The sequence below is a fragment of the Triturus cristatus genome, chromosome 7, assembly GCF_964204655.1.
Source record: "Triturus cristatus chromosome 7, aTriCri1.1, whole genome shotgun sequence".
NCBI classification, from domain to species: domain Eukaryota; kingdom Metazoa; phylum Chordata; class Amphibia; order Caudata; family Salamandridae; genus Triturus; species Triturus cristatus.
In genome coordinates, this window is record NC_140590.1 from 1,240,382,677 (window position 1) to 1,240,454,765 (window position 72,089).

Consider the following 72,089-nt stretch of genomic DNA (forward strand, 5'->3'; position numbering starts at 1 on the left):
ATAGGCCTTGAGCCTGTTTACATGGAGCACCCTGTGGGGGCTCCGGGGAGTTCCCAGGTCTACCAAGTAGGTGACCTCTCCCTTTTGCTCAATGATCGTGTGGGGCCCAGACCATTTGTCTTTGAGTGCTGCTGGGGCCACTGGCTCCAGCACCCACACCTTCTGTCCAGGCTGATACACAGTTAGGACAGCCTTTTGGTCGTGCCAAGCTTTCTGTAATTCTTGGCTCGCCTCAAGGTTTTTAGACGCCTTCTCCATGTACTCCGCCATCCGCGAGCGGAGACCGAGCACATAGTCCACAATGTTTGATGCCGGCTTTCTGAGAGGTCTCTCCCATCCTTCCTTTACCAAACAAAGGGGTCCCCTTACAGGATGTCCGAACAGAAGCTCAAAAGGGCTGTAGCCAACCCCCTTCTGCGGGACCTCTCTGTAGGCGAACAAGAGGCAGGGTATCAGGACATCCCATCTCCGCCGAAGCTTTTCAGGTAGTCCGTGAATCTTCCCTTTTAGGGTCCGGTTGAATCTCTCAACCAGCCCATTGCATTGTGGGTGATAGGGTGTGGTGAACTTGTAGTTGACACCACATTCCTTCCACATAGCAGTCAGATATCCCGACATGAAGTTTGCACCTCTGTCTGAGACGACCTCCTTAGGGAAGCCCACTCTGGAGAACACTCCAAGTAGGGCCCGTGCCACCACAGGTGCCGTAGTGGTCCTAAGGGGAATAGCTTCAGGATACCTGGTGGCGTGGTCCACCACCACCAGTATAAACTTGTGCCCTGATGCTGTCTGGGGTTCCATTGGTCCGACAATGTCGATCCCCACTCGTTCAAAGGGTACCCCCACCACTGGTAGTGGTATGAGGGGGGCCTTTGTCGTGCCACCTGACTTACCACTGGCTTGGCAAGTGACACAGGAGCGGCAAAACTCCTTCGTATCCTCGGACATGTGGGGCCAGTGAAAGTGTGGAACAATTCTGTCCCAAGTCTTATTCTGGCCTAAGTGACCTGCAAGGGGAATCTCGTGGGCCAAGGTGAGAAGGAAACCTCTCAGAGACAAGGGGATGACCAGCCTCCTGGTCGCACCAGGTTTGGGGTCTCTTGCCTCAGAGTACAGGAGTCCATCGTCCCAGTACACTTTGTGGGTACCTGTGGCGTTCCCTGCAGCCTCAGCAGCGGCCTGCTGTCTGAGGGGTTCAAGTGAGGGGCAGTCTAACTGCGCCTTCCCCAGGTCTTCCCTGGAGGGTCCCCCTGAGCCCAGAAACTCAACCTGACCAGGTTCAAGCTCTTGCGGCTCAGTTTCCCTCAGTTCTTTAAGGTCAGCCTCCTCGGAGACTTGATCCACGACCTGGGGCAAGGGGGAAGGCGAAGCCTTACCCTTACTGCTCCTTTTCTTGGAAGGTGTCTGGTCCGTTCTTCCAGGATCCAGCACCTGTTCAGTGGGGCATCTCTTGGCCTGTGACCTGGTCACAGCAAGGACATGTGCTGGCAAACCTAACATTTCCATGTGAGTCCTCTGCTCCACTTCTGACCATTGTGACGTTTCCAAATCATTGCCCAACAGACATTCTACGGGGAGGTCTGAACTAACCACAACCTTTTTCGGGCCACTTACCCCTCCCCAGGAGAAATCAACAACTGCCATACTGTGATTGGTAGTGACGTTGCTGGCATTGGTCACTAGGTAACTGGTACCTAGCATGATCTGTCCAGGGTCCACGAAGTTAGGCGTCACCATGGTGACACTGGCACACGTGTCCCTGTAGGCCTGAGCCACTTTTCCATTTATCAAAGGTGTCTGCCTGTATTTGCCCAAAGTATTGGGACTGGCATCAGGGGACATATCCATATCCCCTGTACAGACAAGGACGGCCTGAGTGAGCGTGCCGACTAAGTCGTCACTCCCCTCGGTTCCCAAGGTTAACCCAACTAATGCCTTGGGAGGCGCACTACCACTGCTGACTGTACTAGGGGGTGCAGGTGCCTTAGGGGCTGCAGTGGTAGGAGTTTGCCCTCCTTTCTTGGTGCACTCACTAAACCAGTGAGTCTTACTTTTACAGTATTGGCACCACCTTTTTGACTGGCCTTCTTGAGTCTTCTTCTTCTGTGAAGCCTGACCCCCACCCTCTTTGGTTTGTTGGGGACCTGTCGAAGACTTCTGGTCATTTTGTTCGTTCTTGTTACCCTTTTGGTCTGCTTTCTTCTGACCACCCTGGTTCTGATTCTGGTTCTGCTTGACCCTTGTTCTGACCCATCTGTCTGCCTTCTTTCCCAATTCTTGGGGAGAGGTCAGATCCGAGTCGACAAGGTGCTGATGCAACAATTGGTTCTGACAGTTGTTTAAAATCTGTTCTCGCATGATAAGATTGTACAATCCTGTGTAATCAGTAACCTTGCTACCCAGCAACCAGCCTTCCAAAGCCTTAGTGGCACAATCGACAAAGTCAGCCCAATCCTGAGACTGAATTTTCTGGGTGTCTCGGAACAGCACCCGGTACTGTTCCGTGGTTAAGCCGAACCCATCAATCAGTGTGTTCTTCAGGACTTGGTAGTTGTTAGCATCCTCAGCTCTTGTAGTGAGGAGCTTGTCCCTTCCTTTACCTTCAAAGGAAAGCCACAGTATAGCTGCCCACTGACTTGGGGGGACGCACTGGACAGTGCAGGCCCTCTCCAAGGCAGTTATCCACTTGTGGATGTCGTCCCCTTGTTTAAAGGGGGGCACTATTTTACTCAGGTGTCTAGTGTCTATACCCCTGTCTTTCTCTCTATTGAGAATGCTGCCACCAGTGGGATCTAACCCACTTAATTTCTGCTCTCGGGCTAAGGCAAGTCTTTCTTTGGCGAGGGCAAGTTCTTCCCGCTCGATCCTCAGATTGACCTCCCGCATCTTCGCTTCATGCTCCCTCCTCTGAGGGGAAGTCATTCCTCTCTGAGAAGGTGCCTGAGAGACATGAGTATGAACCGATCTGCCAGAGCCTCTGGAGAGAGACCTAGCTCGTCCGTTCCCAAGGTTAAGCCTGCTTGAGCGTGGGCCCGGGGCTCCCCCAGTTCCATTCTCATGCCTGCTTAAGTTGGTCCTTGTAAGCCTGCCGACTACCACTGGACCTTTGTCTGCCTCGTCTCCCGATAACTCGTCCTCGTCCTCCTCCTCTGTGTGGAGGTCGAGGTCTGGGTCACCGAGGGTTCCCTCTAAGGGAGGCATGTTCCCATCTGCACTGGGGGGACCTGGGTTAGAGGACCTCCTAGCATCGTACGCCTCTAAGAGACCTATCAGTATTGCGATGGTAGGGTTAGAACCCTGGTTTAGCTTCCTGGAGGCACACAGTTGTCTCATCTCCTTGAAGCTAAGAGTTGCATATCGTGACACGACCTGTGGAGGGTCACTGACCACTAAGGGAGTCCCTGCAGACTCTCCGTGGACCGACATGCTTTTCTAGTGAGGTGTAAGTGTTGCACCTACCTACACTATGGGTTTACCTACTGATCCCTTGCTAAGAGTTGTAGTCAGGGTGTGCTAAGCCCTGTTACGCTACAACAGCCGGTTCAGTAGAACTCGGAGTATTCTAAGTTAAGTTATATGTACCTGGGTACTTATGTGATCTTTCACTGCGATATTCTTAGGATACGTGTGTGGTAAAACAACAGCAAGCTCAAATCCCACCCGCTGCTCACCAATGTGAGAAGTTGGCCTGATATGTAGTGCTCACTATTCTAGTGATCACTGTGTATCATTCCAAACGACCCTTATTGATGATTGGTTGTAAGTCAACCTTTTAGACCAGCTATCCTAGTAGCGTGGATACGAGCAGTCTTAGGCTAAACTCTAGAGGGCGTGTTAAGCCAGCTGTTTACCATCACATATACCCCTTGAACACCAAGTGAAAGGACACCACACAAGTTGTTATGAAAATAAAAGGGTATTTATTTATAACAAGACTACCCTGGCTCTTTATGAGTCAGGGAGCTAAGCACACTACAAAACTCTTAGGAAAATACTTCAGTTGCACAATTTACACAAATGCCCGAGGGGCACGAGAAACCATCTACACTAACAGTGAAATGCGAATGGTTAGAGTCTGGAGGTACTGATTCCGGAGTGTTCCGATCAGTGGGACTAAACGAAAAAGGAACTGGACACTTGTAGAGCGAACCTGCGATGGAGCACCGAGATGCTCGATTTACCTAGCCCGGAGGCTGCGGCTGCGTGAAGTTCGTCAAGATGTCGGGAGTCCTCGTGTAGTCTCAGGAGCCTGAAAGAAGAAGTTGCTGGCAGGCGACCAGTGACGATGTTCAGAGCGATCCAAGCCTGGATCGGTGATGAAGGAAAACCTGAAAGCAGAGGGGACTCAGTTCTCAACCGCTAGCCAGCGATCGTGTGGGTACCAGGAGGGTACCGGCTGAAGTCACCTCGACCAGGTGAGTGGGTGACGTCGGACTCGGCTGTTCCTCGGACCAGGAGGCGCGGCGGCGACCAGGATGGGGGGCGAGCTGTCCCACGAAGGTGTCTGCTGTCGATGATGCTGAGCCCAGGAAGGGGCAGCGGATCTTGGCAGTGGCCACCCAAGCGGGGGAGTCAAGATGGCGTCGGGAGTGGACCAGGAGGGTCCGGGGTACTCCTCTGTTGAAGGGGAGCAAGTGCCAGTCTGGAGCAACCAGACTAGTGATGAAAAATAATCTTGGAGCGTCGTGAAGAGGGCCACAAGCCGGTCGGCAAGTGGTCGGACAACGCGGTGAACAGCAAGGAGCGGAAGGGCCCCCCACGCAGATCTCGCGGATGCTGGGGAGACAGACTTCGATGCTGGAGCTGCTCAGGGTTTAGGGCTTCTCAAACCCTAGGTGCACTCACTCGAGGGTCCCTCGGTGGGCGTGCTAGATAAGCGTCGTGCAGGTTCTGAAGATAGCCGGTCCCGCAGGTCTCGTCACACCTACGACTCTCAGCTGAGCTGATGAGGGAGGTAAAAGGTCAGAGATGGCAGGGAACTCGGGTCTCGTCGAGCTGGGCAGTCTTGATCCGTAGGAGAGACTTACAGCAAACCGCAAGCGCTTAGTTGGTGCCTGCTGGTGCAGGGTGGCTACTCCTTAGCCACAAGGGAGAGTCTTCAGAAATAGTCAAGAGTTCCTTTCGTGGAAAGTGGTTCGTGATTCGGAGTTATCCGATTATCTGATTATCCAATTTGGGAAGGGGACTCGCTCCTACCTTTATTCTAAGAAAAAGGGGTTGGCCCGTGACTAGGTTCTACCTATGGGTGGAGCCAGGAGGGGGGTGGTCACACCCCTATCCTTTGTCCGGCTTCGCGCCAGCTCAGGGGCTGGTAGGCCCCCCGAAACTGGTCTGAGCCGGGCTATGCACCGTGAGCACCGGGGTGCCACTTGCAATCACCTTCCTTTCAGCCCTGCCTACCTGGAATACACAAACCCTGTCTGGGACGGTGCTAACACCGCCCTTGACAGGAAACCCTTTGTCCAAGCTCCCCTCGCTGGAAGGTCTCCCAGCAGCAGGAGGTCAGACTTGTGTCTGGTGGCAGCATCCATTTTGTGATGCTGAGGCTTGAGTCAACTTTAACCGGGGTTCAAGGTTACTTCCATGTCGTGTCCCTCTAAAAGGGGGGAATGCTAACCCCGCCACCAGGACTGGCGAGGGGTTCGTATTCCCATTCGTATGACACCTTACTCGACATGTATAGGTGATGCGATGCCAAAGTTAGCAAATAACCGCAAGGATTATAATGCATTAAAAGTAGTTGGCCCGCGTCACCATGGAACGGCTATTAGGACTTGGTTCCGCAAGCCGTCGACGGGCTCAGCTCGCGCCAGAGCACCGTCCCACATGATTCCCTGCACTCTGCCTTCAGGATTGTTAAGGCCTGCTATAGGAGTGACTGATAGGAATCCATGTGTCCATTTTAGGGTTTAGGTGTAGGAATACTACACCTACAGCAACGGGTGATTACACCACGTGGCCCCAGCTGTCGTGCAGCCGTTTGTGTCAGATTTGGGCGGCCATTCCGGGGGTGGCATAATACATGCTTCAGCCCCTGGTAGGCCCTGGGTACACCGATGCCCTGGATACCTGTGGTATGCTGAGACAGGGACTGACAAGGCGGCCCAGTTCCAATTAGTGGATGCACCTAATGTACATGTGTGTTAATTTCGAGAGAGAACAGCTAGGCTGTGGGTCTGATTGGCGGGCCCACAGCCGGAGAAAGTCGTAAACCAATGAAGCAAAAGCAAAAAATCTGGGTGATCATAGGATTGCAGACCCTACTCTCCTACACTAGGGACCTACATGTGTACACCATTAGCCAATTGCGGAGGTACCCAAGTCCTTACCATGACACATTTAGGGAGGAAGCACAGTGGCTGGGGTCCGGATTACCAGGATCCCAGCCAGACTAGTCAAAAACGCATACTGGCAAAAAAGAGGCGGTAACCATTAAAGCAGAACCTACTTTCCTAATCAACACCCCCCCCCCCTCCCCCCCCAAATGAAAGGAGATGAGACTAACCTTGCCCAGTTGAGTCTTTATTTTCTAAGTGGAAATATCTGGAGAGTTTATCTGTGTTGGCATGGTTATTCCCAGGTCTATGTTCCACAGACAAGTCCATCCCCTGTAGGAAAATAGACCACCTCAAAAGTTTGGGATTTTCACCCTTCATTTGTTTTACCCATATGAGGGGCTTATGGTCTGTCCGAACAATGAAGTGAGTACCAAACAGGTATGGCCTCAACTTTTTCAAGGCCCAGAACACAGCAAAGGACTTCCTCTCAACAGCTGACCAACGCTTCTTTCTGGAGGTTAACCTTCTGCCTATAAAAGCTATTGGTTGGTCCTGGCCATCTCTGTTAAGTTGTGATAATACTGCACCTACCTCTATCTCAGAAGCATCTGTCTGGACAATGAAGGTTTTGGAGTAATCAGGACTTTGCAGGATGGGAGCAGTGAACATGGCCTGCTTCAGATCATCAAATGCCTTTTGACAGCTAACCGTCGACTGAACCTTTTTAAGCATTCTCTTGGAGGTGAGATCATTAAGGGGAGTCACTATGGACCCATATCCCATAACAAACCTCCTGTAGTACCCAGTCAGGCCTAAGAAAGCTCTGACCTGAGTGTGGGTAGTGGGCGCAACCCAGTCCATTATGGTCTGAATTTTGCTCTTCAATCGCTGAGCCTGGCCTCGACCTACAAGGTGGCCCAAGTACACAACCTTGCTCTGCCCTATCTGGTACTTTGTAGTCTTGATAGTGAGGCATGCTTTTTGCAGGGCCTTCAGAACATTCCTGAGGTGGGCCAAGTGATCCTCCCAGGTAGAACTCAAGACAGCAATATAATCTATATATGCTGCACTATAGGCTTCCAGAACTGCGAGAACTTTGTTTATCAACCTTTGAAATGTGGCAGGTGCATTCTTCCAGTCAAAAGACATTACAATAAAATTATAATACCCCCTAGGGGCTGAAAATGCTGTTTTTTGTTTGGCATCCTCAGTCTGATTTGCCAACAGTCATGTCAAATGTACTAGGATACTTGTCTGAGGCCAGTGTATCAATTAGCTCATCTGCCCTGAGAATAGGATGGGCGTCAGTCCTAGTGACTGCTTTGAGGCCTCTATAGTCGATACAAAACCTCATTTCTCTCTTACCATCTTGGGTGTGAGGTTTTTTCATAAGGACTGCTGGACTAGCCCAAAGGCTATCCGAAGGTTCAATGATTCTCACAATTCCAGCATATTTTGGACCTCAGTCCTAATGCAGTCTCTGACATGGTCAGGCTGTCTGTAGATTTTACTCTTTACTGTTTTTTTTTACTCTTTACTTCATGGGTACACCAGGTGGTTTGACTTGGAGTCAGAGAGAACAAGTGGGGAAACTGTTTGAGGACTTGTCTACAATCAGCTTGCTGCTGGTCAGTGAGGCTGCCTGTCAAGGCTACTCCATCAACTGACCTATCAACAGGGTCCTAAGAGTGGAGATCAGGGAGAGGATCACTCTCTTCCTCTTGTCCCTCATCAGCTGCCATGAGCAAGCTCATGTCAGCCCTGTCAACAAACGGCTTTAGACGGTTCACATGAAGAACTCTGTGAAAAATTCTGGGAGTGCCTAGGTCCACCAAGCAGGTGGCCTCACCTTTTTGTCTCAAGAATAGTGATAGTGTGGGGCAACTCCAATTGTCTTGGAGAGCTGCTGGGGCCACAGGCTCCAACTCCAACACTTTCTGTCCTGGTTGGTAAACAGTCAGTACAACCTTTTGGTCATGCCAAGCTTTTTGAAGCTCCTGGCTGGCCTCAAGATTTTTGCTGGCCTTCTTCATGTACTCAGCCATACGTGAATGCAGGCCAAGGACATAATCTACCAATCTTCTTTAGAAGGTTTGAGAGGCTGCTCTCACCCCTCCTTAACCAGACACATTGAACCACAAACTGGATGTCCAAACAGAAGTTCAAATGGGCTGTAGCCCACCCCCTTCTGAGGAACTGTTCTATGGCCAAAGAGAAGGCAGGGTAGTTAGACATCCCATTTTAGACTGAGCTTTTCTGGGAGTCCCATGATCATACCCTTGAGGTTCTTGTTGAACCTTTAAACAAGCCCATCGCACTGTGGATGGTAGGGTGTGGTAAACTTGTAGTTTACACCACACTCTTTCCACATTGCAAATATGCAGCTAGACATGAAGTTCGTACCTTTGTCTGACAAGACCGCTTTAGAAACACCACTCTGGAAAAGACTCCCAGAAGAGCCTTAGCAACTACAAGAGCTGTAGTGGTCCTTAGTGGAATAGCTTCTGGATACCTAGTGGCATGGTCCACCACCACTTGGATGTAAGTGTTTCCAGATGCTGTTGGAGGGTTCAAGGGGCCAACAATGTCAATACCTACCCTCTCAAAGGGAACCCCAACCACAGAGTAGAATTATGGGGGCGTTTGTAGTGCCACCTGACTTACCGCTGACTTGGCAAGTGAGACAGGTGCGACAAAAGTCCTTTGGTGTCCTCAGACATGTGGGGCCAGTGAAAATGAGGGACAAGCCTGTCCCAAGTCTTGTTTGCTCAAGATGTCCTGCAATGGGAATGTAATGTGCTAGGGACAGAAGAAAACCCCTGTACTTCTAAGGTATAACTAACCTCCTGGTGGCACCAGGCTTTGGGTGTTGACTCTTAGATAACAGAAGCCCATCGTCCCAATTGATCCTACGGGACCCACTGACATTCCCTGCCTCCTCAGTAGCAGCTTGATATCTTGAGATGTTCAAGAGAGCGGCAGGATTGTTGCTCCAGACTCAAGTCTGTCCTGGAAGTGACCCCTGGCCCGGAGACCTCTGCTGTGTCAGGTCCAAGTTTCTCTAGAACAGTTCCTTCACACAGGTTAGGATCATCTCCCTCTGTAGACTGATCCTCACTAGTCTGGGAGGAAGATAATTCCTTACCCTTCCCACTCCTTCTCTATGGAGCTAGCTGGTTCATTTTTCCAGGATCCAGAGCTCCCTCAGTGCTTGACTGTTCAGCCTGAGCCCTAGTAACAGCAAATGCACTGGCAGAGATTTCCATCATCTCTGCATGTGTCCTGAACTTCACCTCGGACCAGGCTGAGGTTTCTAAATCATTGCCCAACAGACAGTCCACAGTTAGGTCTGGGAAATCCCAAATCTTTTAGGGCCAGTTACCCCTCCTCAGCTGAGATTTATAACTGCCAAGGAACGAACAGTCCTGACATTGCTTACATTGGTCACTTGGTAAAATTGACCAAGCATAGTTTGGTCATATGAGACATGCTTCTCTGTCACCATGGTGACCCTGGCCCCTGTGTCACTGTATGCCATAGATTCCTACCATTAATCAGTGGTTGTTGGATGTCCATGCCCAAGTTATTGGGACTTACAAGAAAAGTGGCAAGTTCATGCCACTGTCACAGACAAGGACAGTCTGAGTGGGAGTACTGACTAAGTCAAAACCCACTTCAGAACCCAAGGTTAACCTTACTAGTCCCTTAGGGGGCACTACTACTTCTTGTACTGGTGCAATGGTCGCTAGTTGCCTTAGGGGCTATAGTAGTAGTTCATTTGGTGTCAGCTTTAGAGCAACTGGATTCCCTTGCTCTGAGGCCTTTCTCCTTACACAGGTAATACCAAGGTTTCTTGCCAGAAGAAGAGGTCTTTTGGGACCCACCCCCAGAGGAAGATTTTTGGGGAACTTGTGAAGACTCCTTTTTGTCTTTACCCTTGTCCCTGCCCTTCTCTGGGCCTTAGAATAATCTTGCTTCTTCTGGCCACCTCCATCACCATTATTGTTCTGCTTCACCCTGGTGCGGACCCATTTGTCTGCCTTCTCTCCCAATTATTGGGGAGAGGTCAGATCAGAGTCCACTAGGTAATGGTGCAGCTGCTCATTTGTACAGTTATTAAGGATGTGCTCCCTCATCAATAAATTGTAAAATTTCTCATAATCATGCACATTACCTCCATGAAGCCAGTCTTCCAGAGCCTTAATTGCACTGTCTAGAAAGTCAACCCAGTCTTGGGTGGGTGCCTTCTGTGTGTCCCTGAATGTTACCCTGTACTGTTCTTTTTTTTAAACAAATTTTATTAATTTTTATTTGGAACATTCCGACAATTCAGCAATTATACATTTTAGTGATACATACCAGTAATCCCAGTTGGGATAATCATTCATTACGATCCTGAGAAATGATATTGCGTTATAATTACAGTAATAACTGTAGGCATTGGTATATACATTGCGGTATCAACACTAGCATTTACGGGTATCTTCATAATTCACATGTCGGCAATTATCCCAATCCCTTCCATCCCTTTCAAATGCAACTGCATCTCAACCCCCCTCCCTGACTAACTCCTGTCCCCTCGTAGGGTAGCAAATTGCTCACATCTGTTGTGTTCTGTACACAGGACCTATATGTTAGGCAGGAGTCTTTGCAAAATCCTGTATTGTTATTACCTGTGTGGCTCTATATCTGTATGTCTCTTTTAATGGTGTGATGTTGGTATACACAGTACAGTTGTTCACATTGAAAGGGGTTCTGAGGATATGATAATTCTAGCATTGCATCCCATTCCAGTGAAATGGGGTTTTTACGTAAGCCCCTTCGTTCTTTCCTCCTTATCGCCATACTTTTGTCCTCCCCCACTGGACCACCTCTCCGTGCAAGTAAAGCACAGTCTGAGGTACAGAGGATTTCCACCGCATCGTAATTGATCGTTTTGCTAGTATCAGGGCTAAATCAGCAAATCGGTGTGGGACTGTCTTCTTCTTGCGTTAGCGGCGCAGTCCTAGTATACAGTATTCTGTTGTGTCACCCCCCACAATGCCGGTCACAGTCCCAAGGAGTGTTGCAACCACTGCTCACAAGGCGGCAAGGAACGGGCAGGCCCATAACATATGAGCCAGATCAGCTACCTGTGCCAGACAACGGGGAGACTCCCCTCCTACCTCCAGATACATCTTGCTCAATCAGTGCGGCGTTATATAGGTCTTGTGTAGCACCATATAATGAATGAATTTACATTTTGCGTTTCAGGACACTTTTTTGGGATACTCCAAAAGGAGGTCCATTACTTATCTGAGAATTCTCTCCCAATGTAAGCGTTCTATTTTTCTCTTAACGCTGCCAGGGAAGTCGTCGCATGGGATCAGATACCCCTGTATAGCCATCGGATCAGATGCCGGCCATTACCCATTAGGTATAGTGTGTGTACTAATGTGTGCGTAGGAGGCTGCTTGTTATCTGGTACCCAGTGATGCTTGACGTACCTGTTGATTCTTGCATGTATAATATAAAGGGAACATGGAACACCTTGTTCTCTGGCAAAGTTTTCGTGGTCTAGCAGCATACTATCATCGAAGAGAGTCCCCACAGTGTGTACTCCTTCTCGCGTCCACTTGGAGATACTTTTGGCTGTAATTACCCCTGCACGCATGGGGATTCCCAAAAGTGGGACATTGGGGGCATAGGGGAGTAATCGGTTAGCGTAATGTATTGACTTCTTCCAGTAAATAAGGGCTACTTTTAATAGGGTGGGCAGGGGTCGCTCCGGGTCCCGGGAAATGAGGGAAACTCTGAGTCGACACTTCGGGCTCCGCACGCGGAGCCGCGGAAGGGGCACCGCCCGCATCCCTTGTAGCTTCAGCTGACCGACCGGGAGAAGTCGAAGTGTGACGATGCTTCTTCAACTTCTTCTTGTGCTTCGACTTACCTGACCCCGAGTGCGAAGACTTGGGTGATGAGTGGTGATAGCTACACTACCGGTCCCTCGACCTTCCTCGCGACCGGGACCTCGAATGGCGCGGAGCCGACTGCCGGCGCTTAAGAAACTTTCGGGACCGCTCCCGCAAAGACTTCGGAGCCATGGTCCGGCAGTCGGACACGACTTGGGGTCATGGTCGTGCTCCAGGCAAAAGAGGCACACGCAGTGCGGATCCGTCACCGGCATCAGTCGGGTACAGGAACCGCAAGCCTTGAAGCCGGGCATCCCTACGTGCACCAGGAGTCTTTAGGACTCAAAAAGACGTCGACAAAAGTCACTCAAAAAGTTCAGTCAAAAAGTGACTGGAGGGACTGCTCTCTCCGGATCTGCGCTGGCTGGTGCAGAAAAAGAAAGAACTGACATCATCCCGGCGACCACGACGCCAACGAGAGATGCGGAGTCGACCGACGCCACCTTTCGACGCGCAGAGGTACTGCTGACGAAAAAACTTTACGCATCCAGTCTGACGCCTGGGGGTAATTCGAATGTGAGGAATCTATAACTAACTGTTTCTTTCAGATAATTTGGGATTAATATTGGTAAACCATCGCAGGGAACTCCACTGGCTCAAGGTTGAAAACAGAATCCGCTTTAAAGCTCTGACCTATATGTTTAGAATAAAGGCTGGCACAGCGCCAAACTATCTTTCATCTTTAGCCCAGCCTTACATTCCCAAGCGCAGTCTTCGCTCACAATCACTTTCCAATTTTTGTATCCCTAGATTTAAACTGGCAAGAATGGGTGGCAGATCATTTGCCTTCCTTGGTCCATCCCTCTGGAACGCGCTCCCTCCTTTCATCCGAAAGGAGGAAAATTATGACAGTTGCGAAGAAACGTTAAGAGCTGGCTATTCGACCAATAACTCGAGTAGCTAGCTTTCGCTCCTGACACTTTTTTCTTGCTGTATCTCTGCGCCGGGAAACCCTTTTCGGGTAGCTGTTGCGCCTTACAAGTTTTAATAAATAAATAAATCAAATAAATAAATAAATAAGTTGGTAAAGTAGTAAAGCAGTCTCTGGAGCGTGACCATTTTTGAAACGCCAACTCTTCCTGCTACTGAGGGTGTTAGTGGGGTCCAGAAGGTTATTTGGGTTTTGAGTGCCCTGATTGCCCGAACCAGGTTACCGTCAGGTAGCTCCTGTGTACCTCTATATATTTGTATACCTAGGTATTTGAAAGTGGTGGATACTATCGGGAGTACCAGGACACCACAATGAGTTCGCTTTGTTTGTTCCGAGGCATGGAAATAGAAGGCATAAGACTTGGAATCATTAATGGTAAGGCCCAAGATATTCTGGAATTGAGTGCATATACCAGGAATGGGCCCCAGCCCACTCTGAAGGTTATCTAAATAGAGAATAATATCATCAGCGTATAGTGAGAGGAGGTGTGTGGCTTTGTCTATCTGAATACCCTGTACTTTTACCTCCTTCTGAAGTTTAATGGCTAATGGTTCTCGATGTGGGTATTGTGTATAACAGTTTAACCCAACGTACACACTCTTGTGGGATGCCAAATTTCGGGAGTATAGCCAGCATGTAAGTCCAGCTAAGTGTCATAAGCATGCCTCAGGTCTAGTGAAATGCAGCAGTCTCTGTGATGGTCCACGGTTGTGGAAGTCATTACATGATATAACCGTCTGATGTTAAGGGAGGTGTTACGGCCAGGTACAAAACCTTAATAATCTACATGTATCAGTTGTGGCAAATATTGAAGTAGTCGACGGGATAATATTTTACTTAAGATTTTGTACTCGGTGTTTAATAAAGAGAGAGGTCGATATCACGACATATCCCTAGAATCTCTGTCTGGCTTTGGGAGGGAGGTGACCAGTGCTTGCATCGTGGTGGGGGGAGAGAACCTGTGTCTAGTGCTGCCTTATATAATCGTTCTAGGTGGGGAGTAGTGCTGACGCATAGGTGTTGTAAAACTCCACTGGGAGGCCATCCAGTCCCGGGGTTTTGTTACGTGGAGCACTCTAATCACTGCTTTGATTTTGTGCTTTGAGATAGTGTCTACTAGTTCTTTTTGGTGTGCTTTTAGTAATTGGGGGAATTCAAGATGGTCAAGGAATTCGTCAGTCGAGACTTTTCCTAGTTCTCCAGGCGTCGTGTATAGTGTATAGTAAAACTCCCTAAATGCTCTATCTATGTCCGATTGCGTGTTTGCTTTTATGCCCTTAATCGTGGTTACTTCCTGTATAGGGGTGGAGGAGGGCTCATCCTTCAGGATCCTGGATGAGAGAGTGCCTAGATTATTCCCAGCTTTGTGCTGTTTGTGCGTATAGGTTTAGTAGTCTATGATTAATAGCCGTAACTTAGAGATCTGCGTACGTTATACGTGCTTCTTGCACGTCCGCCTCCTTAGTGGTATCGGTAACTGCTGATTATTCCAACCTGCCCAATTTATCTTCTATTGCTTGTAACTCTCTATTAAGTGTCTGTCGGGCCCCTCACCACTGTCTTGAATGCCTCCCCAGGGGTGTGGAATTAATAAAATATCTACTTGTCCATGGGGATAGTTGCTTCATAAATCTACTTGTCCCGTGACAAAATCCACTTGTCTCTTTTGTGCCATGTAATGCAGCAACAAATTATGACAGATATCTCATTATATAAGAGCTCTGCAATAGCCTCTCAGTTTATGCTAGGGCTCCTGCCATAGTAGAGTTTGAATACTAGCAATTCCCTTATGTAGCCACGTTTCCGCAGATCTACATGCTGGGGCTGAAGGTACTAATATGCAATAGTTTTAGGGTTAGAATGTCCCTTTGAGTCTGTGCAAACCTACTAACTTGCATGTTTTAAGGGTTTTCACCAACTGTTCTCTGATCTATTACCATACCGTGAAAGGAAATTTACTCCTGACAATGACAGAAATAAAACTTTTTCCTACGGTTGGGAAAAAAGTGATTGGAGGGAAAGGGAACTTGCAGATACTCAGATTTTCGCATGAGGAAATCTACACCTGCAAATCTGCTCATGATAAAATGTAATTCACAAATATTTTCTAGGAGTACTATATCTTGGCCTGCTTCTGTAAAGTCTTGTGAATTCATGAAAGCTGTATATCTGCACTTAATGCAAGGACATGGATGCACTTTTGAGACTTTATTTAATAATTGGGTCCCTAATTAGGTTTGGCGTTGACGTGACCATTTGTGTTTATTAAAATTCTGTCTCTCCCTGTCTAGTTTCTCTGTGAGTGACAGCATTCTGTTCTTTCACGAGAAGCTTATCGACACACAGTTGTTTTGTTCAGTGCCAGGAACTACTGTGGCAATGTATGCTTTTTGAGACCAAAAACTATTTTTGCTTTTGCCAATGTTTCTTATATCGGTGAGGGCCTGCCAGCTCCCACATCAATAAGGTTTTACAAAAACCATGCCAAAATAAGTCACGCTTTGGCAAAACCAAAAGGCTGACCAACAATTTCAGACCTACTTGCTTTACTAATGCTTGTTTATTTTTGTGTTTCTCATAATCCCATTATAACTGGTTACACTGATTTTCCATTATGAATATTTTGTTGAAATCCTAGCACACAGCAACACATTTTACTAAATGAAACTGCAGAGAAATGGTATCAAAAATTTTACAGTAGTTTAGTGTGGACATTTTATTTTGAAAGCAAAGAATCAGCAATCTTGATTTCAAGCTCTGCAAATATTTGCATCTAATCAGAGAGCATTCCGGGAGCATTATACATAGCCTCATATTGCTAAACATTGAAAACGTGTGTACACGTGTTTCTACTGGAACCACTGTCAGGAGTGCAGTCTGAGCTTACAACATTTACTTAGAGCGCTCACCCTAATAATAAAGGCTTTGCATTAATGAACCATAAATACAAGTTTGAACAGCATTAACACAAATATTACCTTAACTGCAGGCAATGCCTTTCCCTGATCCATATTGTGGTACTGCAAACTGGCAGCCAAAGAGTTTGTGCTGTAGGGGGTTGGGCCTACTTGTCCCAAGGACAAATTACACATGAAAACCTGTTGCCCTTGACTCCAAACAATATGTCCTGGGCGTAGGGCTATAAGAATTCCACATCCGTGCCTCCCACTCTGTTTGGCGTGAGAATGGGGTGCCAACATTTTCATCAAAATAATTAGAGATAGTCGTGGCCAGAGTATCCCGAAACACAGAATCCTCAAGTAATTGTAGCTGCAATCTCCATGTTGGAATTGGGGTAGGGATTTTCCTCCAGAAGAGCCTGATCTCTAAGGAGTTGTGATCTCACAATGTTTTCCCCAGATATGTAGTGTGAACTATTTGTGCAATTAGGGGAGGGGAACAGAATATCCTGTCTATACGTGTGTGCAGTTTGTGAGGGGGAGAGTAAAACGAATATTCAAGGCAACCCAGGTTCTTGCTGCGCCAAGCATCAATTAGTGCCCACTCCGTTGCAAAGCCATGGAGTGTGGCAACCTGTTTCTTGACACCTGCTCCCTGCACTGGTGAATGAGAGCGATTTAGGTCTATATCCAGGACTGCGTTATAGTCTCCACCTAGGAGTCAGGGATAGTCTGCCCAATCAGCCAACACTGTGTTAAGGGTACCCAAGAATTTATCCTGGTCCGTGTTGGGGGCATAGATACTACCAATTACAATATGTGTGCAGTCCAGCTTGCATTGAATCAGTACGTATCTACCGTTCATGTCAATTTTTTGATCTAAGGCCACAAAAGGGGTACTGTTTCTAACCCATATGGCTGTCCTCCTCGCAAATGCAGAGTATGATGTGTGAAAAAATTTGTCTCCTCCATTTTTTGCGCAGCTTTGCAGCTTCTGCTGTGATGAGATGGGTCTCTTGCATTAATACGATGTGTGACTTTCTTCTATTTATTTGAGCGTATATCCTATGCCGCTTGTGCACTGATCCCATGCCCCTATCTGTTTAATTGAGTGTATATCCTATGCCGCTTGTGCACTGATCCCATGACCCTAATGTTGCAGGTTGTTATTATGTTTTTTCCCGTCACAGCCATACCTGTGTATGACGTGTCTTATATCCTGCCCTTATGTGATTTCCAGGATCCCTGGAGGACATATCTATGAGTGAGTCAAATTAATAACTTCCCTTTTTATAACCCGATACAAGGTCTACCCAAAAAACTATGGTGGACCAAATCAATAAACAAGCTTTGTAACAGTTCAACTTAAACCTTGGTGCAGTGGCCAAAGGAGAGTTAGGTAACGTGCTTTGCATTACTTCTAAGTTTAGGGTTACCATAAGTGTTGTACATTTGTCCGTGACCGGGCCTTTCGTCAAATTATGAAAGCAGAGCAAGGCCTAAGGCTCATATAGATCAATGTTTCATCTACTTCAGGGTACCGTAAAGTCTGCATTATTCTCGAACCATAGTTCTTAGCCCAAGTAGTCATTTACCAGTTGAAGGGTGATGGAGGGAAAGAGAGCAAGGCTGTTTTCCGAGTCCGATTGCAGGTTGGTATCTTCAAATGAATCCGATGAGGAGAGTGGATCTCGATCTTCGAGAGCTGCCACTGTCATGAGCGATGATAGTTGACTTTCCTTAACATGTTCTGGAGATGAGCTTGGTCTCTGCTCTGTGCGATTCGTTTTTCTTCAGCGCATTTTCTCTTTTTGAAGATTATGCGACTTTTGCTTAGTGCTTTGTGTCGATCTTTGCGATGTGTCAGGAGAAAGTGTGCCTTCAAGCCATTCTGCTGCCTCCTCCAGGTCCTCAAAGAAGTGTGACTTCTGATCATGTATGACTTTTAATCGATTCGGAAATAATAGTGCATACTTAAGGTTGTGAGCTCTGAGTTTCTACTTGATTTCCTGAAAGGAAGCCCTTTGGATGGCAGAAGTGAAATCTGGATATAATGAAATCCGTTGGATCTCGAACAGGACGGGGGCCTTTTTCCCTGGCGGCCCGAGTAGAGTGTTGCGATCTTTGTAATTAAGTATTGGCCTGGGAGTTGCTCCGGGGTTTGGTGGCCTTGCAGCAATTCTGTGTGCCCTTTCAACACTGAAGAAGTCGGTTAGGCCCTCTGGGGTGAGCTTGTCATGTATTCACTATTCCACGAATTGCGTCGGATTTGTTCCCTTGCATCGTTTCGGCAGGCCCACAATTCTGACATTATTCCTGCGTGACCGTTCTTCAGCGTCTACTACTCTATCCTGTAGGCCAGCTACCTGGTGTCGGAGCTGCTCAATTTCTTCTGAGTGGGCTTTGTGATGTTACAACATCTCGGCGAGAAGTAGTTTGTTATTTTTCGAAGTAGCGGCTGTTTTTTCATGGTCTGCCTTTAGGAGCGTAAATCCCGTCTTTATGGTGCCAATCTGTTGTGCGATTGCCTTCCGTGATTCCCAGACCTCCTGCAGAACAATGTCCAGCTTATCTGGGGATCCCCCATGGCCGTTGGCGGAATGCAGTCAGTGGCCGGTACTGAGATTGTATTGTCTTACACGTTGTGGTCAGCGCCACCCGGCGTGAAGGTATCTGTTTGCATTCCTCTTGTGCGTCCCATCGTGAACCACCCACGGGTGTGTCTGAAGAATTGCTGTCCAACCTCCTGCTGGCTACAGCCCGGACCTCCTGGGTTTTGATGGGTGCTATGGGGTGATTTACCGTGATGTGGCAATTTGTTTTTTCACCAGGGAGCCCAAGCACGAGGTTCACTCCATACCCCCACCAGATCAAGTAAATCTTGTCGTTTTCCCAGCCACCACTCTGCACCCCCAAGCCCATGCACCGGTTACTGTAAACAGCCTGCGTGGATTGTTGCTTAGGGGATCTACAGTATCAAGGAGAGGCACAGAGCGTATTAAAGCCCTTTCGTGGTTGTGTTCATTCCTGGCAGAATTCAAGGGATATATTGATTTACGTGTCTGTTAGATGATTGTGTCTGTCCCATAACCCATTCTGAGTTGCAGGGATAATAGAACAAGTTGTAGGCCCAAAGACAGGGGAGACCAGGGATCCGGGGTGAGGGCAGGAGCCTCATTGCGAGGTCCGCTGGGTGTTTAGTGTAGTTTGTGAGGCGTCTCCCCGGATGCCACAGCCAGCGCTGGGCAGCGCAGATCCGAGCACGGGTGCAAATCAACGCGTTCGGCCTAGTAGGCCTGCCGCATCCACTGGTAGTCCAGGCCTGCTGTGTTGAAGTTTCAGGGGCCTGCCCGGGGGCCTACTGTCCAGGAATCATTCTGCGCTGGGTCCTCAGTGGGGAAAGGCCCTGAGGTCGAATAGCTTGCCGTGGCCTGCCCCGGAGTCCCCCTCACTCCGCACGCTATCCTCCGCACGCTATCCGCGCACCACACTCACTGCCGGGTAAGGCCCGTTGAAAAGCATGCTCCAGGCTTCACTCGGAGTTGCAAGGCCCAGTGCCGCGTCTCAGCCTGGATTTTGGCGCCGCCGCCCCCTAGTCCGTAGCAGGCACCACCCGGAGCCCGAGCCAGCAGCCAAGTCCAGCTCCTGTGCCCCCACGGGCAGTCACTGAGGCGCCGAAAGAGTGCGTAGTTCCAGGGCAGCATTCCTCACACCCTCACGACTCAGCTTTAGATGATCGTGGTGGCCACACACAGCCCGCGGTGTGCCCAGCCCCAGCGGCGCATTCTCAGCAGCTGAGGCTCGTCTCAGGCAGCACGGCTTCTTGTATCCACCTCTGGGGTTCCGTTCGTTACTCCTGGTTCTCCGTGCCCCTAGGATGGTAGATGGGTGGCTTGGGATGGCCTCGCACTGCCGTATATTTACCAGGATACTAGGCCCAGCCGGGAGCTCGACTAAAACACGTCCGCCATGTTCGTCGGTTAGCCACGCCCCGTCAGCATTTCCTCCTTAACAGTGAGGAGTTTGTCCCTACATTTGCGAGCAAAGCAGAGCCACAGCATAGCTACCCACTGCCCTTGAGGCACCATCTGTACTTTACAGGTCCTCTCCAAGGCAGTGATCCATTTATGGATATCCTCCCCCTCCTGATAAGGAGGGACTATCCTGCTCAGGTTCCTAGGATCAAAAGATTTCTCCCTGACCCTAGGGACACTAGTGATGCCACTATGGGACTCTAGGCCCAAATGCTTCCTAGCCCTATATACCTCCTAGGTTTCCTTATCAAGGGACAGCTGATCTTGCTTGATTCTGAGCTTGGCTTTCTCAAACTTAAGCAGGTGGTTTTCACTTTCTAAGGAGTCCTCCTTCATACTAGAGATGAAGGTCCCTATGAAGTTGTTAGAGGCATTGGGATTAGCAGAGGAGGATCTAGACCTCTCCTGCATTTTCTGCACCCTCCTAGAAGGAATAAAGGGGGATCTACCTCTAGGGACACCCTCTGTACTATTCCTTGGGGTACAGTGCCAGGATGCTCCTTTCGGAGTGGCAGTCAGCGCTTTACAAATACCAAATTACATTACATTACATGACATCAGAGTTCACCAAGTTGGAGTCTTCAGACTCCTCCTGGTCAGGCTCAGAATTTGTGTACCTGGGGTGAACCACCCTTGTGCCATTTTCTGGAGCTGGCCCCGCCCATTGTTCTGCCCCTCTGACCTACCAGCTTTCTGGTGGTCATCCTGCAGTAGCAGCTTTAAGTTAAGAGTTGCTGAGTGTTAGGGTTAGTTGAAGTACTGGGTTTTTCAGAACCAACCCAGCGGTGCCAGGGGACACACCCGAAGACTTCGAGATCTTCCTGTTCCGGACTTACAGAAACACAGAGTCTTCTAGGTGAAGTCAAAGATCGTATTTATTGGCTACAGACCAATCACAGGTATCCGAGAAGTACAACACGATGTATGTTCTCAGGAGACTGCTCCCGAATCAAAAACCAGTCTTTACTTATATACACAAAATTACGCTCTGGGCAACACCGCCCCTATTTTACTAGTGGTCATTCACATAAATCGTTTCAAAGAAACAGTAAAGCCATGATGATATTCCCACATTTCAGCTCGTTCAGATCACAAGTATTTACCCAGCGAGGCTCAGAACACTCATCGGATATCAGCAGCCCCCACATAATTCGGCACCTCCTCCTCGTAAAGTAGGTCATAAAGTAGGAAACAGAGTCAGGTGTGAAGGAGATTAGTCCGGGTTCGTGAGGGAAGAACGACTTTATGATGTGTCAAGCCCGGATGCTAATCCCATTTGGCCGCAGTAAAAGGGACCGGCCGGACATGAATGACCTCGGGCATTAGAGTCAGTTTGCACAGGTCACAAAGAAGTCACCAGAAGGTGTACGTGTCCTTTAGGCCTAAGCATGGCCTTAATGCACGGCCTATGTGAGGGCAACAAAAAGAATGGCCGCCGCTCTAAAATGGAACCCGAGGGTACGATAAAAATATTGTATACACGGTGAATTTGTCGGTGAAACATGACGAAAACACTCATGCATACCGCATTACTCATTTGCGGTTCGCTGTTGCCAAAATCGGCATGGTGGGACCCTGCCGCCGACATGGTTCCGAAATTTACAGTACCACAGACCCTCCTTTTGCCCTTACATAGGCAATAACTATACTAATCTGAGTCCAGGTCTATGTTCATAAAGTCATGGAGATGTTGCTGTAGCATCATCCTATTGCTTAGCTCGTCCCTTGATACAGGTCTCTTTACACATGATGTAACACAGAGGCTGCACATTACAGGAGCACACTGTATGCATAAACAGAGCAGGAAAAGAATGGCTAAGATTATCCCAGTGACTACTAGAATCTTCCATCCCCAAGCTGATATCAGTCCCCAGAACCACCCCATCATCGACCAATCTCCTTTATCCACGTGAATGGATTCAGAAATCTTATGCAGTTTGGAGATGGCTTGATAGACTGTCGGAGCGTTATCTGGTATGAAAATACAACAGCTTGATTGGATGACCTTACATACCCCACCACGGTCTGCAAGTATTACATCTAGAACCATACGGTTCTGCAACGTCATAAGGCGATCCGCTTGGAGCTCAGCTGTCAAGTTACCAAGGGCACCAGCCGTTACATTAACAGTGGTTTCCACTACACGAGTCAGTTGTCTCAGGTTCCTACTATTGACCATTGGTCCCCGAAACGGCAGGAAACCCAAAAAGAAGTCTCCTGCTTCCTGACCGGCAGTATCCTCCTTACTAACAACGCCTCTCACAACTCTGGTCTTGTGATAATCAGAGGCGGCAGTAAATGTCGGCGGTAGCAAATTTGCAACATAACACGTCCCCGAGAAATCAGGGGGCAACCATGTATATGCTCGATCATTACAAACAAAGTATGTACCCTTGGCAGCCAAAAACGCAGGGGAAATCTGTGATGGGAAAGTGTATGTTTCAGTACAGTCACTCTTCCCTAGTTGAGCTCTTGGATTCTGACCATTGCCTTGTAAACAGAACCGACCTATGTGGGGTACGACCCAAATTGGGGATGAACTTCTACGCTGTTTCTCGCCCAGACTAATGCCATACCCCGTTACGTTCCAACCTACATAAGCTCGCAACTCATCCTTGGGAATAGATGAATATGCATCGATATCTCTGCTCATATCAGCAACTCCTTTCATCAAGGCCTTATTGTTCGTGCTAGGTCTAGTGGAACGCGGTGGTCGCGGGGAGTAGGTTTCAAGCGCAAAAAGAAACATAGTCTGGAATGCCCATGATGACCCATTATAGCTAAACGGTAGCACTAGATATGGGATACCCTTATTAATGGTATGCGGCATCAAACCACACACCCAGCAATTTGTCGTATTCATAACTAGTTGGTGTTGATGCAGAAGTTGAATAAACGAATTGTTTACGAACTCAGAACGTCTAGCTTGTTCGTGTTCAGGCAGAGGGTGGAAAGAGTGTGAGGAAACAGTAGGAGGAGGTATGGGCTGTATAGTGGGTGCAAACGGCACTTGAAAGGACAATAATACATAACCTACAGAAAACATCATCATGCTAAATAGGACAAACAGACATAATATTACAAAACGTTTGCTATTCATTACTTTACATATTCTGCTCTTAAAATGTATTTCCTCAGCAGGTCTCTTCATCTTGAAAAGCTCCATCCTCTAATCGTGCTGTTCGCGGCGGATGGGTGTCTTCTACTCAGGAGTACACTTGTCAGTCCAGGGAACGACCTAGACCAACCAGAACGGTTGACCTAACGTCTCCGGCTTGTACCCCAAAGTCTTGGCACCGCGACCCTACAGCTGAACCCGGATGGTGGTTCGAAAAAGCAAAAATAAGAAAGTCTTTCAAATGGAAGAGAGAGCTGTACTTCTAAAAATTCTTGAAAAATAGCAAGGGAAAGAAAAAGAATTTTATTTGTCCATAGTTCTCGGCCTCAGATTGTAGCGACTTCTTGTAGGTACTGTTTCGTCTTGAAACAAGAGTTCAGGTTCTGTGGTGTCCAATCGATTTGATGGCGGCACAGCTTCCTGCAGAATGTCGTCGTTCTCGTGTTCTGAAATTGCTCCTTTTACACGTGCATCGCTAAATGGCACGAAACGGGGCACAGTGTCAGTCTCAGAATCAGCGATACCCTCCTGGACCCACCGGTCATACGGCAGAGGCAAAGGAACTCTTTTACAATGTACGCCGTGAATCCAGTTCTTTTTCCCTTTCACTCGAACCGCTGATCTTGTCGAGATAAGGACGAGATGAGGGCCGGTCCAGCGGGGCTCATAATTTTTCGTTCTTTTGAAATTTCTGATCAGCACCCACAATCCAGGATTAATAGGATGTCCTGGAGCTTCAGAGGCCTGAGGCAGAGTATCGTGGACCTGTTGGTGTAAGACACGCAATTTAGCCGTCAATTCATACAGGTAATCAAGCAGTGCTGGGTGTTCGATCTCACTGAATTTTTTCGGCCTTGGCACTCCCCATACATTGGCCGGATGGCCAAACACGATTTCATACGGACTAAGTCCCACTCGTGAATGCACAGTCATTCTTGTTGATAGGAGTGCTAAGGGTAGCGCGTCAGGCCATTTGAGACCAGAACTCACTTGGATTTTGGCCAATTTGAGCTTCAATGTGCCATTATAGCACTCCACTAATCCAGCTGATTGGGGGTGATTTGCAGCGTGGAATTTCTGCTTAATGCCTAATCCCTCGCATACATTCTTCATCACTTGTCCCACAAATTCACTCCCATTATCACTCCAAACCATTCTCGGCATTCCAAACCTAGGGAAGAATTCTTTGACAAGGGCTTTAGCGGTGGATAACGCAGTATTGTCTTTTAGGGGATAAGCTTCTATCCACCTTGAAAAAGAGCAAACAACAACAAGTACATATTTCAAATTGTTGCACCTTTCCATGTGAATGAAATCTAGCTGCAACACCTCGAACGGATACGTTGGAGGCGCAAAATGACCAGCTGGAGTTGGGGTTCCCCTACCGGGATTGTATTTCAAACATACCATGCAATTTTTGACCACATTCTCTGCACACTTGGGAATTCCAGCATTCTGCCATACTGGAGCTAACAACTTACAAATCCCTTTCACACTGATATGCGCCATTCCATGTGCCATCGTGACCACTGGAAGCACATATGCATCAGGTAACAACCATCGCCGGTGCTCTGACAAATCAACCCAACAACCATTTTCATCCAATCTACCCTTACTTTCTCTCCACATACTTAATTCTTTCTCTGTCGCTTCAACTTGAAGGGACTTCACACTTTCTATCGTGTCTTCACACATTCCAACATCACCAACCCATCTTGCAAGACCTGCAACATACATTCGATTTGTCACATCTTTTGCTGTTTCTTTCGCGATTTCGTCAGCAAATGCATTACCACGACCAACATCATCAATAACCTTCTTGTGTGCACTGCATTTCACAATCGCGACTTGTAGTGGTAGGGTCAGTGACTCAAGGAGATCATTCACCAACTGACCATTCTGAATCTTAGTTCCATGCGAAGTCAGGAACCCACGTTCTTTCCACAAGCGCCCAAAACTATGGGCCACGCCAAAAGCGTACTGACTGTCAGTATATATATTCACTTTCATTCCTTTCGACAACACACATGCTCTTGTGAGTGCAATTAATTCTGCTGCTTGGGCCGAATTATGTGGTATACGTGCAGTTTCAACAATCGTGTGCAAAGTCGTGACAGCATATGCAGCAGTCGTATCACCATTCGGAAGCTTGAAGCACGAACCATCCACCCATAAGGTACCATCACACTCAACCAGGGGGGGTATCTTTAAGATCCACTCTCCCTTTTGTTTCTTCTTCTGTTCTGAACAGACAATCATGTTGTTCAATCTCATCTGTGTCTGTTGAAATCGGTAATAATGTAGCTGGATTCAACGTGTTGCACCTCTTTATGTGCACATGACTCGCTAGCAGTGTCAACTCGTACCCTGACAATCGAGCACTAGTTAAGTGTTGTGTCTTGGTCCTATTTAACAATGTGCCCACTGCATGTGGAACCATTACAATCAACGTTTTATTCATTACTAACCCAGCAGACTGTCGAATAGACACAGCTGCTGCCGCAGTGGCTCTTAAGCAACTTGGCAATGCCTTAGCTACTGGATCCAACGTCGACGAAAAATATGCGCATGGACTGTGTCAACACTGACAACGCACAACCTTCTTTCTCGTGAACGTAAAATGTAAAAGGTTTACTGTAGTCGGGGGTACCCAACACAGGAGCTGAACATAATGCCTTACGCCATTCCGAAAAACTTTTCTGACACTCTTCAGACCATGGGACGGGATTCGGTGTATCTTTGCATGTTAAAGCTATCAAAGGTTTTGCCAACAAAGAAAAACTCGGGATCCACTGCCTACAGTATGAAGTAATAACTAAGAAAGCACGCACTTCTCTCTGTGTTCTTGGCACGCTCAATTGTGCAATGGCCTGAATTCTCTCTGGGGTCAGTTTCCTTCCCTCCTTCGATAAGAGATGACCTAAGTAGGTCACTTCTTGTCGACAATATTGCAGTTTTGAGAGAGACACTTTGTGATGAAAAGCAGACAAATGACGCAACAATGACAATGTAGCTTCTTTACAAATCTCCTCAGTATCCGCGGCGATTAGTAAATCGTCAACATACTGAATAAGGGTAGCACCACTAGGTAGGACATGTGCATCAAGCTGCGCTTTTAAAGCCTGACTGTATATTGATGGACTTTCACAGTAGCCCTGTGGAGCGCGTTTAAAGCGGAAGCTGCGACCTCCTAAACTAAAACCAAAAATATCCCTGCTTTCCTCTGCAATCGGAATGCTAAAGAAAGCATTCTTTAAATCAATCACTGAGAACCAATCAGCGGAAGCTGGGATCATAGTTAACAAGGCAGTTATATCAGGGACAACTGGAAACTGTGGCACAACTATCTTATTTACCTCTCTAAGATCGATCACAAACCTGTAAACAGGTGGCTGAGAAGGGTCAGTACGTTTTAAAACAGGCAAAACCAGACTATTGCATACGTTGCCTCTTGTCTCTTCAATTACATCCTTTTCAATCAAATCATAGATGATCGCTAACAACGCTTTCTCACCTTCATTAGATATCTTGTACTGAGGAATGCGTGGCAATTTAACGTTGGCTTTCAAAGTGACCACATATGGCGGTATTTCCAAGAGACCCACATCTTTAGGGCCAGTAGCCCAAATGTTGTCCGGAAGAGACGACAATTCAGCTGGCAGTTTATTCTTCGACAAATACATGGGAGAAATCACTTCCCTACCCAGTGTAAGTTGTACTCCCGAGGGGGAACAATATAATGTCGCATGCAATCTCTTTAACAAATCCAATCCTAACAGGTTTTCACCACATCCTGTCGTTAGGATAAGGGGTGCGTTCAGCTCACAAGGTCCAACAGAAAGGGTCATAGGACTAGAGATCGGGTTCCTAACCGGGGCGCCAGAAAAACCTACCGAAACATTCATTTCGCCGGACAAAGGTGCGCCAGGGAGTTTTGAGTGCATAATTGAACTTTTTGCAGCACCAGTATCCAACAAAAAAGGCTCTCACACACCCGCTGTAGTCACCTTAACATACGGTCCACTCTGATCCACTGGTACTGAAACAACTCCCTCTCTTTGTCTACGGCTATCCTAGTAATCATTACCTTCTGCATTTCCATCCTCTGCATAATAGTCATCATTATAGTACTGAGTTGTTCTACCAGGTACATTGGCCTGCTGATCAAAACTGTTCATCTTATTTTGAGGCGGAAGAGGACGCGCGTTCTGGGGAACATTCCCACGTCCTCTACCTCTAGGAGCTTGCTGACCACCTCTACCTCTCGCGCCATAAGCATTATTTGTGCGCTGCAACAATATAGGACAACTATACTTAAAATGGCCTTCTCGTTTGCAATACGAACACTGATTGGGACCTACAGGAACACGCGGTTGGGAATACCCGAACCTTTGCGAGTTACTCTGAAACTGTTGGGGTTGCTGATAGTTACTCTGACCTTGCTTATAATTATTCTGATCTCCACGTGGCGGGTAAGCTTGCTGTAAAAGAACCTTCGTCTTTAACTCTTTTGTTTTCTTGTCTGCTCTATCCTTCTCACCTTTATCCCTATTTTCGTAATACTGTGCAGTAGCCAGTATCTGCGCTGATGAGGAAACAGCCCAAGAACTCTCTGAATCTTTTAATTTCTTACACAACTCGGGAAGCAAATTATGCACAAATTTATCAACAAACAACCGTTGGCCACCTTCTGTACTCATGTCTTGACCACTGTGGTCGATAAATGTCTCTTCAAATCTGGTGAAGAAATCAGACACTGTTTCATCTTTCTTTTGTTTGCATGCAGATAATTTATCCCAATTCACACGCATCGCGGGCATTAAAGTTTTCATGTAGTTAATAATTCTACCAGGGAGTTCTGCTACTAAGGGCTCAGGTTTTGCACCACCAACTTCTGCAGTGTCTGTAGCAATGATATTAGCCCATGTGTCACCTAGTTCTGCAGCATGATCTGCATTACGAATCACTCCCCATAAAGGCTGCGGAACAACATTCCCGAATAACATATCTATGTCAGCTAGGTTCATGACACACGATTCTGCAGTCTGTGATAACTCCTTATAATATCCTGCGGGGTTTTTACGGGGGTCAGGCAATGTCTGTTTAAGCGCTAAAACTTCTGATCGCTTCCAGGGAACATGTACCCAAACACGCTGAAAATATGGCTGAACAGGTGGGTTAGCATTCGCATCACCAGGTCTCCAAACTGGAGGAACCTCACGCATCGGATATTGGCGCGCTTTTTCCTGTTTCCCTACAGGGAATTCCTGTTCAAACAACAACTGATGACAATCCCCATTCCTGAAAGCCAGCAATGTCGCAACTGCTTTCTCAACATCAGAGCCCACAATCGCGCCTTTTCCGAATTCAAACCTTACTTGACACAACTCTTGCGGGCGTAAGTCTAAACCATGATCTTCCAATTCCTCACAGAGGAATTCACACATTTCCTCAAAGACGTATCTTTGTTGTGGTGCTTTCAATTGATGAAAAACATTCACAACAGACTCTACATCATATCTAGACGGATAAACAATCCATCTACGCGCCATGCGGTCCAGTTCTTCTTTCTCTCTCGGACCAGGTATTTGACTACGTAACTGCTTACGTTGTGGACCAGGGGTCGTACTAGATGGCCCAAAGAGAGGTGATATAAGGCTAGTGACCACACTAGCTATTCGTTGTCGTGCAGAAGAAGAAGGTGAGGCAAGAACAGGGGGAAAGTCAGAGGGAGGAAAAACGGGTGCAGAAGCAGGTACAGGGGTCGAATCAGGAAGAGCGCCAAGGGAGCCCGCTGATGCGCTAGGTAAAGTTGCAGGGAGCGCAGAAGAGATAGGCGGCGAAATCGGCGGCCCTTGAAGGGGCTGCGCCGTAGGCATAGGAGCCGGCTGAGGAAGAGCTGGCGGCTGCGGGAAAGCTTACGGCGCATTAGCTGGAGGCTGTACATTTAAGGGTTGCGGAGGCGCTGTAGCCCTCTGCACATACGGGGGTGGCGAACTCAGCAAATGTGACATTAGGGGATCTTTCTCCTTTTCTTTTGACGTGTCTTGCTGAAGGGGCGGCAAAACTGGGTAACATTTATCAATCACTAACTCACGTTGCCTACGCAACTGCTCATTCATTTGCTCGTCCTCATTATCTTTAAACTGCAAGGCTGCTTGCATTATCTACATACCTTTCTCTCTTTTATTTTTCTTCGCTAATTTAATTTCTTTCTGTTTGGCTTCCTTTCGCCATAGGCGGAAAGAATCAAACATCGCCGGCCGGGCTTTCTTTTTGAATAATTTAACTTCTAAGTTATCTAGAACCTCTGTGTCGAAACTACCATTTTGGGGCCATTTTAAAACACCATCCTTCCTGGTGTATCGGATCCATACTTCATTATATGCAATGGGGCCCACGCCATGTTTTACATAAAGCTCATAAGTTGGAGTTCCAATTGGAGGAACCGGACACGAATCCTCTAATCGGAAGTCCCTATTACAACCCAAACAAAACAAATTTCCAGATATACTAGAACCAGGCATCGTCGCTCACTAGTCTAGTTTCAAACTTCAAAGGATTATCGAATACGATAGTCTCGTGAATACACAAGTCCTTCGGCTTTGGCACTTGCAAGTTCCAAATCAAAGCGATCCCAAAAGGGATACCCAAACTAAGAACCAAACCAAGAAACTGGGAGGCGCTCCACTTATACTTAACTGAGGTATCGATGACGTCACCAGAAGACTCGTCTACTGCTTCGCTCTACCAAATTATCAAGGGTCCAAAACAGGGCGATAGTCAGGGCAGCAGTCCTTTGTAGCCGTCGGGACGCGGAGAACCTCGCAGTAAAGACTTTCGGACCACGTCGACATGCAGGGGTCGATGAAGTGGCGGCCTTCCTCCAGAATTTTCACACGAAGCTCCTCACGAACCTCTGGCTTGGACCGGTACTGCTGAAATCGCCCCACGTTGGGCGCCAACTGAAGTTACTCGGTTTTTCAGAACCAACCCAGCGGTGCCAGGGGACACACCCGAAGACTTCGAGTTCTTCCTGTTCCGGACTTACAGAAACACAGAGTCTTCTAGGTGAAGTCAAAGATCGTATTTATTGGCTGCAGACCAATCACAGGTATCCGAGAAGTACAACACGATGTATATTCTCAGGAGACTGCTCCCGAATCAAAACCCAGTCTTTACTTATATACACAAAATTACGCTCTGGGCAACACCGCCCCTATTTTACTAGTGGTCATTCACATAAATCGCTTCAAAGAAACAGTAAAGCCATGATGATATTCTCACATTTCAGCTCGTTCAGATCACAAGTATTTACCCAGCGAGGCTCAGAACACTCATCGGATATCAGCAGCCCCCACATATTTTGGCACCTCCTCCTCGTAAAGTAGGTCATAAAGTAGGAAACAGAGTCAGGTGTGAAGGAGATTAGATGATCGTGGTGGCCACACACAGCCCGCGGTGTGCCCAGCCCCAGCGGCGCATTCTCAGCAGCTGAGGCTCGTCTCAGGCAGCACGGCTTCTTGTATCCACCTCTGGGGTTCCGTTCGTTACTCCTGGTTCTCCGTGCCCCTAGGATGGTAGATGGGTGGCTTGGGATGGCCTCGCACTGCCGTATATTTACCAGTATACTAGGCCCAGCCGGGAGCTCGACTAAAACACGTCCGCCATGTTCGTCGGTTAGCCACGCCCCGTCAGCATTTCCTCCTTAACAGTGAGGAGTTTGTCCCTACATTTGCGAGCAAAGCAGAGCCACAGCATAGCTACCCACTGCCCTTGAGGCACCATCTGTACTTTACAGGTCCTCTCCAAGGCAGTGATCCATTTATGGATATCATCCCCCTCCTGATAAGGAGGGACTATCCTGCTCAGGTTCTTAGGATCAAAAGATTTCTCCCTGACCCTAGGGACACTAGTGATGCCACTATGGGACTCTAGGCCCAAATGCTTCCTAGCCCTATATACCTCCTAAGTTTCCTTATCAAGGGACAGCTGATCTTGCTTGATTCTGAGCTTGGCTTTCTCAAACTTAAGCAGGTGGTTTTCACTTTCTAAGGAGTCCTCCTTCATACTAGAGATGAAGGTCCCTATGAAGTTGTTAGAGGCATTGGGATTAGCAGAGGAGGATCTAGACCTCTCCTGCATTTTCTGCACCTTCCTAGAAGGAATAAAGGGGGATCTACCTCTAGGGACACCCTCTGTACTATTCCTTGGGGTACAGTGCCAGGATGCTCCTTTCGGAGTGGCAGTCAGCGCTTTACAAATACCAAATTACATTACATTACATTACATGACATCAGAGTTCACCAAGTTGGAGTCTTCAGACTCCTCCTGGTCAGGCTCAGAATTTGTGTACCTGGGGTGAACCACCCTTGTGCCATTTTCTGGAGCTGGCCCCGCCCATTGTTCTTCCCCTCTGACCTACCAGCTTTCTGGTGGTCATCCTGCAGTAGCAGCTTTAAGTTAAGAGTTGCTGAGTGTTAGGGTTAGTTGAAGTACTGGGTTTTTCAGAACCAACCCAGCGGTGCCAGGGGACACACCCGAAGACTTCGAGTTCTTCCTGTTCCGGACTTACAGAAACACAGAGTCTTCTAGGTGAAGTCAAAGATCGTATTTATTGGCTGCAGACCAATCACAGGTATCCGAGAAGTACAACACGATGTATGTTCTCAGGAGACTGCTCCCGAATCAAAACCCAGTCTTTACTTATATACACAAAATTACGCTCTGGGCAACACCGCCCCTATTTTACTAGTGGTCATTCACATAAATCGTTTCAAAGAAACAGTAAAGCCATGATGATATTCCCACATTTCAGCTCGTTTAGATCACAAGTATTTAGCCAGCGAGGCTCAGAACACTCATCGGATATCAGCAGCCCCCACATAATTCGGCACCTCCTCCTCGTAAAGTAGGTCATAAAGTAGGGAACAGAGTCAGGTGTGAAGGAGATTAGTCCGGGTTCGTGTGGGAAGAACGACTTTATGATGTGTCAAGCCCTGATGCTAATCCCATTTGGCCGCAGTAAAAGGGACCGGCCGGACATGAATGACCTCGGGCATTAGAGTCAGTTTGCACAGGTCACAAAGAAGTCACCAGAAGGTGTACGTGTCCTTTAGGCCTAAGCATGGCCTTAATGCACGGCCTATGTGAGGGCAACAAAAAGAATGGCCGCCGCTCTAAAATGGAACCCGAGGGTACGATACAAATATCGTATACACGGTGAATTTGTCGGTGAAACATGACGAAAACACTCATGCATACCGCGTTACTCATTTGCGGTTCGCTGATGCCAAAATCGGCATGGTGGGACCCTGCCGCCGACATGGTTCCGAAATTTACAGTACCACATAGTACCTGTGTTTAACTTCCTAGATGCAGTCAGGGTCCTATGTTCATATAACTTAAGAACACTATATCTAGAAGACTGGGACCCACTGGATTATCAAACTAAAGACATGGTAAAACTATGTGTATTGTGGTGTTGCACCTACCTTCCCTAGTGGAAACTGAACTTAAAAAGCATTGTAGAAAGGGTTGTGCTAAACCCTAAACTATTAATACAAAAAGATCAGTAGAAGTTATACAATACGTTTTTATTTGTGCCTAATGCTAGCGATGCTAGAGTAGGTGGTAAGACAGTGCAGGCTTAAATCACAACCGCTACACAGCAATGAAGGAGGCTGGCTTAGTATATGGTGAGCACGTATTGAAGTGAAACAACTTGCCATAATCCAAACAACTCTTATGGTAATTTTAGTGGTCTTAGACAACCATAGAAAGCTCTCTAAGTGGTAGCTGTGGAGAGCATACTTTAGGCTTAGTCCAGAAGGAGTATTAAGCAGCTTGTTTTACCAGATCTAATCATATAGTGTAGATTAAGTGAAAAAGAACCACACAGTGTATTTATAAAAATGTGTCTATTTATTATACAACACTCACTAACACATTGGTATATCTCCTACCTGGAGATTTCAACACAAGTACACAATAATACTTCAATTTTAACAGGTAAGTAAGCACAATGCACAGTGGCCTCCAGAGGGAGACCACACCATATGCTGAGAAAGTGGAATGCGAACTGTGACTGAAGGTGGAACTTGGACCAGAAGACTCAGAAGAACTGGGGACACAAGGAACCATCCATGGTAAGTACCCAGGAATCCCACGAAGGCTGTGTGCAGAGTGGAAACACAGCCACATGCTCAATAGAAGTCAATGGGAAAGTAGCGATTGCAGTTTTGAAGAAGAAGGACCCTTCCCAGTGGAGCCCGAAGAAACCCCATAGAAGATAGAAGGTTGGAGAGTCACCCCACATGTGGCTTCATCAGGAACCAGGATACCTACACCGGGGAAGCTAGGTGCATAGGTGCAAAGTGACATCGGAAACCGCTGTAGACCTCAATGGAGGACTTCAGGACAGATGAGAGAATACAGTGGAATTCAAGGGTAGATTTTTGAAGAGAAGAACCTGCGAGCAGAAGGGACAGAGTCTATGCTGCTCGAAGGTGACCAGGAGAAATGGGAGAGCAATGACCACCGATGACAGAAGATGCAGGAGTGATGACAGTCACCTTGATCCTGCAGCTGTGAGGACCAGCGAAGCTGAGGAAGACCAGGAGCCGTTCACAAACTGTCACACCCGGGAAGTCGAGAACCAAGGGGTCAGTGTCCGGTGGGAGCACCAACAAGCCTTGGCAGCAGCAACAGACTTGGAAAACAATGAAGGAGCAACCTTAGGGATAGCAAGGTCCAAGGGACTCACTAAGTGCAGGAGCATCAGGGCAGGCCCCGAGCAAGCAGGGGAACCCACTGAAGCAAGAGAAGACCCTCGAGAGGACCCACAGGCCGAAGACACAGGAGTCACAAGGGGACCTCGAGCAGCTCACCAAAGATGCAGGCCCATGTGCAGAGGATGCGGTGAGGATGAAGATCTTGGCAGGAAGAGATGCTGGAGGCTGGAGCTTCTGGTAGCCAGAAGATCTTCGGAGAACAGATTCAATTAACCTTGGCTACGGATATTCAACACAGTGCACAGGTTTTCAGTCCCAGCGGTTCTGCTGAGCGAATCTGGCCTCAAAATTGCAGAGAGGACAGGTCAGGCCTTGAGGGAGTTGCAGAACCACCACCTGTGTTGCTGAGCCTTTCAAAGACTGTGGGACATAAGGAGCAGCAGAACAGTCAGCTTTGTTGCGGTGCCTGCAGATGCAGAGGAGTGACTCCTTCACTCCAAAGGAGATTACTTGGGGTGTACTCAATGCCCAAAGGTCTATTGAAGGTCCTGGAAGACTCTCAGACACAGATGACGAAGAAGACTTGTGGAACTGCAAGACCAGGACCAGCAGGAGTCTTCCTTGGGGCAGTCTTGGTTCCAGCCGAAGTCCAGGGAAGTCCAAGTGTTCAGATCGTCGAAGAGTGACGTGGGTTCAGGCTTGAGTCTTTTCCCACAATGAAGCTAAGGAATGACTCACAGGTAAGCCCTTAAGTACCTTAGGGAAAGGGTTGGAACGACTCAGGGGTCCTGCCCAGATAAGGAGCTGGACAGAGGGGAGTATACTCCCATGTCCATTGTCCAGTGTTGCACCCAAGTGGGAGCTAAGATCTCCCTGAACTGGCTCAAACCAAATGTGCCCTTTAAAGCAGTCTGGTGATGCTGGAAAGTGCCCCCACCCCAGCCCAATACACTAAGTCCTGTCAAGGAGGTGGACATACCTCCATGTGTCAGGAAACCAATTGTTCTACCTTTCTTTGCTCAAGCATGGTTCCAAAGCAGGAGGGTGGCATTGTGTCTGTGGTCGGCAGCAGCGCAAACTAGATGTCAGACCCTAAAAGGCCGTTATCGGGAATACATGGGGGTACCCCTAGAGAGCCGCCCCAGTACATGGGATCATACGTACGCCACTGGAAATGGTGTTGCGGTATGATTCCAACATGTCTGATACCAAACATGACCGGGTTCGGTGCAGCCACTATATAGTTAGACAGCTCATAATGACTGATGTCCACTATATGTACTTACAAAGCCTGGAGAATCGACTCCGGGGTTTGTAGGGGTGTCCTGCCACACCCTCACACTTATAACCAAGCACCCTGCCCTCAGGACTGAAAAGCTTACCATAGGGGTTACCTATAGATTTAAGTGCAGTGACATCACATATAAGGGAACCTATATTTGTCGTGAGAGGTGCAAGCACAAACTCACACAGGCATCAATGACAGGCCTGTAATAACAGTTTAAGTGGACTCTCATGTTTCACAATAAATTCTACAGCCCAAGGGAGACCCCTGGTGTACCTATCCCCTGGGTACCTTAGTACCATATACTAGGGACTTAAAAGGGCACACCAGTAGCCAATTGTGGATGTACAAAAGTACTTACCATGGTCAATTTAGGGAGAAAGCACAGTGACTTGGGTCATGATTAACAGGATCTCAGTCAGACTAGGTTAAAAACGTACTGACACCACGCAAAAAGTGGGGATAACCATGAAAGCAGATCCTACTTTCCTACAATGGTTTAATAGGAATAGTTGTTTAAATAATCTCTAACTATAACGTCCCTGAAACCTATGTTTTTTTCAATGAATTTCTAAGGTTTTTTATATGCTAATTTATATCTATAAGGTCCCTGAAACCTGTGGTTTTTTCAGTGAATTTCTAAGGTTTTTTAAATGCTAATTTCTAACTATAACGTCCTTGAAACCTATGGTTTCCCAGTGAATTTCAAAGGTTTTTTAAAAGCTAAACCCCTCCTATTACCTCCAGTAAGTCGCACACAGCAGGATTGATAACTTCTCATACCAGGCCACGCCCGCTTTCTCCACCATTCTGCAAACGCACCCCCTGGCACGTTGTAAGTTGGGGAATTAATTCCCCTTGAATACTGAGGGTCCGCGGGGGCCAACTAGCCCACCAGGTACCTCCAGTAAGAGCCACGGAGCTGGATTGCAGAGAGGTGGTCCGAGGCCATGCCCCTTTTTACACCACTCTGCAAACACGGCTACTGGCGCACTGCTGCTCAGAGGCTGAAGTCCACTTGTGTCCTGAGGTCCTTAGGACACAAGAGGACCTCATCGCCCCACCACACATTATTTAATATGTATTTTAGCCCCGGGGAGGTGGTGGTTCCCGGGGCTTGGGGGGCCCGTGAAGCCCACAAACGAATTTTAATGAAGCCCCGGGGAGGTGGCGGTGCCCGGGGCTTGGGGGGGGCCGTGAGGCCCCCCTCCCTATAATAATGAAGCCCCGGGGAGCTGGTGGTTCCCGGGGCTGCGGGGGTTCCGCATGCCCCCGTGCATAAATTATAAAGCCCGGGGGAGGTGGCGGTACCCGGGGCTGTGGGGGCCCCTGCGCGATCCCGCTACAGAATTCAGGATTGCCCCTGGGACCTGGCCCACCCAGGGGCTTTAAAAAACGAAGCACGGGAGACAGCGCTTCGTTTTTTTTTCCCCATTTTTGACAGGGTTCGTGCACCCAGTGCGACCTGGCCAAAAAATGTCACACAAAAAAAATGCTTTTTGTGGGACCCCTTGAGCAGGCCTGGGGGGTCAGGGTGTTCCTACCCTGCCCCCTATTTTTGTTTTTTAATGTTTCTGTCACCTTTTTTCCTCGCCCTCAGTCTGAGGCACACGATGGCTGCCAACACTTCCTGGTTTGAAGTGTTGGCAGCCAATCAGAGGCAAGCTCATGCTTGGGAGGGCTCAGCCAATCAGATCTCACAATTCTCAAATGTCGCTATCTGTAAATCTTTAAATATCTCCAAAACTACTGAACGGAATTACACCATTTAAAAACAAGCGTGCTTTCTGGACCAAGAGCTGTCTCTCTGCCAAATTTGGTGTAATTACGTTTAGCAGTTCAGGCTGCAGCCGTGTCTAATGTTTCCTATGGAAATTAACATGGATAAAACACGTTTTGGGACCCCCCTTTCTTCATTGTCCCCCTTGATGAATCACCCTGAAACATTCAAGACAGGAGCTGACCAGAGTGAACAATTAGTTTTGAAAAGTTCGGGAAGATTCGTCAAACAAAGCCAAAGTTATTGGCAAATCAAAAAACGCTTTTCCTACGGAAACTAGGTTCTAACTATAACTACCTACTGGAGACCGCCAGTAGGAGATAGATAGATAGATAGATAGATAGATAGATAGATAGATAGATAGATAGATAGATAGATAGATAGATAGATAGATAGATAGATAGATAGATAGATAGATAGATAGATAGATAGATAGATAGATAGATAGATAGATAGATAGATAGATAGATAGATAGATAGATAGATAGATTTTATATAGAACAAATACTACCAAAGGGCACTAGAATGCTTTACATGAGAACCAAATTACATTACATATGGTCAGATTCACTTTAATTCAAATACTTGAGATTAAGTGATTTGCCCAGAGCCAACGCCAGGACTCAACCTGGTTCACCAGATTCAAAGCTAGCAGCTCTGGCTATTAAGGTACATCGATGTTCTCTATTTATGTGTGAAAGTAATGCACAAGTAGGATGATTGAGTATGATTACGTATACCTTGCACTACGATCATCGCGCCACGCCAAATCTCTTTCCTGGCTCCAGGGCTCCAGGGCTGGGGGACAGAGAGTCGCCAGTAGTCTCCCTCGCCGCCTCCCATTACATCGAGGCCGCCGTGGAGGAGGACTACAGTCCCCAGCAGCCCTCCAGTACCCGCCCACATCCGCCGGAAAGCGCGCAGGAGGCGCTACTTTAGCAGAGGTTCCCCCCGCGTCGCGGGACGCGCGCGGGCTGAGCCCGGGCAGAGGGCGGGCCGTCTGTGGCCGTCCGGGGCAGGACGAGGCTGGGCTGGGCCCCCCCCCTTGCACCTCCAAGCCGTACAGGTATTTACATAAACTATGGGTAAACGCACGATGAAACCCACACCTGCTATTACTGCTACCTCTATCGAGCTGCCCTCATCGATTGATGTATTACTGGCTAATGCTCTTACCATGGTTACAAACGAGATTGCTGACACCGAACGCAGGATGTCCTTTGGACTTCCTACTACTACCTCGTCATGCTCCCAGTCCCTTAACGATTCTCCTACTTTGGGTCTCCCTCTCTCCCCTACAGTAACGGTTATTAAAACATCAGCCCAAACTGACGCTGCAACTTCCATCACTGATACAACCAGTTTTGTGACTGCACCTGTAACCGACCAACTAGTGGAATCCGCACCAGATAAAACAACACGCCCCAACACAACAACAAGGGAGAAACGTAAGAGAGGCCCAGTGAAACGTACCATAAACAAAAGGAAACAACCAAGTCACTGCAGAAACCAACCTACCCCACAAAGTTTATGGAACAAAAATAAAGGAAATGACTGTGAAATAGTGTTATCAGGCACCATTGAGGACTTATCATCGCAACTGTTATCATCGGATGAAGGAGCGGGAAGACCCACCGTCTCTGTTTGTAGACTAGAGTCTCCTGCCCGGGATAAGGGTATATGTGGGGTCCCCATATTATGTGATGAGACTATTGACAATTCGGTCAGTACCCAGACCGAGCATACTGACCGCAATATCCAACCCAAAGTCAATGGCAATCTGATTGAAACTATCGTTGATACCATTTTTAAGCAAGTCGAAATTCAAATAGCTAAGCAATTTAATCTTGTTTTTAAAAGATTGGACAAAATCGAAACCCTTGTAAAAAAAGAGGAAATTAAAAGGAAAGGTACTATGAGTGTGGATGTCGCCCGGGGTGAAAAGATTATGAACAAATTAGAATCATTATGCAATGATCTGAGGGAGGGGGGTTTGGCCACTGCTGATGACTCCGGGCACAGTAACAGTAAAAGCTTAAAAGCGGTTAAAGCCGTCTCATCCAGCAGTACTTTAGCCAATATCCCACCCGCACTGACCAAAGGCCCAAATCATGATTCTTTTGGAGCAGCAGGAAGAGATACCATTAACACCATGAGCTCGGACGCTAATCCTACTATTACTCCATCAGTAACCCGAAAAGATAGGACAGGCAATAAACTGGAGAGTGTAAGCGCAAGTAGAGGTGCGTCAGCAAGAAATAGCACCACTAATAACTTAGGACCATCTCTTCACTTACCCCCAGAAGCCTGCCCATATGTTCTTGTGCTAGCTGGTGTACCAGCCCTTAATGAAAACCAAAGCGAGTCATGGCAACAATTGCACAATAAATGCACTGACTGGCTGACTAAACATAAAGGGGCAAGATGGAACATATCTAATGAGATTATATCAACCCGTCGGGTAAGCTGGGTGGGCCCACAACACAAAAATATCAGCGGGGACTGCATAGTGATCAACTTCCGACACCCGAGCTTTGTAAGATTCTTTTTAGACACACACAACACCTATGCCAGTACCTCGACTGCCATAACTCTCCACCCATTGGGCCACTTTTATAGGCCCCCACACAGAATATTCCAAACGGCCCCTAATACAATTCCTTTATCCAACAGATTCTCTGTTCTATCTGAATTAGGCAGCCTAGATTGACCACCATTAACTTCTACTATTATACTGGATAAGGTTATTAGTACAATGCCTTTGGAAATGGCAAAATCTATAAACACCCCTGAGTCCTGTTCAGATGGATTAATTTCACCCCTTGTAGTACGCCCCGACTCTTCCATTGCCCACCCTTCCCGCAGCACTATTCCACCAATTGATACTTTTAGTATCATTAGTTGGAATATTGCTGGGCTCTCAAGCAAGATGAAAATCAAAGAATGGGTTACATGGATAAGTCACTTTGATGTGGTAATGTTGCAGGAAACATGGTGCACATGCCCTCAATTACTGGAGGGTTTTTTCTCCCATAATCATACTGCTTTGCCTTCCGTTTCGGGGCGACCAAGTGGTGGTCTATCCATCTGGGCAAAAGTTTCTAAGGACGTGAAAATTGAACCTTTACATGTGGTCAGTAAACATCTGATAGCTGTGAAATATGTTGCAAGGTTAAGAATTTGTCTTATAAATTTTTATAATAACGATTTTATCAACCACCCGAATCCTATTTTTTTGGAACTGTTTAATTTTATTGATGAAGTTGCAAATGGAGAAAAGTTTGGCCAATTCGATGGCATTTGTATTGGAGGAGACTTTAATGCCCATATCCACCATACATCCCCGCCTTGTAGACGAGGTGCCGAATTATTGGATTTATTACATAGCAGGGATTTAGATGATGTAATGAGCTTATGTGGATCCTCTGAGGGAATTGAGCCGGCCCCTACTTACATTGGCCGTGGTAGTTCAACTACGATTGATTATATGTTTACCTCTTCCCTCCTTAGTGAAGTGTTATTTAGTTCTGAGGTTGTTAGTAGCCCATATAGCGATCATCTGCCCATAGTTATCCAATTTAAATCTATCAATAAACCTATAGGCCCTTATGAGACAGGAGCCCAAAATATCACTGTCTCTACAGACGGGCTCAGGATTGTCTGGAGAGGGATCGACAACCAAGAGATCCTATCTACTGTGATCAGGAATAATCCTCTGTTGATCTCCAAATGTTTAGCATTCGGTGGCCCCGACATAATTAAGTCTTTTTGTGATTTATGCATAGCGATAAAAAGGGCAATATCCAGACCGTCAAAAGAACACAATGTAATCGATCAAAGATGGTTCGACACTAATTGCTCGAGGGCCAATAGAGAACTCAGAAAGGCCTTGGCAGTTAAACCCCGAGATGTGTCCCTTGTCAGTTCACTACGCTTTAAATATAAACATGCACTAAAAGTTAGAACTGAAGAGCTTTTAATAAGTCATTGGGATAATCTAACGAAATCTGCTGCCCTAAAAGACTCAACTGGGTTTTGGAGAAATGTAAAGAACTTGAGAGCCCTGGGAAGTAACATCACCCCGATCAATTGCAATATCACAGGAGACTCATGGGTCACCCACTTTTCGAAACTATATGCGGAAGTTGGAGACCAGAGCGAGGATAATTTCCCAGATAGCACCATAGTTATAACACTAGAGGAGGTAGAGGAAGCTATTGGAAATAGTGCCGGTAACAAGGCACCAGGCCCGGATGGCCTGTCTATCGATCAGATTAAATCCAACACAAGCTTCTGGGCCCCCTTACTCTGTAATCTTTTTAACAACTTGAGTAAGAAATGTATCCCCCCTACATGGTCCAGCAGTACTATTGTACCCATTTTCAAAAAGGGAAATAGACTGGACCCGGGGTGTTATCGACCAATATCATTGATCGATAATACCCTGAAGGTCCTTGGCAGGGTCCTATTTGATAGAATTAGTACATGGGCAGATGACAACTCTATCATCCACCGTTGCCAGTTAGGCTTTAGGAGCAAACTTGGCACGGTGGAACAATGTCTGAACCTCAACCTTATAATGGCTAAGTACACAAGAGCTAAACAATCCCCTTTGTATTTTGGGTTCATGGACCTAAGCTCAGCATTTGATTTTGTAAACCGTTCCCGCTTATGGTCCATTCTTTTAAACTACGGCTTAGATGAACCACTAGTCCACTTTTTGGCCAACCTCCATCGCAACCTGAAGGCCCGCGTCCGAATAAATAATGAAGGCGAGGTCTCAAATGAAATTTTAATAGGCAAGGGGGTCAGACAGGGCTGCGTTCTGGCCCCCCTGCTTTTTATAATATACATCAATGAATTAACCCACTCTTTATGTAACCTGACAAAAGACGTCCCTATGATTAACAAGAAACCAATCCCGGCGTTACTCTACGCGGATGATGCGGTACTTATGGGCCGCACTCCGAACGCTCTGCGTATTTTAATATCGGGATTCGTTGACTACATGTCTGACTTAGGTTTATGCACTAATTTCAGTAAATCTTTTATAATGACCTGTGGTCCTAAAAACTATAAAATCCCAAAGATTGTGATAGGTCAAAACTCCTTAAAAAGCACTTGCACTTTCCCATATTTGGGCCTGCTATTTTCGAATAGCGGCTCGTGGCAACCCCACGTTGCAATGGGGAGAAATAAACTCTCAAAATCGATTAACTCTGTTATCTCTCTCCGCCAACCGCGCCAGGCGGACGTGGTTTCCAGCTTATTACAAATCTATCGGAGCCAATGTCTCCCAACTGGCACATACGGGGCTGAAGTCTGGGGGTTTTCGAACTGTTCCGAACTACAGAGAGAAGAGAACAGATTTTGCCGGAAAATTTTGGGGGGAGTCATTAGTGCATCCACTACTGTATGCCATAATGAATTAAAACTACATTATGTTGAGGATTTTATAAGAGCCAGACCCGCACTGTTTTGGTTAAGGGTCTGGAAAAACCCGGCAGCTTCCTTGTCCCGCGAGATTATTATGGACTGTCTGAATTGCGAGAAAGTCGACTTAATACCCTGGATTAATGCGGTAGAAAAGAGCCTCATGAGTGTTAATTATGGTCATCTTTTTACATCCCCTGACCAGATCGATGGCTCCCACAAAAACTTAGTGAGAAGGGCACTCTATCAGCATTACCATAAAGAGAGGGAAAGAGTAGATTCTGTGAAATCATCTACTATCAATTATCTACAAATCCAGGAATCATCCCTTGAATTCTCGATGTTACCACAGCCCTATTTACGTAAAAAACTGGGCAGATGGAGGAGGACCTTACTCTTCAGATTCAGGGACCGGAGTATTATTAATCTCATCTGCTTTCCACTGGGTTACATTAAAAATCTGGAAAAATTAAATTGCCCCTGTGACCATGGTGGAACCCAGAGTATGTTACACTTTATTTTCGGCTGTGGTTTTTACATGAAGTTTACAAGGCACTATTTAATCCCCTATTGTAGAAAACATAATTTGACCGACCTCAATCATGCTTATAGACATTTTCTAATGTTGGGATCTGATGAATTAATCTTTAGAGTTATCAATTTTCTTAATGCTATTGTATGCTCACGCAGGTCCTTGAGAATCGATTAATTTTATACCAAGATATGCACTTTGCACTTTAAAACATGATTTGCACTAACCTAATGTGTCATAACGCACTTGTCTTGTTTTCATAATACCTATATTTTTCCTTTGCTATACATTGCTATAAATTGTATCTAAGGTGGTTTTATGCATTGTACAGTATAAAGGTTATTTGTGTTTTCATTGCTGTTTTTATAAATTATATTTGTAAATGATAAGTTGTGGCCCAAAATTGTAGCATCATATGTGTATTTTTAAAATTTATTTTGTGCTTTTATGGATGGTTTTTGAAATCTGAATAAAGTCTATTTGAATTGAATTGAATTGTATAGTGAGCACAGATGGCTTTGAGAAGTAAAAAAAACACCAGCAAAAAATACTGGAAAATTCACCCAAAGTCTTGCCTGGGAGTACTTGCTTGAGTGTGCTTTAAAACTGGACTATGGGACGTAGTTCAGCACTTTCACAACAGTGAAGCTGGAACAATTTTCAACAGGAGGTTGCTGACATCAATGTTACATAACTAAAGTCATAGGGACTGTGAAAAATCCTAGCTTCACACAAAACGTAGCAAATGTCATCTGTAGGAGAGTGGTATGAGTACCATGTAGCTGGTGGGGCATTTTGGAGCACACTGTCACAAAGAGAAAACCAAAGCATTTTGTAGCCGCGCACTGCCATTTATAGACAGCACATCTTCCATCTAAATGGCCATTAATTTTGCACACACATACAGTTTTACTGCTAAACCTATTTAGTAAACAAATGATAATGTGTGGGAATCACGTTTCAGTGAATACTTATTTGTGCATCACCAAGTAAAAGTGTCTTGATTTGTTTGATCCTAATAAAATATTTGTTTCTATCACACCACAGTATTACAAAGAAATTGTATTTATTTTTGCTTTCCTACCTGCTGCTTTATTCTGAAATATGTGCACAGTTCATTTACAGATATCTACATGTTGTTGGGTTACAAAAAATGACATCCTACAGTCTTTCCTTTCACACTCTATGTACCCTAGCAACATTGTCACAAATTTCACTTTAAAAACTCCTCTAACTATCCAGTCAAGGAAAGAAAAGTAAATACCAATCCCCAACTCAAAAGAATAAGCATTAAACTGTCAGAAGAAATAGACTAACATTTTACCTCTGTCTTTGAAGCAGAGCAAATGTGACAAGATAAATACAAAATTTAAAGGCATCTTTATTCATTGTCCTTTCGGGCCTCCACCAGAAAACGGCTGGTCACACATTAGTGGATCGGAAACCACAGTTTGATTTACTCTGATCTAGAAATCAGAATCAACATGGGCCCCTCTAAACTTTACGAACTGAAAGGAACTCATCTGATTGGGCATATCAAATGGTAGTTTAAGCTATGAGATAGGTCTAATCAGAGGCGCAACTGGAGCCAAATTTCAGGGGGGGCTGAGAGAAAAATTCGGGGGTGGGCTAATTCTTTCAGCAATAGAAAGACCTGTGAAGTACTCGGGTGCTGCTGTGTGTGTGCCGGGAAGCTGTCTCAGCCCGGGCTGCCACACACGATGGGGGAGGGGGGGGGCGAAGCCCTTTGAGCCCAATGGGCGTTGCGCGCCTGGGTCCCATTCATGTTCAAAGGTAGAATGAATCTTAGCAAAATTATTATTCTGCCACAATGTCTTTTTCTGTTTCAAGCTTCCTTGTGTATCAGTTTTTAGAGCGATAAATACTGCATCAGATTTAAATTGACAAGAAAAAAGTGGAATTGGTAGACATAATGTATGCATCAGGTTACTAAGTGGCAGGGCGGACTGGGATCGCAAACCAGCCCTAGCAATTACAACTGACCAGCCTGTGTGTGTGTGGGTTGGGTGGGGCCTGGCAGGAACACTACTGCTGCGCTTTTTTTTTTTACAAGGGGCCGATTTTGTAGCACTGCTGCAAAGCCGGCCCTTTGGAACAAAAACGCCCCCCCACAGGTCCAAAACTACCCCCCACCCTTCCGGCCCACCGGGGAAATGCCTGGTGCCTGCTACGGCCAGTCCGGCCCTGCTAAGTGGTGTATGTGGGCATACCAAGAAATCACTACATTTTATATGCCTATCTTAAAAAAGCTACTTGGGGACAGGATGTGGTGCAGCTGCCAGAGTGGCCGACTCAAGAGTTGGGCGTCAGCGCAACATCCTGTGATAATTTCGGGACCAATCACTTAATCTCCCCATGGACACCGCCTGGATACCCTCGCGGGTGATAAGCAGCGCTATATAAATATAGAGACTTTTAACTTTAACGCCGAACGGTCAACAGAGATGAAGCACAGTTTGATGGAATCCATGTCAGGCCACAGGCATATGAGAGGTTCCACCATCACTTTTGAATACAGGCATCATAAACATTTCAGAAAGAATTAAGTATCCTAATTACTTATCTTAAAATATTCGGCGTCTCAATTTCACAAACCAAGGCCACTGGTGCAATACAATTCCTGACGGTTTAACTGACAACACGCAGATCTGGCAGGCATGGACTTCAATTCACCAAAATGCCAAGGGTAGCAGAAGTGACGTCACATGCTCTTTGACCTTCAATTTAATTCACACACACATGGTTAGACACAGGGCTTTAAGTGGGATGAACAAACTGGGGGTCTCTCAAAGGGGCGTGGTGAATGTAATTAAGGGCATGGCTTAAAAACACGTGAGATAAAAATCTGTGTTTAGCACAGTGTGCCGCCCAACTTGTATTTTGCTGTTCTAGTCATTGCGTCCAGATATATGATGTAACAAGTCACATCATACCTACAAGTCAGGACTATGAGCTTTGTCAATGGTTGTTAGCTGCATACGATAAATAAGCAAAAACAATGGCTAGTATATACTGCTGAAAAAACTTCCGCTGAAAGCCCTGGTGACACCACCACAACGTGTTCTCCTGAGTTTCAAAAAGAGAAGGGAAATCCAGAGAGAAAAGGACTCTCTTTAAAGAATTTCCTTTCCTCTACAACGCTCACCACGTGCACATCGGTGTACCTGCTGTCACTGCAGTCCGGGAAAAAAAAACGGGCCACCTGTGCCAGGGCACAAAACACAGCAATACCAAAGGGGGTGATGGACGGAGCATTTGAGCAAATCAAACACTCACCCCCAGTCAACTGATCTTTGTTTAATCCATCATCATTCTTTAGCTCACTCCACCACCCCAGTTCAGACATGGCCATATGCAAATCAGTCTGACCCTGTGCCTCATGGGAACAGTCCAGCCCGAACTGCCAAGCCATGGTCTTCCCTGGACCGGAAACAAGCATCCTGGGACCGGTTTCGGGTCCATAACCCTCATCAGCCAGGCTATCTTGAATCCAGTGGCAAAGTGAGCAAGGGACCCACGTCTGGGCATACCCTGCCAATTCAGGGTGAACAAAGCAATACCAAAGGGGATGATGGACGGAGCGTTTGAGCAAATCAAACACTCACCCCCAGTCAACTGATCTGGGTTTAATCCACAAAACACAGCCCGATAGGGACCCATTTCGAGGCCCCCTTAAAAAAACTGCCAGTGCTCAGACCTAGTGAGACCTGGCCCACTTGAAGCCCTGGTTAGACATACACACACATTCACACTTACACACAGTCCCTCACGTAAACACACATTCACCTGCAAGTACGCATGCATTTAAAAGCTTTTCTTTTTTTTTTGCTTACTGAGGCTGTCAGGGTAGATCATATTCCGGCTAATTGTACTCCAATTTTTTATTACACTGATAGTGAATAATGAAACATTATTCACTATTAGTGTAATACAAAAATTGAGAGATCAGCAGCCAATTGGGTCATTCCTGAGCGTGTTCTGCAGCCTAGCGCTGTGACGGCAGTGTTACGGTAGGAATGAAACATCGAGGGTAGGAAGCATGCACTTTAGGCAGGAGGTGGGGGAATACTACTACAGATAGGGGAGAAAAGGAAGGGGTCGGAAAGCAGGTTATAATAAGGACTGTAAATGAAGTGGGAGTATTCAGGAAAGTGGGGGTAAGGGTAGCAGGGGAGTGAGTTGGGGCACTGTGAGCTGCATGTGGGAGGGGACTAAAGGGAAGAGAAGCGCTGTAGAGAGGAGAGTGGGACACTGACAGCGAGAGCATCTCCAGAGAAGTAAGTGCGGTGGCACAGGTTGGTAGCGCGGGTCATCTGGCGCGGAGGTGGTGACCCCTGAAACGGAAGAAGTGGCTGCCCGGAAGAGATAGGACCCGGGCCAGGAAGGCGAAGCCGGACCAGATGGGGGCCCAGGTAGAACGCCCCCCGGGGCGGGAGCACTACCCCCGCCCCCATTAGCATGCCGGCTAGGCCAGCGGGGGCCAGGATTGGCCCCAGTCAATAAAGCAAGCCCCCGCCCAATCAGGAGGCGAGTAAGGGGGCATGAGTGGGGATAAGAAGGGGCCAACGACCCGAAACAGGCACATTTCCCCCCATTTCAGGAAGAAGAATGGAAGACATACCAGCTGCTGAACGCCCGTTGGACAACTGCTCGAAGACTGCTTGCCGAAGGACTGCGCACTGTTTCAAATTTTCGAGCGGCAACGGAGTGCATCCAGGCTGGTTTCATTTTCACGCCAAAAACGTTCACGTTTGTCCAGTGGCAGGAGCAGCGTGAGCCGAGCCTCCACCCATGCCTTTGCAAACCGGAGCGGATCATCGGAACGCACTGAACAGGAGTCCAGCCTTGCTGACGGGAACAGCGTGAGCCAAGCATCCACCACGGCAACCGGAGCCAAAAAACCCACAACAGGCCAGCGTTTGGGCTTGGCGTACCGCTGTTCCACAGAGCGGCCGGCGGGAGCAGTGTGTTGCGGAGCCTACACCCTCACCAGAGAAAGACAGCAGAAGTGAGTACAGTGAGCGGGGGCAGCGTGATGCGAAGCCTCCAACCCCGCCGGAGAAGACAGAGAGCAGAGGGTGGAGTGGTCGGTTGAACCGTTGTGCGCGCCGCCCCCGTTGTAGTATTCAAAAGGGACTGGCAGAGCCCCCAACCCCCGCCGCCGGGGAAGAACACCAGAGCAAGCGGCAGGCAGCCTACAGACCGCTGGGCTCTCCTGGCAATGTGTGGCCGGAGCAATGCGTCGCTCGAGCCTCCACTCCCCCAACCACGTGGGAGGCCAGCGGATCCCAAGCTGAGGCGAAGCAGAGGGTTTAAAGGGCCACACGCAGGCGGGAGAATTTTCTGTGGCAGCATAGCAGAAGAGAACAGGCAAAAAGGAACATTTTGGGGAGCGTGTGTGGTGTGTTGCAACAAAGACTGAACGAAAAATGATCTGTGCTACACGGGTAGGAGGATTACTGCACAACAAAGAAAAGGCAAAGATGACCAGCAAACAAAGAGCAGCAGGGAGAAAAACACAGCCCACGGCCCCAGTTCAGGGAGCACCAAGAGATGCCAGCAGCCCCAAAGAAAGGCCAGAAGAGACGCAGCGAGAGAGCAGGACCAGACCTGGATGATGATCTACAGGCCATGCTGGAGCAAGCCAGGGCCCTGGTTACTCTCAAAGGATGGAACTGGATGGACCAGCAGATCAAGGAGGGGGCCAGCGAACAGGGAAAGAGGCAGCGGCAGGCATCCCCAACACGGCTGCCCGCCAAGGAGGCTTCAAAAAAGGCACCCCGCAAGCCAGAAGCAAGAGAGCTGCAAACCCCGAGCTGACGATAAGCTCGGAATCAGAAGAGAGCAGCGAGGAGAAGGGGTCTGAAGCAAGCACGGTGGCCCCTCGGGAGAGACATGCGAGGTCTGAGGACGATGGCGGCAGGAACAATGGTAAGCACAGTGCAATCTGCAACGAGCGAGGGTGCAGGAGTGGGCAGAGAGCGCAAGGCGGACTAGGGCAAAATGTGAACATAGGCACCCAACTAGGGGGAAAAAACTAGCAATGCAAGGAGCATGGCCCATGCAAAGCCTGTGGCAAACAGGGTTGGGCCATGGGCGACCGGAATTCCAGGGAGAAGCCTGGACCAGGGGAGCAGCGCAGCCATCGTCCTGGATGCCATGGTGGCAATGGCCAGGGATGGGGGCTCCATTTCCTGGGAACATCACATGGGGTGCAGGGGGGTAAGGGGGCAGTCTGGCACCCGAGATGAGGGCAGACAAGGAAGGCCAAGCAGGGGGGGCACCAAGAAAGGAAACAGGCGCGGCTAGCCAGGTGCAGCAAAGATAAACAACTGGAACTAAGGCATCCCCGCAAGGGAGGACAGGGGCCCACGGGGGGAGTAGCCCAAATTCAAACAAGGCTGGAGAAGGGCAAGACAGTAACGGAAAACCAGCCAGCGAGTACCTGCGCCCCTCCCCGAGCGACCTGCCAATGACAAAAAAATGTTAGGGCTTGCCAACCTCATCCCACTTCCAGTGAAGGAGAGGATTCCGAGAAAAGAGTTCATAGACATCTTTTTATTACTGGAGGTGCGCCAAGCAGGCCTTGACCTGACAGCACAGGACAAAAAGGATGAGGACAGGAGGGCCCCTTGAAATCCTAGGGTGGAAAGAACGATGGAGAACTGGCTGAAGGCGTTTAGAACACTATCATGCGTCTTTATTGAAAAATTCCCACATAGCGCAGCGGCACTCTTCTTATATGAACAGAAGGTGCATGAGGCACAGCAGCAGTATCAGGGCGATGCATGGCTGCAATATGACGAGGGCGTTAGAGAAAAAATGCAAGTATGACCAGTAATGGAATGAGACTGTCAGGATATGGAAGGTTTCACAAAACACATGGTGGCAGCCAGGGAGGGTGTTGGCGCAAAGGAGAACAATATTCGTCCCTACGGGAGTAAGGGCAGATTTGAGGGCCAGGGGAAATATTTCAAGTGCAAAACCAGGCCGGGAACAAATCCAATAAAAAATGTTGGAAATACGACAAGGATGAATGCAAATGGGGAGCGTCATGCAGGTTCAAACACGCTTGTAGGTCATGCGGGGGACACCACCCCACAATGCGCTGCAGATGGAACACAGGGCCAACAAAGACAAAACAGGCGCAAAGAAATGAGGCGCAGGCCCCTCTAAGCAGGGGCAGCGGGGAAGGGGGAGGAGGACAGACGGTACCAACACCCATCAGGACAGGCAGACTACTGCAGTTATTACAAGGCTGTCCCAAAGTAATGGACAGCCAGCTATTAACAGAAGGTTTCACACAAGGTTTTACAATCCCTTACAATGGGCCCAGGGGCGCGCGGTAGAGCCTGAACCTAAAATCTGTGAGAGACAACCCAGGGGTGGCAAGAGAAAAGGTGGAGAAGGAAGTACAACTGGGGCGGGTGGCAGGCCCCTTCTGCGCCCCCCCCCCCCCTGTTGAGGGACATGGTGGTATCACCACTCGGGGAGGTGTTGAAAAAGGAGCCGGGTAAGTACCGGCTGATTCATCATCTGTCCCACCCAGAAGGGGAGTCCATCAATGATTGGTTGGACCAGGGTGCTTGCACACTGGCATACGCGTCCATGGATGATGCTGTGGACCTGATTAGGCAGGAAGGGAAGGGTGCCCTCATGGCAAAATAAGACATAGAGTCAGCATTCAGGCTATTGCCAGTACACCCAAGCAGCTACCATCTACTGGGCTTCAAGCTGGAGGGCCAATACTATTATGACAAATGCTTACCTATGGGGTGCTCGATATTATGCGCACATTTTGAGGCATTCAGTAGCTTTCTAGAGTGGGAGCTCGGGCGTGAGCACCAACAGGCGGGCAGGTCTACTACCTCGACAATTTCCTTTTTATCGGAAAAGCGGGCACAAAGGTTTGTGACAACCTGCTAGATAACTTCATACAGTTGGCACAGGAGTTAGGCATCCCCCTGGCGCAGGACAAAACAGAAGGCCCGACCACAAAACTGTCTTTCCTGGGAATCGAGTTGGATTCGGTAGCCGGGACATGCAGGTTGCCGCCAGAAAAGGTAGCTGAACTGCGCGACATAATACAAAGATTGAGGCAACAAAGAAAGGCAACACTAAGGGAGATACAACAGCTGCTTGGGAAACCAAACTTTGCCACACAAGTGATCCCTGCAGGATGCACATTTGCAAGGCGCTTATTATGGCTAACCAGGGGCATGACACAAAAGCACCACAGGGTTTGCATCACACAAGGGGTGAAGCAGGATCTGGAGCAGTGGGAAAGCTTTCTGGCAGATTTCAATGACACCCTGATATGGCGTGCTTCATGGATACAAGCAAGCAAATTGGAACTCTACACTGACTCAGCAGGGGGCTACGGCTATGGGGCAATCCTAGGGACTGCATGGTCAGCAGGGGAGTGGCCAGGGTCCTGGCAAAGCGCGGGGCTGACAAAAAACATATCCCTACTAGAGTTGTTTCCCATTGTGGTAGCTTTCCACATTTGGGCCCAGCAGCTGGCGAATAGGCAGATTACACTGTGGTCCGACAACCACGCAGTGGTGCAAGCGATTAACACAGGGACAGCAAAATGCCCGGCAGTGGCAAACCTGCTGCGTAGGCTAGTTGGCTGTCAGTTAAAAGGCAACATCGCGCTTAGGGCGAGACACATCCCGTGTTTAGAAAACTCAGTTGCGGATGCCATTTCTCGTTTTCAGTGGGAGAAATTCAGAGGATTCGCCCCAGCAGCAGACAAATGGATGACCCCAATGCCAGAAGAGGCGTGGTCATGGGAGGAGCTATGTTGTAGACATTGCTGAACAATGCACTGGCCCCAAACACAAGCACCCATTGCAGTAAGTGCTGGGTTACTTTCAAGGCCAGGATAGGGCTAAGAGGGGACCAGTGGGCCTTTCAAGAGGAGGTCTTGGAATTTATCGAGTGAGCGTTTATGGCAGGGAAGACAAAAACCTGGGCCCAGACACACCTAAACGCAGTGGCGTTTTACTCCAAAATGGGGGAGCAGGCAGACCCAACTAGGACTTTTAAATGCAGAACGGCAATGAAGGGCTGGGGTAGGCTGCAACAGACAAAGAAAGATGCAAGGTGTCCCATCCACTTTAACATACTGCAAGGGATGCTGGGGGCACTAGCAGAAGTATGCTCCTCAAAGCAGGAGGGAGCGCTTTTTAGCACAGCCTTCCCAATGGCATTTTTCAGGGCTTACAGGGTCAGCGAATTAGTAGCCCCATCAACAAAGGAACCAGGAACGGCATGCATCCACAGAAGGGACGTAGTGATAGGAAAAAGCCACATGGAAGTGCTGTTGTGTCGGTCCAAGACAGACCAGGCAGGCAAGGGAAAGTGAACCAGGATACATCGAGAATGCAAATTGCTGCCCGGTGTGCTTACTACAAGAACACCTGGGGGAAGGGGAACGAGCCAGGGGCCGCTGTTCAGGCAGAGGGACAGGTCTTTCGACAGCCGCTTTCAGTTCACAGCTGTAATGAGAAAAACACTGGAAGTAATGGGTCTCCCAGCGCGCGAATACGGCTCCCACTCTTTCAGGATAGGGGCAGCCATGACAGCAGCGGGGCTAGGGCTGGAGGATGGCTTGATCAAGGGGATAGGGCGCTGGACTTCCAGCACTATACTCCAGTATACTAAGTCCGATTTCTCCCGTCCCGTCTAGGTCCAAGAAAGTTGCGGAAAAAGGTGTGGATCATGGGACACTCCTACGTAACGAGGGTGCAGAAGTGGGCGGCTGCCAGATGCAGTTTCAGCGGGATATGGCTGCAGGACACCGAAATAGAATGGTGGGGGCTCTCTGAAATGAAATGGGACCAACTGCTACCCGCAGCGCGGGAAGCATTGAAACAAGGTAGAAAACCGGACGTGGTAGTGGTCCACCTGGGAGGGAATGACTTAGCAGCATTGGGACGACAAGCGCTGCTAGAAGACATGCAGAAAAGCCTCACGGACTTGGCACGCCTGATCCGCCCTGCAGAAGTAATCTTTTCAGAGATCATAGTGCGGAAGGCTTGGCGGGGGGCAGTGGACCTGGGAGCAGTGGAGAAATCCAGAAGAAAACTTAATATCACCATGGCCAAACTGTGTAAGGCCAATGGATGGGGCTTTGCAAGACACTGTTTTATAAACTTAAGGTCTCCAGTGTACCACATAGAAGATGTGGTACACCTCATGGGGGTGAGGATGGACATGTTTCTCCAGAACATTGTGGGGATACTGGAGCAAATGGGCTTCAAGTAGGTCCAAAAAGGGAGTCAGGGGCGAGGGGGTGCTCCCTCCGATCGAGAAACCATAGGTAGCGTGGCGGAACAAACACAAGGAAGCTAGTAGAAAGAGAAAATTACTAGAAGGTAGAGGGAAGGCTCTCACAGTGTCCTTTAGATGCCTCACAGCAGGGGCACTGAGGGAGCCAAAGGACGGCGTGCCGCCATTGAAAGAGTAGATGTGATGCTCCCGCAGGACCCTTGGGATGCCTCACGGCAGGGGTACCGAGGTAGAAGATGGCAAGGACTCAGCCTCAGGAAAGTTAGAGTAGATGTTCAAGTAAGGTCCTAGGATGCCACACGGCAGGGACCCCTGGAAGAAGGGAGGGCCCACGAGAGGGTTGCAGGGTGAGCGGGACGGCACTTGCTTCCCAGGCACGTCCAGAAGTACACCCTCCAAATCGGTAGCAAGTTGAAGCCTAGACCCGTGATTCAGAGGCCCATAACAGGGGGCCCCTCCCAGGAAATTTATAAGGCAAGAGAAAATATTGCAATGAGAATAGATGGAAAAGTAGAACATGGACATAGAGGTGCCAATTACGATCCGGTATAAAATTTCCCCGTACGACTCGTATCCGGTCTTTTTACCGTACGAATCGTACAAGTGCCGTACAAACTGGCAATCACGATTCGCATGGTAAAAAGTCCATACGAACCGCATTGGGAATCATTCCCCACACGTCCTCGGGTCGGAAAATGTGTCCGACACGTCCTCGGACGATTTACCGTACAAATGTGAAAAGTGAAGTCCGACCGAGGAATCACGATCCAACCCGTGCGTCCGATCTCACAACCGTATGGTCAAAACACCGTCCGCACCGAACTCCCATTGCAACCATGGAGACATGTGCCCGCATACGCGCCCAACACTCCCCCCAGCACCGATACGTTCGAGTCGTACTCCCCGTGAATGTACACCCCCCCCTGTATGTACACCGGTGTACGTGTCGAACCCCCACCCGTGTATGTACACCCCTGTACGTTCGAGTCGTACCCCCACCCCTGTACGTGTCGTACCACCGTGTATGTACACCCCTGTACGTTCGAGTCGTACCCCCACCCCTGTACGTGTCGTACCACCGTGTATGTACACCCCAGTACGTTCGAGTCCTACCCCCACCCGTGTACGTGTCGTACCACCGTGTATGTACACCCCTGTACGTTCGAGTCGTACCCCCACCCCTGTACATGTCGTACCACCGTGTATGTACACCCCAGTACGTTCGAGTCGTACCCCCACCCCTGTACGTGTCGTACCACCGTGTATGTACACCCCTGTACGTTCGAGTCGTACCCCCACCCCTGTACGTGTCGTACCACCGTGTATGTACACCCCTGTACGTTCGAGTCGTACCCCCACCCCTGTACGTGTCGTACCACCGTGTATGTACACCCCTGTACGTTCGAGTCGTACCCCCACCCCTGTACGTGTCGTACCACCGTGTATGTACACCCCTGTACGTTCGAGTCGTACCCCCACCCCTGTACGTGTCGTACCATCGTGTATGTACACCCCTGTACGTTCGAGTCCTACACCCACCCGTGTACGTGTCGTACCCCCGTGTACCTACACCCGTGTACGTCAGAGTCGTACCCCCACCCGTGTACGTGTCGTACCCCCGTGTACCTACACCCGTGTACGTCAGAGTCGTACCCCCACCCCTGTACGTGTCGTACCCCCGTGTACCTACACCCGTGTACGTCAGAGTCGTACCCCCACCCCTGTACGTGTCGTACCCCCGTGTACCTACACCCGTGTACGTCAGAGTCGTACCCCCACCCCTGTACGTGTCGTACCACCGTGTATGTACACCCCTGTACGTCAGAGTCGTACCCCCACCCGTGTACGTGTCGTACCACCGTGTACCTACACCCGTGTACGTCAGAGTCGTACCCCCACCCCTGTACGTGTCGTACCCCCGTGTACCTACACCCGTGTACGTCAGAGTCGTACCCCCACCCCTGTACGTGTCGTACCCCCGTGTACCTACACCCGTGTACGTCAGAGTCATACCCCCACCCCTGTACGTGTCGTACCACCGTGTATGTACACCCCTGTACGTTCGAGTCGTACCCCCACCCCTGTACGTGTCGTACCACCGTGTATGTACACCCCAGTACGTTCGAGTCCTACCCCCACCCGCGTATGCATGGAGCGTACCCACACCACAACATCCTAAGGACGGAGCGCACCCCAGGCCCCAACATCACAACCGATAGTACGACTCGTACCAAGCCACACACAAGGACAGCACTGTACAACAAAAAGGCCCATGTACACATCGTATACACGCCAAAAAACGCACGTACACAACCAGGACAAACCAAAACGACACAATAATACACCATTCGAATGGCACAAAGCCACAAAACATGTCCAACAACTACCAAAACAACACATTCACTGACCTGCAATAGCCAAAAACAAACAGAGGCCCAAAACACCACCACTCCTTATAACACACCCACCCAAAGTTCAAACACAGCCACACCCACCAATGGACCAATAAAAAGGGCCCACACACACAAACCATGAGCCTTTGCAACAGACTCACTGCTGCCAGACCCCACAGACAACCTACAGCACCAAACTAGAAGCTTCACCACACCTTACACTTGCACAACTTCACACAACCACCTTCTCAAACACACCCTCATCACATTCACACACACACCTGCACAACCACACACACACACCCACAACCATCCACACCCCCCCCCCACCATCCACACCCACACCCCTCACCATGCCCACTAACAAGAATCCAAAGTTCAGTAACCGAGAGTTGGAGGTCCTTGTCGATGAAATCCTCAGAGTCGAGCCACAGCTCTTTGGAACCTTGGTCAGACAGACCAGCATGTCAGAAAAAAGAGCCATGTGGCAGACCATCGTCTATGCTGTGAATGCTGTTGCGGACACCAGAAGGAACAAGCAGGAATGCCAAGCCAGGTGGTACGATCTGCGGAGGAGGGTCCGAGCCAAGATGCTGGATGAACACAACCAGGCCAACGCCACTGGAGGAGGGCCGTCCCGCAGACCCGTACACTACCATCCCTGGGAGGAGAGGGTGATGGCCATACTGCCGGTGGGGGCAGTCGAAGGATTAGGAGGACTCCGAGACCCGGGTGAGTACACAAACAACGCACCTCACATGGGGGGAACGTCATCCACAACCAAAATCACAAACAGGCACGCAACCACCCCAAGCTATCGCATGACTCAACCACACTCCATGAACACGCACATGCCACTGCCGCCACCATGCCCCATGCACCCAGCTGGACAATGTCAAGTCACAGGCCACAGAAGACACCAACACATGACACGGTAACCCGGATGGCGGGAGGGTGGGCCCCAAAATTCACATAGTGCAACTCAGAAGCAGACAACAATGCCCTCAGCCCATATGGCCTAGGTCACAGCCAGACAAACAGTGTGTCCCCACACAGGAAAGACTTGCCAGCAAATGGCGGACGCCTTGCATCAACACATGGGGGTGAAGGCACTGTTTTGCACATGACAGCAGCTAATGAACAGCCAACATTGTGAAAGAGTGGCAGCACACACCACCACAGCAGCAGCGCAGAGACACACACTACACCCAATGGGTGCCTGGAGATCAGAAACAAACTCACATCAACAAGCCAAGGGCCATTCAAAGATCTGCTAACAGTGTGTGCCCAGGAAGCTGGGCTGAGGTGACAGAGGCTGACACACAGAGGGAGGGAAAGGGGGACAGAGAAGGAGGGAGAGGGGGACAGAGAGGGAGGGAGACACAGGGAGACGGACAGAGGGAGGAGGCTGACACACAGAGGGAGGGAGAGGGGGACAGAGAGGGAGGGAGAGGGGGACAGAGAGGGAGGGAGAGGGGGACAGAGAGGGAGGGAGACACAGGAAGACGGACAGAGGGAGGAGGCTGACACACAGAGGGAGGGAGAGGGGGACAGAGAGGGAGGGAGAGGGGGACAGAGAGGGAGGGAGAGGGGGACAGAGAGGGAGGGAGACACAGGAAGACGGACAGAGGGAGGAGGCTGACACACAGAGGGAGGGAGAGGGGGACAGAGAGGGAGGGAGAGGGTGACAGAGAGGGAGGGAGAGGGGGACAGAGAGGGAGGGAGACACAGGAAGACGGACAGAGGGAGGAGGCTGACACACAGAGGGAGGGAAAGGGGGACAGAGAAGGAGGGAGAGGGGGACAGAGAGGGAGGGAGAGGGGGACAGAGAGGGAGGGAGACACAGGAAGACGGACACAGGGAGGAGGCTGACACACAGAGGGAGGGAGAGGGGGACAGAGAAGGAGGGAGAGGGGGACAGAGAGGGAGGGAGAGGGGGACAGAGAGGGAGGGAGACACAGGAAGAAGGACAGAGGGAGGAGGCTGACACACAGAGGGAGGGAGAGGGGGACAGAGAGGGAGGGAGAGGGGGACAGAGAGGGAGGGAGACACAGGGAGAGCAAATCAGTCCTTTGGTGTGTGGGAATGTCTGCTCGTCAGCAGGTGGACTGCGTGCATGTAGACAAGGGTGGCCAGTGCCAGCACCCCCCCTCTCCTCCATGGCTAAACACAGGGCCATGTCACAACCTGTGCACGAGCACAACGACAGCTACCTGCATCATTGAAGTGTGTGTAACTACTTCATGTGCCCACGTACAGTGCAACACGGAAGGCGCCAATGCACGGCTCGCCACACCTGCCCACTCCACTGCTGACTGCAGTCACACTTGACGCAGCAAGTAAGACTGTGCCACACATAGTTAAAGGCGCCAAACCTGTGCCCAAGGGACACACCCATGCACAAGTGCACTGTGAGTGGAATACCAGACAGATCCAAATTCCCAGAGGAAATGTTCCAACGTTGAAACTGATGAAACATGGATGTTGCATGGACCTAAATTAACATTGTCTCTCTCACACACAGGTCAACCTCGTGGTTCACCCCCCAACACTGGGGGGGAAGACTCACAGGACCCGGCTCTGCGGGAGGCCGATCCCACCGGCAGCGACGACTCTCACCACTCTGTGGAAGAGCCCGACCAACCTGGCCCCTCTGGTGTCCAACGACTTGCAGCACCTGCGTCAGGTACAACGGGGCCAACCACCACCCCCACTCCTGCCACATCCCAGGAGACACCCAGGATCCCTGCCCCACCACCACAAAGCAGCCAGGCTGGCCAGGAGGGACACGGTGTCCCGGGCACCCAGGAGGAGGCAGGCGACAACGCCAATGCCACCCCTCAGGGGTCCCGGAGACCCGATGTGCCCACAAGGGCAGGCCAGGTGCAAGTGGGCAGGGGTGGTGGGAGTGGAGGACGGCGGAGGCGCCAGCCTGACCAGTTGGCTGGGGACCCGGTATTTTCCCATGTCCGAAACATCCTGGACACATACCGGCAGGACACCACGGGCCTGGCCCAGGTTGTGTCCGTCCTCGAGGGGATCAAGACCCAGCAGGCCCAGCAACATGCGGAGCTACATGCCTGTCTACTGCAACACCAACGGAGGATGGAGGGCGGACAGGCTGAGCTCGTGACGGCGTGCACGGGAATTCACGATACACTCCGTCGGATGGCCGACAACATGGGCAACCCTCCCTGTGCCAGAAGGCGGAGAACATCACCACCCACAGGGAGGGATCAGGAGGAGGAGGAAACATCCGATGGAGCATCCCAGACGTCGTCACGGCCTGCTTCTGAGGGTCCCCGCAGGAGGGCGGGGTCGTCCACGGAAAAGACCGTGAGGGTCGGCGCTACATCACCATCTCCCAGGACACCTGGCCTGGCACCTGGCCCACTGGAGCAACAGCATCACAGCTTCAAAAGACATTCTCTGCCACATGGCCTTGCTGGTCGCTGTCTGACCAATGTTGACAAAGACTGTGGCATGGACTCTGAGGATATCCAATGGCAAGGACACCAACTCCCCTACTGAACTTTGGATTCCAAACACCCGGAAAGCCCCTCATGTCATATCCCCCCCCCCCCACTAAAATAAAAGTCACACCATGATGAGAAGATGCCTGCTGGTTGCATTATTACCTTACATGTGTCTTGTAAAGTCTAACTATGCCTGAGTTCTCTATTGACTTCAACCATCCACACCCTGGGGCATGAGTCTGGCACAGGACACACGGGTCACAGTGTATTAGGCAAGACAGACATGGAGCACCATACACACCCGTGATGGGCCCAACCAGCTGAGGGGGTGGCCGCACAACCTTGCTGACAGACATATTGAGTACAGCAACAGTCATGCGCAGAGGTCAGGGATCATGTCCAGTGTCCTGGGGGGCACCCAGGTATGTGTAGACAGGTGGCAGAACCATGTCCTGCAAGCTTGAGTCCGGTGGATGCACCTAATGGGGGCCTGGCCAACGTTGGATGCATGGGGATGGCACATGTCACAATACCCACACAGTCATGGACATCATGCACGATACACAGTCACATCCCACACACACAGCTTGCATCTTGCTACTCGACACATAGTCACTATCAGGGAAAACCATGCCAGACATGCTGGATGCACCGTGGCAACACACCAGCATTGACTGAGAAGAGGCACCTTGGAGGCCTAGGGACACCTTTATTAGTCATGTTTCCGGGATTGCAGAGGCAACTTGAAGTACACATGAACACTTCATGTGGAGTAACATGTGGGTCCAACACTGGCACCCCCCTTCTGCAGCACAAATGCGTGATAGCCATGAAACTGGCACACAAGCGTCGGCTAACAGCTAAACACCCACAGCTGCTCACGGAGAGCCTGCCATACACCATTGATCAGCTGATGTGGAAGTCCCACAGCATGTCAACCCAATGCAAACCGTATGTGTCCGAGGGCAGTGTTACACACATTGATGCCATCATCGCAATCCACCATCCCATCACTGATGACTGTCAACAAGTCTGACCATCTATTCAGGTGTACCCAGCTGCATGTCATGTGCACCATGGTGATGCGACATGTCTGCAGAGGAACCAAACATCGACAGGGGCAGTGTGCATACATCGTGAACAACTGCCACACCCAATACACCCCTGATGCATCTCTTACCCTAAGGAGACTTCCACACTTGTCCGTGCCTGTAACGCTGAGTCAGCACACGATGACGTGTCCATGAGGAATAGCAGTGCCACAACAATGCAACCAGCAGACGGCATGCGCAAGTACCTGGGGAAGAGAGACACACAAGCAGTCAGACACAAGAAGCACAGCCACTTGCATGTGCATTTACTCGACACATGTATGGATGACAACATGCTAGGTCACAATTATGACTGGGGAAATACAACCATCACTGGCACCATCACTCCAGTGACACACCCACACACACCTCTGACTCACGTGCCATACATGCAGGTGGAGACACACATCACAACACATGCCACACGGGGACCAATGCATGCACACTCAGACACTGGTACTCACCACTAAGCAAAGAAGTCGCGTATGAGCCGAGTCCGGATGTCCTCTTGCGGCTCCACATCCTCCACATCACTAGCCCCATTGCCAAGCCCTTCGTCCTCCACGGGTGGATGGTCCTCGTCATCTTGATCCAGGATGAGTGGCACAGCTTTCTCAACTGCCATGTTGTGCAGCATGCAGCAGACCATGAAGATTTTGCAGACCTTCGCCGGGGCATATGGGAGTGCGCCGCCGGTCTTGTGTAGGCACCTGAATCGGCTCTTCAGCAGGCCAAACGTCCTCTCTATCACTCGCCTTGTCCGGCCATGGGCGGTGTTGTAGCGGAGCTGGGCCGGCGTGATGGGGTTGCGGAGAGGTGTGATCAGCCATGGCATGTTGGGATGGCCAGCGTCCCCTACATGGGAAGCACATGGACATCGTTAGAACAGGAGAAGCGGTCGTGCTGGAAGTTAACGCTAAATACAGGACAGACAGAGTGTACCCACCAACAACACATGCTCGTTCGTTGCGCAGCTGCGTCATCATTTCAGGCATCCTGCTACGCCTCATGATGTAGGCATCGTGTGCTGATCCTGGGAAACGAGCACAGACATGTGAAATCACCATGTTGGACAGACACACCACAAGGGCATTGATGGAGTGGTAGTGCTTGCGATTGCGGAATGCTACCTCCTGTGCGTGTGGTGGTACCAAAGCTACATGTGTCCCATCTATGGACCCAATGACATGAGGCATCCCTCCCAGGGCATAGAATCCACGCTTGACCACAGTCAACATTTCAGGGGTTGGGAAAGGGATAAACTCATCCAGGTGAATCAACATGGCCTCTAAGAAATCATGCAGCACACGGCAGAACATGCTCTGGGACATGCCACCAACATGAGCTATGGTATTTTGAAAGGTACCCGTGGCTAGAAAATATAGGGCTGCCATTACCTTCAGCTTGGGTGTCAGTGCCGTAGGATACCTGTGCAGCGGTTGCAGGTGTGGTGCCAGTCTCGCCGTCAAATCCAGAATCAACCGTTGGGGGAAGCGGTAGCACCGGATACAATCATTCTCCCACATGGCAGCCAAGTCCGGAATTGCTCGGGGAAGAGGCGGCGCTCTGCAGGAAATTGGAAATGACAAGGAGGAGTGAGTGCACCACAACAACAAATAATTTGCCCTGAGCACATGTTAATCTGTCTATACACATATGCTACATACGGAGTGAGGTATGTGCCACATGCCCTGGACACGTATGGCTGGCAGGTGACACTCCTCCCAAGACCCAGCGACACACGCAGATTGAGAACCTCCACATGCCATGGCATGGGATTAGCTGTGTCCCAGTGCAAGTGAACAGCCAGACGCAAGACAGGAGTGACATACACCCACACATCAGCAGAAGTAGGATGTCGATTGCAGAGACTGGTAGCGGAACACTAGAGCCACAGGTCACATGACATTACACTAGGACAGGCCACACACCTTGCCATGAAGGTGCACATGTGATGACTCACCACACATTCATAGGGAGGATGCAGACATGCCCTTGTTACGCTAATCCGTGTCCCATGCATACATACGCACCTCACATCCGAGACCACATGTGGCCTGGTGTGCGTAACAGTGTGCCATGGCCATCTACACACAGACACATGTTGGTTGCTGCAACGGCTGCAGCTTTTGAGGGTGCTCCAACATCAACCTGATGGGAAGCCCCCACACATACATGACATAGTCACATCGTGCACCGTGGGTAGTGACATGTCAGGTGTGGTAACCCCTGTACCGGGCCTCAGGGGACACTTCCGTGAGTTGGTGTCCGTGCCATGCCAGTGACGCTCATGCCAAGTGTGCAGTACGACATGCACACTTGTCAAAGGAGTCAAGGGCATGCCTGGCACACATTGCACCGTCACACATTACATATGTACACATCTCATCATACATCTGGTGCCTTCTCCACTCAGGAGTATTGTGCCACATCACACCCTTTCACACCTGTGCCCCACACATGTAGTACTGCCCAGACAATGCCTTGATGTCCATCCATGGACAAATATGTCAGCCCTATCCCTTCCTGTGTGCTGCCTGTCACCACTGTGATGTGTGAAAAACACCGTACTACTGCTAAGAGGGCCTGTGTACCTTCCCGTATCACTATGGGAGTGCTGCCGTATGTGTACCCATCGTGATGGTGAGCGTACAGGCGTGTGTACGGTCCGTACCACTACGAGTACGCATACGCGAGGACACCCATAGTGATAGGGAGCGTACAGGCGTGTGTACGGTCCGTACCACTACGAGTACGCATACGCGAGGACACCCATAGTGGTACGGCTCGTACACACGCCTGTACGGTCCCCATCACTATGGGTGTCCAAGCATATGCGTACTCGTAGTGGTACGGCTCGTACACACGCCTGTACGCTCCCTATCACTATGGGTGTCCTCGCGTATGCATACTCGTAGTGGTACGGCTCGTACACACGCCTGTACGGTCCCCATCACTATGGGTGTCCTCACGTATGCGTACTCGTAGTGGTACGGACCGTACACACGCCTGTACGCTCCCTATCACTATGGGTGTCCTCGCGTATGCGTACTCGTAGTGGTACGGCTCGTACACACGCCTGTACACTCACTATCACTACGAGTACGCATACGCGAGAACACCCATAGTGATAGTGAGCGTACAGGCGTGTGTACGGGCCATACCACTATGAGTACGCATACGCAAGAACACCCATAGTGGTACGGACCGTACACGCGTGCGTACGTTCACTATCACTATGGTTGTTCTCGCGTATGCGTACTCGTAGTGGTACGGACCGTACACACGCCTGTACGCTCACTATCACTATGGGTACGCATACGCGAGAACAGCCATAGTGATAGTGAGCGTACAGGCGTGTGTACGGGCCGTACCACTACGAGTACGCATACACAAGAACACCCATAGTGGTACGGACCGTACACGCGTGCGTACGTTCACTATCACTATGGGTGTTCTCGCGTATGCGTACTCGTAGTGGTACGGCCCGTACACACGCCTGTACGCTCACTATCACTATGGGTACGCATACGCGAGAACACCCATAGTGATAGTGAGCGTACAGGCGTGTGTACGGGCCGTACCACTACGAGTACGCATACGTGAGAACAACCATAGTGATAGGGAGCGTACAGGCGTGTGTACGAGCCGTAGCACTACGAGTACGCATACGCGAGGACACCCATAGTGATAGGGAGCGTACAGGCGTGTGTACGGGCCGTTGCTATGCATTTGGGGTGCCCTAGGGCCCCGGAACGCACCGTACCTGTGTGTGAAGCTCCAAATTACATAGGGGACACATGGGGGACAAGTATTAAGGCCTACATGCATGCTGGTTGTCATGGAGACCAAGTTTTAAGTTTGAATTTGTTATGGAAGGTGCACAGCAAAAGTCAGTTGGAATGAATCTACATTGTTGCAATGTGTTTGTGGGGTTGACATCATGCTGACGAAAAAAACAGAATAAGAACCCACTGACTGCTAGGTTTGAAGGGATTGGAGGAAACATAGGATGCAAATGTGAGTGACCAATCACTCTGCACTCCTGTGAATGAAATGGGCCAGCAAGGCAGATATAAGGCAGCCAGGTCCCATGAGGGAGCACTTGCCTGCACATCTCTGTATTCCACGACCCAGCTGCTGCTACTGATTCCCTGGAACCATGTCAAGGGCTGTGGAGAGGTCACAGCCATTCACCCTGGAGGAGAACATGGCTTTGGTGGATGTGATCCTCCCACAGTACCCCATGCTGTATGGGCGACCAGGTTATCAGGTGAGTGCAGTGTCCACTGGCACAGACTGTGCCCCTTTTTCGTGACTGTGACTTCTGGCATTGTGTCCAGGTGTGACCCACATGCTATGTACTGTAGGGGGGGTCCCAGGGGTGGGAATGCCTGATGTCTCCCAGCAGTGCCCAGAGACAGGAGGGGTGGGTGCAGAGTCCTCCCAGCAGTGCCCAGAGACAGGAGGGGTGTGTGCAGAGTCCTCCCAGCAGTGCCCAGAGACAGGAGGGGTGGGTGCAGAGTCCTCCCAGCAGTGCCCAGAGACAGGAGGGGTGGGTGCCTATCACTCCCAGCAGAGCCCAGAGACAGGAGGGGTGTGTGCAGAGTGCTGGGGTGTGTGCAGAGTCCTCCCAGCAGTGCCCAGAGACAGGAGGGGTGTGTGCAGAGTCCTCCCAGCAGTGCCCAGAGACAGGAGGGGTGTGTGCAGAGTCCTCCCAGCAGTGCCCAGAGACAGGAGGGGTTTGTGCAGAGTCCTCCCAGCAGTGCCCAGAGACAGGAGGGGTGGGTGCATATCACTCCCAGCAGAGCCCAGAGACAGGCGGGGTGTGTGCAGAGTCCTCCCAGCAGCGCCCAGAGACAGGAGTGGTGTGTGCAGAGTCCTCCCAGCAGTGCCCAGAGACAGGAGGGGTGGGTGCCTATTACTCCCAGCAGTGCCCAGAGACAGGAGGGGTGTGTGCAGAATCCTCCCAGCAGTGCCCAGAGACAGGAGGGGTGGGTGCAGAGTCCTCCCAGCAGTGCCCAGAGACAGGAGGGGTGGGTGCCTATCACTCCCAGCAGTGCCCAGAGACAGGAGGGGTGGGTGTGATGCACAGTGTGAGCCTTGATAATTGATTGTGTCTTTGCCCTCATTCCACCTGTGTACTTTCACTGGCACGTACTGCTTTTGCCCTTCCCCAGAGGAGTATGTCCCTTTGGCAAAGGTGCAATGCGTTGGCTGCATGACATGCCTTGTTGTAACCAGCTAATTTGTTCCCATATGTGTCTCTGTGACATGTTGCAGGTGTATTGATGTAGTGTCACTTTTTCATCCTCACAGGTAGGCGCCACTGCCAAGGAGCAGATCTGGCTGACCGCCGTCAGTGCCGTGAGGGGTGCGGATGGTCGGAGGCGGAGCCTGTCCCAGGTGAGGAAACGCTGGCAGGATATCCGGTGCTGGACGCGGAGGATCCCACATCCACAAGCGTGTGCTGGCGGTGGTCTTTCCAGACTTGGACAGGCGCCTACAGGAGATGCAGCAGCAGCAAGGGGGTAGGTACATGTGTGTTTGTTGTGTTTCACCAGCATTTGTACGTGCACTGTTCCATAGGTACACTGCCAGGGTTTTATGGTGCTGTGCGGATCCTGTTACCCACAGTGTTGCAGTGCTCTCCTGCCTCCCTTCCCCTCCTTGCAATGTGTTCCCTGGTCTGTGTGTAGTCACTCGGTCACAAGGTTATGTAGCCTGGCACCTTCTCAAAGTGTACTATGCCTGCAGCATCATGTGTGGGGGTGGTGTGTAACAGGTATTGGGACCTTGCCTGTGCCCTGTCCCGTTCTGGACTTGTGGGTTCCATGTCAGTTGGCACTAATGCTGAGTCCAGACATGGGAGTTAATCTCTCAAGTGCGAGGCCTTACAGCACGCATGTCCTATGTGGTGGCCTGTGACATGATGTGCATGAGTGTGCGGTACGCATAGTGCAGGGATGTTAGCGTGTGTTGCAGTCATTCCCATTCAGGAGCATGGAGTTGTGTGGCCACTACTGTCCCCAGGGGCATATTTTCCTAGGTCTCATGTGTGTAATCCGAAAATGTCGACAATCTCTGTGTCTACAGCATAGGTTGTGCTCTGTGCCAGTGTCCCCTGGCACCATGTATATTGACGTGAAATGTAGTACAAGTGTCCACTGTCCAGCCTGACCTGATTTTCCCAGTACATACTCACGGTGGCCATTGCCTGTGTGTCTTGTTACAATCATCTCATGATGCCCATTTGTACATGCTTATTTGGACAGGCACACCTTGGGTATTTTGTGTGTAATATAGAATTTTCGCATCCCATGTGTATTTCATCCAGACTAAGAGATGTACGTGCTTCCTGTGTCTCCATAGATTTGTCTCATGTAGGGGGTGGGTGGTGCGGGCATGGCCGACATGTCAAGACCTGAAATCTCCTTGCTAGGACTGGCCAGTGTGTGATGTTTGCCTGGACATACACTCAAGGTGCAGTGTGCCAGTCAGGGTGGGCATGTTATCAGTATTACCTATGCTGCATGTGCCTCTAGTACCTGCCTATGGTCCCTGCTCATCCCTATTTCCTGCCACACTGTGTGGTGCAGATGCAGTGCTGGATTGTCCCCAGGGCCTTGCTCCTCAGTCAAAATTCCATGTCATCTCATTTGCTATTGTGTCATGCTCTCCATAGTTTTTCGGTGGCATGGTGGGTCAAACAACTGTGTCTTGCAGGGCCTACATATGTACCTTGTTTAGTAGTTGTAACTCTTCTTTTGTTTCAGGCTATGCACTGTAACCTAAGTAGATTGGACTCATGTGACATATGTATACAGGTGTATGATTAATTTCTGTCTCTTCACCCTGCCCACAGCATCGTCGGGGGACACGGAGGGAGACATGGACACAGACGGCGCAGAGGGACCGAGCACCAGTGCCAGCGGTGAAATCGCGGCTGGCACATCGAGTGGGCCTGAGGCGGAGGAGAGTGAACCCGGGGACCTGTCGACTGGCACAACAGAGTATGAAGCTGACGGGTCCGAGGATGATCTCTCCGAGTGGGCGGTGGCTGCACCACCATCTGACAGCAGCCCTACATCTCGCACCGCCCCCTCCATTGGCATCAGCCGCCTCCCACGTGCTCGTGTCCCTTCCCAGCGTCCCCAGTCACCGCATGTCTCCTTCCTGCCAGGCACCGCACCCCCTGCCCCTGTCTCCACTGCTGCCGCCAATGCCGAGTCTGTGGACATCCAGCGGCAGTTGCAGGTTGGTCAGACTGCGATCCTTAATGTCCTCCATGCCCACAGCCAGGTCCTCAACAACATGGAGGCATACTTGGAGGGCATTCATTCATCGCAGGCTGACCAACGCAACTTGCTGAGGTCGATAGACTCGACACTGACTGCAGCAGTGGGTCTCCTGCAGCGCTACGTCCCACCCCCTACCCCTGCCCCTTCCACACTTCCCACTCCCATACCTGTCCCACATACACCCAGACGTCAGCATGCACCCACCACAACAGACACAGGCACCACACCAGCAGGGAAGGTCCGCCGCACACCTCCTGACACGCAAACACAGGGTGTAGTAGGCACACCCACTGGGTCGGGGGGCAAACGTGTGACACGCAGCCAGAGTGGGAGTCCGCATTCCACCCAATCCACTCCCTCCAAATCCCCTCCCCTCAGCTCTCCTGGCCACATCTCCCCCAAAGACTCGTTCATGGCCGCTCTGTCCCTGAGCCCCACATTGACACCACCCCGCAAGCGGTCAAGGAATTCCACGGTCAGGGTGCTTGAGTCCCCTCCCCTGTCCACACCCACCCCCAGTGGCGCTGCGACCCATCCCTCTGCCCCCCCCCCCTCCTTGGGGCCTGTGGTTCCTTCGGGTGCAGGGGAGTCCCTGGAGGACCTTGCCAAGGTGTGCAGCACGCTCCTAGAATCCACCTTTGGCCCTGCCCCACCCCCTGTGGTGGAGTCCTCCATCCCTGCACCCAATTCGCCTACCCTTTGCCCTCCTGTCCCTGCGGTGCCTGTTCCTTCCCCCCCACATGATGCCCTCACCCCTGTGGAAGACGACGACTTGTAACTGTGCAGGCAAGCTAGGGGACACGCATCCCACTGTGTCCCCCATCCAGCTGTGACTTCTGGACTGCCCTATGGGCTTTGTTACTATTGAACTTTCTAAGAACAAACAATTTAAGATAATGCTGATTAAAGCCATTTTTGTTTCCTTTGAACACTACTGCTTTACTGATATTGCTGTTGGTGGGGCTGCTACATGAATATGGGTGGTGATCATGTGTTGGGTGTGTGGGAAATGTAGTAGTGTGCTGGTCATAGGGGGGACCCTGGTATCTGTGTGCCATCGCACGGTGTTAGCTAGGTTTCTCTGTCCATGTACGCAGTTGCTGCATGGTGGAATTGTACCACGGTGTATTCCTTCCTCTGTGTACCCTGACATCTTCCCTGCAGGGTGTTCCCAATATGTGGTGCTGAGCTGTGTCTACATCAGCTGGGTGTGTGACGGACTCCTTCTACTTTGCACATGCATGCTGAGCGATGTCTCCACCTGCATCATTCGTGGCATCCTTGGTAGTCATAGTACTTGTGTGTGTGGACTATTGACATGACTTCATGTGGACATGTTTTCTTTTCTGCGCTATGCATGCGTATACTCCCAGCCTCGCACACATGTGGTACATGTACTGCAGGGTCTTTGTGCACCTGACTGACATTTGTGGGCATGGTATCTGTGGCTACTCCACCCTTTGCGTTTCATGGCACTGCTGTGAGTGTTAGGCACCCACCCCTCCTGACTCTGGGCTCTGCTGGGAGGACTCTGCACACACCCCTCCTGTCTCTGGGCACTGCTGGGAGGACTCTGCACACACCCCTCCTGTCTCTGGGCACTGCCGGGAGTGAAAGGCACACACCCCTCCTGACTCTGGGCTCTGCTGGGAGTGATAGGCACCCACCCCTCCTATGTCTGGGCACTGCTGGGAGGACTCTGCACACACCCCTCCTGTGTCTGGGCTCTGCTGGGAGGACTCTGCACACACCCCTCCTGCCTCTGGGCACTGCTGGGAGTGATAGGCACACACCCCTCCTATTTAACAATCTGTACGCTTAGTACATACACGTGTGTGGGTTCGCTCCATGGGGGTACGGTTCGTACTTACACTGTTGGGGTGGGAGTCGGCTCCATACGTACGCGGGTGGGGTACGGGTCGTACTTACACTGTTGGGGTGGGAGTACGCTCCATACGTACGCGGGTGGGGTACGGGTCGTACTTACACTGTTGGCGTGGGAGTACGCTCCATACGTACGCGGGTGGGGTACGGGTCGTACTTACACTGTTGGGGTGGTGGTACGGTACGTACATGCACTGTTGGGGTTGGGGTACCCTCCATGCATACGAGGTGGGGGTACGGGTCGTACTTACACTGTTGGGGTGGGACTTATATGTACGCGGGTGAGGGTACGGGTTGTACTTACACTGTTGGGGTGGGGGTACGCTCCATACGTACGCGGGTGGGGGGACGTGTCGTACTAACACTGTTGGCATGGGGGGTACGCTCCATGCATACGAGGTGGGGGTACGTGTCGTACATACATGGTTGGGGTGGGGGTACGCTCCATGCGTCCACGTGTGAGGGTACAGGTCGTACTTACACTGTTGGGGTGGGGGTTCGCTCCATACGTCCGCGGGTGAGGGTACGGGTCGTACTTACACTGTTGGCATGGGGGGTACGCTCCTTGCATAAGCGGGTGGAGGTACGTGTCGTACTTACACTGTTGGCATGGGGGGTACGCTCCATGCATACGCGGGTGGAGGTACGTGTCGTACTTACACTGTTGGGGTGGGAGTCGACTCCATACGTACGCGGGTGGGGTACGGGTCGTAGTTACACTGTTGGCATGGGGGGTACGCTCCATGCATACGCGGGTGGAGGTACGTGTCGTACTTACACTGTTGGCATGGGGGGTACGCTCCTTGCATACGCGGGTGGGGGTACGTGTTGTACTTACACTGTTGGCATGGGGGGTACGCTCCTTGCATACGCGGGTGGGGGTACGTGTCGTACTCACACTGTTGGGGTTGGGGGTACGCTCCATGCATACGGGGTGGGGGTACGGTCCGTACATATCCGTCCCCACGCTATGTGATGCTTGTGCGGCCCGTACCCAGGCCTTTGCCACGTGGGTACGAGCCGTCCTGCCATTGTTGGGGTGACGTAGGTGTGGGCGTGGTACGACTCGTACCCACGCTCTTAAGGCGTGGGTACGGGACGTACCTGTCTGGTTGTGTTGCCGGTTCGCGTCGTCATGAACTTCCGTTGTGTCGGTCGCTGGCTTAGCTGGACACGCCCCCACCCCCTCGTAGTGACCAGGGCCTGAGGGTCAGGTATGTCCAGGGCATGTGTGCTGTGTGACTATGGTGGGGGTTTTGTGGCCTGCCCCTGGTCCTGCCCCCCCCCCCTTTCCCCCCTCCCTTTGTTGTTCTGACCTTCTGCGGCGTCTGCGTCGTAACCTGTAGAGGAGGTGGACTGCTGTGAGGGCCGGGATGACACGTAGGTTCGGGTCCATGTCTGTCCGTCGCGTACGGGTACTTCTTGTTCGCGTCGTCCTGTCTGTCCGTCGCGTACTGGTACTCCTTGTTCGCGTCGTCCTGATTTCCCGGCAGTTTTTGGCTGCCGGAAAATATTCACCGTGCGGGATGATGTCGGTGCGAATCGTAAGTCCCGACGTCAGCTCGGCGCTTTCCCGGATCGCATTTGTATGTTTATTTTCGTCGGTCGGGGTTTTGTACGATTCGTACGGAAATGGTGTTTCCGTGCGAATCGTAATTCCATGTTGGTAGATTTTGACGACCGGGTACGCGTCGGACGGAGAATTTGCTCCGTCCGACGGTTCGTACCCGGTTTTTACAGGATCGTAATTGGCACCAGAATGTGTGTATGGCCATGAACGTTGGAAATGTATAACATTTTATGTGTGAAAATTTTAAGTTGATGAATAAAAAACTGCGACCTTTTCAGGCAACAAAGAATGTTGTCAGTGGTGATTTAAGGTAAAAGCGTGCAGTTAGTGGAAACAATGGAGGGGAGCGGGGCGCGACGACTCGCCGCCTGGGGGGGGTTGCTGCTGTCGCCTTCTGCAGGTGAAAAGACCCATTGGGAAGGCTGGACAGTGATGGACGGGCAGGTGGCTGTCAGGAAAAGCCAAAAGGGGAGACTAACCGGAGCTGTATGGAGGGCCAGCCTGGCCCAGAGGCTGAGACCTGCTCCAGAGCACTGTCCCAGCTGTGTACATCGATCAGATCCAAAACCGCGTGTCAGCCAGTGGCTCCTCTGACATGCAGAGGATGCCGAAAGGCTCCGCTCTGGGTACCAAGCGGGACTGGACGCTGCCAAGCAGATCTGCCAGGCACTGGAAAGGGATTTCGGCGCTTACTACGAGGCTGCCTTTAACCACTACAAGAACGGAGTGGACCTGCTTTTTGGGGGCATTCAAGTTGAATTAAACAAGGAGCGTCGTGAGGCAGAGAAAAAAAAGGTAGCGCAGTACCTAAACAAGCCAAAGAAATCTTCCTTTGTCACCTGGAAAGGGCTTTGGGCAATGGACTCTCGATCACAGAGGGTTACAGCTGCCTGCAGTTTCGACCCATCAGAAACCTGAGCTCGCCCATCAAACACCTGAGATGTGCAAGGTCGTGGGAATCCTAGATAAGGTACAGTTGGTCCAGGACCCCTGCATAGGAGAGACCGTCGTACTAAAGAGTCTTCCCAAATCACTGGTGGAACGGCGGGGGCAGCAGACAATCATTCCACAGGGAGTTCCAT

General features: G+C 49.8%; 1 pseudogene; it reads left to right on the top strand.

The window, feature by feature from the left end:
* The first annotated feature begins 71,489 nt into the window (after positions 1–71,489).
* The window catches only part of LOC146811705 (ribosomal protein S6 kinase-like 1), a 10,381-nt pseudogene continuing 9,781 nt past the window's right edge, over positions 71,490–72,089 (top strand).